This window comes from Pinus tabuliformis, chromosome 1_2 (genome assembly GCF_031772625.1).
Source record: "Pinus tabuliformis cultivar Carrire ecotype Pingquan chromosome 1_2, CPIR1, whole genome shotgun sequence".
In the NCBI taxonomy this organism is placed as follows: Eukaryota; Viridiplantae; Streptophyta; class Pinopsida; order Pinales; family Pinaceae; genus Pinus; species Pinus tabuliformis.
Genome location: NC_142298.1, coordinates 492,679,086 through 492,751,174, shown reverse-complemented (window position 1 = coordinate 492,751,174; position 72,089 = coordinate 492,679,086).

Here is a 72,089-nt window from a genome sequence, read left to right as displayed (position 1 = left end):
GAAAATGGATCCATAATCATTGTCGTGTCGGGAGTATGTCGCTCTTGAACATGGCACTAGTCTTCATTCGTGTCTAGGTGGGAACATATCATCTTGTTTCACGCTAGCCTCCATGGGTTTGGGTGATCCTATTTGACCTCTCATCTGCTCATTACCTTGTCACCATGACCTCTGCTCATTTGATGTCAAATACTGCCAAGTCCACTATCGTGCCGCCGATATGTTCAAGAGAAGTTGACCTCTGCAGAATCACAACCCCCCTCTGATACCTCACATAATTCTGAATCACCGCAACATCTTTCCTCTGTATCGTGTCAATGATGTGGGAAACATTATGGCCCACCTTTGATCAAGGTCACTTCCTGTCGACTTCAGCTCATTATCCAGGAAGCTGATCTAGAGACTCCCTTCGGTGCCTTGGAGCCTGCATGCCTCAATGGCAGGTTCTTCGTGTTCGATGAGAGGTTTTCATCATTGGCCTCTGATCGAATGATTCTACGGGTGTTCGACGCCATCTCATTGATTCACGCACCGTAGATTGTACCTATAGTACCTTGAGGGCCATTGTCATTATTGGTGGTACCTCTCGCGTCTGTTAACAGTTTTCACTATTGACTGGTAATCAGACGATGTTCATGCATGTTCGACTTCAACCCATGTATTCACTTGCTTGAACTTGTACTTTGTTCGGGTCGAGATGGAGCGCAAGACCCTGGATTTTGTTTGTTGGAATCCAGGCTGCGATTTGTGGCTTATTATGATCATTACATGACTCATTCACTGGATGGCTGCGACCATGCCTGAGTCTATTTATCGATCCTCTCTGGATGGTTGTGTCCATACCTTGGATCTAGATCGTTATGTACTCTATTATGGATGGTTGAGCCCATACCACATACATCATGTACTTGAGGTATCAGTTGTACTTCTTTACGCAGGTTCTCCGGCGGCCGTGTTTTCAGTCACGTATGTTCTTGTAAAGCATTTCACCCCTCTCTCTCTCGGGCCTCATGCTTTAGGGGGCATCTGTTACACAACAATTTGTCACCGTTTGTCACCGTCCCTGTTACCCCTCACCCGCACACTGGAGGACTCATTCCGGGACCTGTGAGAAGTGACATGACCTAAAACCACTTGCATCATATTCCTCTAAGTATGAGCTTCATTTGCCCTGAAGACATCTCCTACAAAATCTCCATGAAAACAGCTCTTTTTGCATTAGTGCGGGTCCACAGTTCACTGCCCGCGCCAATGAGGGAAATCCTCTAAAAAGGGCACGCTATTGGCGCTCTGTCTCAGAGTCGCACTCGCGCCAACCGAATTGAGTAAAGTTTTTAACCACCAAACTCCCGAAGGTTCTCTTCAACCCATTCACCAACTGAATCTATGTTGAGCTAGGATGGTTTGGCTTCGAATCTCCATAGAAGGGAAAGTGGTTTGCCACCTTTCATGGAAGTTTCCAAGTGATAAAGCCAATCCCATGAATAATGTGGTTGATCCTATCTCTTTCTTCTCTATCTATAAAAGCTTGCCTCTATGCCTTGAGCAAGCTAGTCATAGTCATAATCTTAATTACAGTAGCTCCAGTTCTAGCATAGAGAGTTTGAAGCTGCAAGAGCCTTCTTTGCACCCATAAGGCTAAATCTAAGTAAGGAGATTCTTGTCACCCAAAGAGAGAGAGGCTTGTTCCTCATCCCAACAAGCTTTGCAAGACTTCTGTAGCTGACTACCCAGCCAAAGGAGGATTTGACGTCAGAACAATGGTTGTATTCTTCTTTGTTACTTATTAATAATAGATGACTATCATTATGGTTCCACTCTCATTGTCCTATGATTGATGTTGAGTTATATCTTGTCTGACTGATATATAATTGCATATACTAGATTTTATGCTTGTTTTCGTGTTGTTCTTTGCATGTGCAGGTGTCCAATCACGGAGATCGTGGGGATCGTGACCGACCAAGGCAAAGGAACGAGGGTGATATCTCTTCGACGAACACTAGCATTGGAATCCAAGTAGGTTCTCACCAACTACTTTTTATTTGCAATTAGGAACTTGCGTGATAGCATTGTGTGATTGTTGCTAGACCTGGCCTGGGATAGTAGGGATTGTATCTGTCCGCAGAGAGGATTTACCTCCACAATAGCCATCATCCCTTAGATTGGATGATTATCTGTGCAACAGTGATGTACATTTGATGTCTTTATTTTCCTGAATATATATCTTAGCCTGGATGGATGAAACTAGATCCGGGGTCTTCAATCTCGTTCGATCTTCACTCAAATTACAAGTCGATCCATGTGAGAGATGTTCTGGAGTCGAACATGGAAAGACATCGACTAATTACCAGCCAGTGATGTAAGCTGTTAATAGGCATGAGAGGAATCACCGATAATGATGATGACCCTCAAGGTACGACAATACAATTCACGTGGTGTGAAAAAGGGACTTACTTTCGAACACCACGCAAAATCTTTCGGTCGAAGACCATTGATGTAAACCTATCGCCGGAAGTGAGAAACTTGCCATTGAGGCATGCAAGCTTCAAAGTACTGAAAGGGTTGTTCCTAGATCGACTTCCTGGATAATGAGCTGTTTTCGACAAGAAGCGATCTGTCATAGGAGGGCCTTAATGAATCCCACAACTATGACACGGAACGGAGCAAATGATTTTAATGGAGGTGAAAACGATCTGATGATATAAGGTTCAGGGTGGCGGTCATGAAAGAATGGAGCATAAATGTATTGTTGTGGATGAGACACATGTGAATTCTCTGAGCAACTTCTCTTGAACATGTTGCCCACACTGACATGATGGATTGGTAGCGTTAACCCCAAATGTGGATGGTGTGATGGACCAATGGTGATATGACTGGTGAAAAAAACAACCCAACCCGACTCGGATGCGGAGTGAAAGTGTCATGTTCAAGAGCGACTTGCTACCAATAAAGTTTCTTCAAGTTTTCTTCCCAACTTTTCCCAGTCATTGTTGACGAGTACCTCTTTATTTTTGTCAAGCTTGAGGAGGATAACATATGCTTGTTCTATAATTTGCCCTTCGGGAAAACCCATCGCTATGTTTTAACGAGCCTAGCGATAGTGAAACTCGTTTTTGTCTGTATGGACAAGTTTGTCGCTATTCGGTTTTAAGGAGTTTAACGACAAAGATAACTCAGTCATTATCAATTTTAGAGAGTCTGAAAGGGACATAAAGAAAACTCCAACAATCCTTTTTCGTCATATAATCCCTTAAGTCCGAAAAAGTATAAAATAATACAAAAGGGATGAATTTTCAGTAATTTTAATGATCCGAACAAAACAAGCGCTCGATCTTTTTGTGTAATAATCCCTCAGGTCCAAAAAGATTAAAATCTAAAGGAGGGATAGCACTTCTGGTCACTTTAACGAGCTGGAGAGGCCAATTACTCGGCAATATTTTCATATTTTATGAGTCAGATGAAAAGATCTTAAACGAGACTCGTTTTTTGAGGAACGAGTGATAAATTTGGGTAGTAGCTGATTCTAGGTAAGGTTTGGAATTTTCCAATCACGGTAGTGTCACAAGGATGGTTAACAGGATCACTCTTCGTAGTTGTTCCTCAAAAAGGGTAAACAATCAAATGGAGGTGAATGATCAGCCAAAATAGAGTGGAGGTGATGATGAGAACACAACCAAGGCTTCAAAGGCTGATGATAATGCATTCGCGATGGTTATTTACCAGAAATCGGTTCATTTTTTAATGAATGAGCTTAAATTTTGGGGGAAACATTTGCTCATTGCTTATGTTTATTTTTTAATGAGCTTGAACTCCACATAAAAACTGCTCGATCCAGTCATGTAATAAGGATGTCTCATCCAAGATGCCATTTTCTATGGAGCTTGCACCTTACAAAGCTTTGCCCCGAATCCTTTCTTTATGCAAGTTAGGAAACGACCAATCCTACAAGTTTAAAGGGTTAAAGGTCTTACAAATTTAAAAAATAAATGGTCGCTCTTTGCTTGCATGCCAAAAGGTTTGCATGCCCCCAAGTATAGTGAAGTAGAGTTTCCAGGTTACCCCTCAAGTTGCAGACAAAACATTTGTTTTATCGGGAAAGGCCTACCTTTTCCAGGTTACCCTTCAATTTGCAGACAAAACATTTGTTCTATTGGGAAAGGCCTACCTTCTAACAGAGGAATCTTATTCCGGTCTAACCCCATTTTCCTAAATGGACGGGTGTGTCAACCAGTCATATATCCTTCGGGGAAACCTACTCTATGCCCAAGGTTTTCCTACCGAAACAGACCAGGGTGCATGCCCCCTAGGTTTCAGTCATGTCCTCCCAAATCACTCGCGCTCATCAAGTGGATGGACTGGGGATTGATGAGACATTCCTTGCGTGAAAAGACCATTCAAGGATGGTATTTGACTATTTGCTATGTGCGAGATGGAGAATGAAAGCTGGTCGACGAGCTTGACCACTCTTCCTTCATGCGGAAAACACATTACTCTAAAGAGTGAGGAGACAATGGCTCCCATGCAATAAATATAGTCACATCCAAGGAGTAGATTATAATCTAGGGTCCTTGGACTACCATTACATTCATTTGAACGATTTTCTTTCTCAATGTTATCGGCACATTGGGAAGGATCCCTAACGGTCGACTGGTTCCTTTGTCAAAGCCTGTTAGATTTCTCATCTCAGGCAAAAGCGATGGCGAACAAAGTGCTTTCCAAGCAGTTGAGGAAAGGATACTCACAGAAGCCCCTTCATCTATAATGGTACCGGCCATGACCATTCTATATATTTGTGCAATGATTCGAAATGGTACACTAGCCGGTAAATGGGGTCTGCCTAGTAGATTCCAATCGAAGGAAACAACTAGGTTTCTTGGAGGTGGGACCGAATAGACGGCCATATATGACTCTGACGAACTTCCTTCCTGCGGTAAAGGAATGGGTAGATTGCCCCCATGTTCATCGGAGTCTGTGTTTATGAAGAGAATTTGAACGATGTTGTTCTTGTTCTCTCCGGTGACTATATCATCTAAAGATGGACCTTCTGAAGGCAAGACTAGATTAACTGCGGCCTCGACCTTTTGACTTTCGTCTGGTGTGAATTTGGATGGTTTATCTTCAATGATAGACGCTTCGACCGACCATAATGGCGTGTCATTCAGATTTTCAACTAGTGATGGACTTGGCAAGAGTTTCTTATATCCAGGAGGAAGTCGTAACGGTGAAACCAGACAGTCGTCCAAAACTCTTTTAGCCTCGTCTAGGAAGGGACAACAGTGGATGGCGTGATCGCCTTCACACAATTTACAACGAAATTTACTTTTCCTTTTATGTCCCGACGTTTCACTTTCACTAGTTGAAGGTGTACTTTCAACATGATCATCTGAGGTTGTTGACACTGGATTGTGCAAACGAGGAGACCAGTCCCTTAAGATTCGAGGGATGTAGGGACAATCTCAATGATAATGATCTCCTTTGCAAATGACACATGGATATTTAGGCTTTGACAGTGCAATGTGTGGATTTTCACTAGATGATGCCTGGTTGCCCCTTTTTGCCTTTGGCTCCTTCTTCTTCTTCTCTTTCTTCTCCTTCCCCTTGTTCTCCTTCTTAGTTACTTGATTTTTGGCTTTACCAGCTCCATCAAGCGAAGATGAAGGAGGAGAGGGAGAATCAGATGAAGTAGAAGGTTGGGGGGTAGCATTGGTATCATCTAGTTGCTTACTTGATTGCTCAGGAATCACGGTGTTCTGAATGACAGAGGTCGAGAAGAGCCATATGGGTAGGCCCATTGTCAATCCTGGAAGCGACAATGTGTCCATATGAGGTGCACCAACATCTCCCCAAGAGGAGAAAGGACTAGGATTTCCTCCAAGGGGAAATCCTTGGTTGGTGGACTCCATTTTTCTCAACCTAAGACCAACGTATGAAAGGTGATGTTTATTCCAATTAAAATAAATTTTAGACGCTTTGACACAACTTGTTTTTTCAATTTTTAATAGTCGAGAAAAAACAAAAGATGACTCTAGTCGCCTTCGATTTTTAATGAGCTTGAAGTGACAAGTGCTTAGATGGACCTTTTCCTTTAAGGAGTCTGAAAATGAATGAATGAGACTACTCTTGAAATCTAGACAGAGGGATTACCAAACCAATCGCAAAACTGCAGAATACTTTTTACGGTACGACAATCAATCTTCCCGAATGCTGTGTTCAGTGCATTGCGATTGATAGGGTGGCAGACACGGCTTCCTATGGATAAAGGATATAGCCTATTGTGGTCTACCAATATATACTCGACGGTACGTGGGAGCACAAGTCCGTACTGGCACTTGTCATGTCAAAGTGGAGGAATCACCCAACCAGCAATGAAAACAACAGTTACCAGGCTTTATGACGCCGGAATATGTCTCTAGCCTAGACTTCTAAATGTTGTGTGTTAGGTTCCAAAGCGTTTTTAGATTCATTAAATTTATTTTACAGTTGATCTTGTTTAATAAATTTTCCTTTCAGGTTCACCGTGTGATGTAGATATACAATTCCTAAAATGCAATCTAAGATGATAAACAATCGTTTAATCTTCTTTTTGCAATGAAAATCCTAGCTACTAAAGAAAGAGAGATGATATTCTTTCAACATAGAGCAGAGAGCACACTCTATATGAACTTTCCTAAATCAAACCAACAAATAGTCTAAATGCAAATGCACATGCATGTATTTTTTTTCAGCCTTCTTAATGTGTGAATGATAAAAGGAAGCTAAGCACAAATCTGAATTATTTTTCAAAGCGACATTACTAACAAGCTTCTTTTCAAGACGAAACAAAGACAATGACGACACTTTGCGATTTAGATTGGAAAACTTGCTTTCGACACTTGGAAAACTACTAATTCAAATCAAATACAAGAGTAACAGTGTAATCGACTATTAAGAACAATCAGATTCTCTTCTATGACTGAAAACAACACTTGCAACACTTCCAAATCAAGAAACGACAGTTCAATTACGTTACTTCTTTGTAAAAGAGAACTGAAAATGGCTCACAATACATAAAAAAATTTATAGTTCTTTGCATAATGGAGTTGGAATAATGGCAAGGAAGGGGGTTTCCATAGAGGTATACTGACTACAAACAACAAAACTCCTGAATAGAGATGAAAAGAGTGAAGAAAAACCAAAGTTTAGAGGCGAAATTAGCCTTCTCTGACCAGCGCACCTATTACACAGGGATTCCAGTATGCATCCCACCTACAACACACGAGAAGTGCGATGCATACTGATATCCTTGAACAGAGGGTGCGATGGTATAGTGCAAGACTTTTTATCCATTTCTTGATCACGGTTTGCAGCACAGTTCAAGGATTTAGGCCGAGTAAGTGATAATCAGTAAATAAATCACAGGGGTAGATCTAAGGAGGTTACTAGAGCCACCATAAGGGCAATTAGAGAGTTTGTAAATCGATTGTTCAGTTCATAAACAAAACCCAAAGATAGACTGAAGCAACATTGATCTACTTTGCACTTGCATAGCAAATGCAGTTCGAAGGCTAGCTGGCTTGACTTCAGGCTTCGTATCTAAGTTTATAAAGAAAACAAATATAGACAAACAAACAATCTATTCGCTCCCCAACGGAGTCGCCATTTTTTTATCGGGAAATTTAGTGTCTATGTAGAGCTTCTAATCCCACTAAGACTGGTAGCTATCTTAGAAACAAACAAACTAAAACTACTTTTGTTTTCCTTTAGGAGAAGTAGATAAGAGGGGAACAAAGGAGACCAACCTCTGTCTTGCGCTTGGTTCCTTTCTTGATTCCTCTCCCTTCTGATAGATCTCTGCCACTCACTTCCTCGTCTACCCAGCTTTAAAGAGAACCTATGGAATCAAAGCAGCATAACACTATCCAAGAACAGAGATCTACTATCATAAACAATATAGGACCAGATATATATTGACCACACAAATGCATATATCATCAATCATACAAGAATGTGGAGGAAAACTTGAATAGCTTTATTAATATCAAGAATAGAAAAGAGGATTACAACCAATTATTCTGACCCAGCGTCATCCTCTCAGCAAGAAAGCCCTTCTTCACCTCATGAAAAGCTTAAATCACCCAACACTATGACGTTACACCAAGAAACCAGCAGCACTTCCTTGCAAGATACAAAATTCCAGCCTCTGGATCTCTGGGATGAGGGATCCATATATAGATGATTGCAGGGAGGTGAGTCAGCTTCTGAGATTTGATTAGTGTCCTCTCTGATAGTTGTTGATTCCACTTGGAGATTGATGATCTCTTACTCATCCCTGGGCGAATGCAAAGAGGCAAGTGTCATAGGAGAAGTTTCTGGAAGATTCCATGATCATCCACCTCGCAAATTGACTCTGCCATTTGTCCACTCTCACCCATCGCACCCCATAGAAGGGATTTTTAGTATGCATCGCACCTCCCATGTGCATTTAGGTGGGATGCAGCGCACTTTGACCATGGAGTAGGTGAGATGGTCCAGCTTTGACCAGTTCTATGTAGTTTTTCATGGAGAACTTCTGGGAGATGATGTAATCAGCTGACCCTGTTCTTTTAGGGGATGGAACAACACTTTTAGGGACTTAGGATTCCTTGGTTCATGGACATTTTTGATTGGGGTTGTAGTGCCCAAAAATGTCTATAACACCCTGTAAGATTCTCTTCTCTCCATCATCATCCAAGCACTCAATAGCCTTGTCGTAGAAGTCTACCTCAATCCTATGAAGCTACAACTAATCCATGCCCAAAAGCATATTGTATGAAACCAAAGGACGAACATTTAGATGTGATGAAGTAGGCATATTATTCAACCCAAATGCACAAGCTCTCACCCAGTGATGAACACTTTTTGGTACTTGTAGCCAACTGGACCAACCAAGACTCTGCATGCCCTTCTTTTCTCATGGCATACTTATCAACCAACTTAATATTAATATAAATATAATTAGATCCAGGATCAATAAAAATTGAAGAAACTCGATCACAGAGCTTACCTTCCATATTAATAATGGATGCACGGTTATCAGCTTGCTTGTTATCAAATGTTGCATAAATATGAGTAATGCTCTACCCAACATCCCTAACTGTTTGTGCCTCCTGAGAACTTTAGACTTTGAGGTCGGCTACCCTGGTACAATGACCAATCCTTCTTACAGTAATCCTTTCCACAAATACAACACTGCAATGGTTCTCTACCACTACCTTTATTATGTTTCTCTCCAAGATGAGATCCTTGTCCCTTCTCTACTACAACAAACTTTTTATAAGGAGCCACATTCTCACTTGCATCCTAAGGTATTTCCCTCTTTGAAGACCACTTTCATTTGGTTTTATTATTCCCTTTCCAGGAACACATAGGCTTAATTTTGCACTTTGATTGCTCATAATAGTGCTTCAAATTCGCATTGATTTCCTCGAATGACTGAGGCTCATCATACGCAATCCAATCTTTGAATGCTAATGGAATTCCACTGATGAATCTTTGAACCTCTGTATTCTTTTCCATAAGATAAGGCACATACCTTAACAACACCAGAAATTTATTCATGTACACTTCATCTATCATAGACCTGACCTTCAATTCATAGAACTCATTAGCCTCACCATCATAGTATCTCTCTGACAAGTGATTCTTCCTTAATAGTCTTTTGAGCTCATGCCAGCTCAACTCCTTTGTATTGATGCCTCTGACATGCTTTACATATTCCTACCAAATATCTGCCTTTCCCTTGAGACTAAAAACAACTATCCTAGCTTTCATGTTCTCTGTATAATCATGTAGCTCAAAAACCTTCTTCATCCCAATCAACCATGGTTCTACATCTTGTGGTTTCTTCAACTCTTCGTGGAATGTAGGAGCCTTCGATTTCTTGAGCTCATCTAGAGAGTACCCCCTCTCACTCCTCCTGTAAGGATGATAGCAATGATGACCATGATGCCTCTAAGATCGAGAACTAGAATAAAACCTATGCCACCTTTGATTGTGTCATCCTCATTCTACTTGTGCCCTCCATGAGACCTGTGTTGGGAACAATACCGAGAGGGGGGGTGAATCAGTATTTTAAATACTCACAAAATAATTTTCTTTTCTGAAATATGTACGCAACTTTACTGAACCGAACTCACGTATGTAGCTAACTGTTGTAAAAGAAATTAGCATAATATTAGTAAACTTGTAAAACAATTAATTCATAATATGTTAAACTTAAACTAGAATGTAAGAGATTTATCGGGAATTTGATAAGAAGTAAGTAGGTGCAGTAAGGATAGAATAAAGTATCACACATAAGCAACACACATGAACACCAAGATTTAAGGTGGAAACACAATGTGGGAGAAAACCATCGCTATTGTTTTCTCAGTCTTCAAACTTATTAATATGAAAAATTTCTTACTTTATTGTACTGGTGTAGACTAATGCTAGTACGTAGGCAACCACGTGCTAAAGGAGACAACCTTCACTCATTCTCCATATCCTATTGGAAGGGAGCTCAAACCCCCTGATCTGATTTCCAGCTACTACTGGCAGGAAGCTTTGACTCCCTCACTAAAGTATCCAACCCTCAACAACATCCATGGACCATGTTTCATAAATTTTCACACTGGATCTACCTTCTTTAATACATCACAACTTGTAGATCAACTGATGCAAACACCAACTTAATTCAAACAAAACAGTGAGATCAATGTAAGTAGAACACGAAACTGAACCCATAATACAACATCAACACATAGAATCAACTCCAACAATGATCATTCATATGCCAACATGCATACACTACTTCACTTAAGGAAAGCCGCATGTATATGCATTTTTCTACAAAGAAACCTGCATACAGATCTCAATATACTAAAAACGTGTAATTTTGAATCAAACACAAAGTTGCCTAGAGTTATTCTAAAATTTTATGTTAGCTCAAAGAACCCTCATATAGTTAGCAACATTAATAATATTTTCAACCAATCAACATGTAACTGAATTCAACTTCATCATTCAATTAGTTCTACTTTAGACATTATCACTCAACCCAAATCAACATGAGGACATCATTGATAGAGAACAGATATACATCATCATTAACTAAGTTGATCAATTTATGAACAAAAACCCTTCCTTTATGTACGCGACTTTGAATAAACAAACCTGCGTTTATACATGACTTAACCGAGACCAACTTGCATACATATCTACAATTTTTTACCAAAAAATGTTTAGCTCTTTAGAAATTCAGAAAGGTGAAGATCATAATATTTAAAGATAAAAACATGCGTCAATACATAAATCTAGTCAATCCATGAGCAAATCATATAATGGAAATTCATTTCAGGTCTCAATATCTTGATCCATCATTGTATTCATCAGTGCATAATCTTTTTAGATCTCTGTGTCAACTATGGCCCTTACAATGCAAATATACTTCATATTGAAGTATTCATCGAAATCTCTTTCACATTCACACTTAGCACTTTGATCTTCACCTCCTTATATAGTTAGAGCCTTAGCCAATACCATGAGTCAAAACTACACTATTTCCAGTGGTAATCTTGGACAAGATCAAGTAACTGTTAATGCGATCAATATTGCGGGCTAATACCATGGTAAGGACCCTTGGTATTCTTAAATTAGTGCACCGGTATGTACATGACCTTCCTTCTTTGTACCTACGTGTATACTATTCCAAAAGAATACTCTTCCCATGTTTCTTAGTTGATCTATAAGGAGAGTCACGTGAACTGTAATCCACCATTCTACTTGTCATCTCTGATCTTATTCTTCCTACAAATATACCATGTTAGATAAATGAAATATAAACATAACCAATATACTACAGTGAAGTTCAAGGGAGGCTATCTCGTATTCACAATCCTTCCATATTATCACAACACACACACACACACAAACACATACCTATAATTACACGAACATATCAACCTATCCACATCATTCATTGTACCACCAACTAGATACATGACAACCATAGCCACTACAATTCATGCATACAACTGACATGCATGCATAGCAATCACATCCTTCCCATCATGCCCAAGTATTGAACCTAGAAGCTCTGATACCAGTCACTAATGTGACACCACACATTTACCCACTTTTATAAGCACTATGGGTAAATGAAAAGAGAAGTTCCAATATGACATGACCCAAACTCCTAGTTTTAGTTAACGAAGTAGGGCCTACAAACCAACCACAAACTGGCATCCTACAAGGACTACAAATCACCCAACAACCTAGGTGGTCAGTCCCTGATATGGAACCTTGTTTCAGTCACCTATACCTATAACTACACCATTGACACTACCTTCATGTAGTTGTGAGCTTCCAACCACACTCACAAGCTTTGCTCGACGTGGTTATGATCCCAGATCCTCATTTTTATGCCTTCGGTCCTAAGATCTAAGCCACTTTCTAGGATATCCTCCAGGCCAGTTCCCAAAACTTCCTATAACTTTTCAATATCATATTTCTCATAACAACAATGTTAATCATTCAAACTTGAATCCAGAACTTGACCTTGGCTAACTAGAACATACTAGATATTTCGTCAAACAGATGGAAAATATGTAAGCTACATGTCATCAATGCATACCTGATTTTAATTCTTTATACTTTAGTTGAAAATCCCTAAGAAGTTGTAAGTCCCTCTGAAGTACCTGTAACAACACTTGTTAGCCTATGCATTCATAAACCATTTATTAACTTATCACAGAATCATAATATCCACAACCAAATCGCATAATAAACCATTCTTATAACTAACATACAACCATAATATGAACCATGACACAAAAGCCATCAAATCAACATAATAATGAGCACAAATGCTCATAAATCACAATATGAAAATAACTCTTACTAACATATGAAAATTCCAACCAATTCAAGCACTTCCACGTACAATCTGACCATAGATTGAATTGAACCAAAAATTTATTTCAGTCAATCACCCCTGTGTCGTATGCCAAGCATGAATGTGGGATCTCATGGGATAAACCAAGTCATAAAGAACCAAGGGAATCCAAGGTTTAAACCACTTCTGCCCTCAAACTACCACAATCTCAGAAAAACTGGTCAAGAGATCGCAAACCAAAACAAGCTTGGATTCCTTATAATTTCCTCACCATACCTCGAGGAATTTTCCTGTCTACACCCACTTATAAAGGGTTTCCCAAAGAAAACCATATCCTCCCCAAACCCTTGGGAATTTTCCTGAGACCACCTCACCTGGTTCCAACACTTTTTGCAATCCAAAGCTCAACCAAGAAATGAATCCCATGAAAAAATAACTATCTAGGAAATGGCAAGGCAAGGTTAAAACCACTATCAAATTTGACAAAACCCATGTCAATGACAACAAATGAACCAAATACTCAAATGCATAAACCATGCATTCACACATCATCTAGGAAACCACACATGCAACCTGTTACCTGTAAAAATGTCCTACTCAAGTTTTTGATCCAACCTTCTCCTTTCTTTCCTTGCTTGTCCTTGCTTAGTCCTTTCCCTTCCTTTGCTTGCTTTATTTCTTTCTCCTCTTGGTGTTCCTCTCTCTCTCTGAAACTAATTCCAAATCAAAACTGACAAAAAACTATTAGCTGATCCTTAGAAGCTCTTTCATCATTGAGAACTTTATTATCTTCATTTTCCTTCATTTTTTCTCTAATATCCCTCTCATGAAAATATATGTATCTTAGCCTTCCTTTTCTCCTATTTCCTTTATTTTCATAAATAAAATGCTAATTAATGGCTCTTTGCCTTGTCCAAGCATTTGCCAATTTCATTAGCCATTAATAAACCGAAATTGATGCCTACTATAGTTATTTTTCCAACATTCAACTTCGAATACTTGTCCCATGACCTTGGTCTTATTTTGAATTTATTAAGCTTTATTATATGAACTTTAACCCAGGGTTGTTAAAAGACTTCATCGATTTCATTGAGAAAATTAAACACCTAATTCTTGATGGAAAAAACATCACGGTTAAATGTGATGTCGTCTCCCTATTTACCAAAACCCTATCTTAGAAGCCATTGACCTCATTTAAAAACTAATTGATTCTAAAACCCTCAAACTCATCAACATTCTCCTCACCACTACTTTCTTCATTTTTAATGGATTCTACTGTGAGAAAACTGAGTGCACAACCATGGGTTCCTCCATTTCACTTATTGTTGCCAACATTTTCACATAGCACTCTGAAGCCTTATCCCTTAAAATCTTCCACTTAAAACCTATGTTTTAGAAGCTCTTTGTCGATGATATCTTTTGTTATTTGGTCTTGTGGAATGCTACAACTCTGAACCTTCCTTTCCCATATTATTCACTTTCCTTCCTACTTCCAATTCAATATGGAGCTTTAATCCAAACAATCCCTCTCTTTCTTAACAACCTTGTCTCTTGTCGTCCTGATTACCCACCAAGTCTATTGTAAGAAGACTCATACTGATAGGTACTTTCATTATAACTCTCACCATCATCTTGCTCAAAAATATGTTGTACTTAAAACCCTTGCTACTCGTGCCAATTAGATTTCTCCCTCTCAATAATTTTCCAATGAAAAAGAACATATCACCAAATCCCTTAAACCTAATGGTTACTCCTTGTCCTATATCAAAAAATAATTTCTTTATGCTATCCACTTTAATCTTAAAATTCTTGTCATCAGTCCACCCTTAGCCAAAGTCTCCCTTCCCTATATTTATGGAATTACCAATCATATTTCCAAAATCCTTTCTAAAAGGAACATCAAACCCTTGTTCAAACCCTAGAAAACCCTTAGTAAGCTCTTCATGTTGGCCAAAGACAAGAGTGGCCCCATTTTTGGCCTTGAAATCTATGAGATCCCTTACTCCTATGGAATGTCTTACATAGGAGAAATTGGAAGATCCTTCAAAGCCTAGCTTAAAAGCATATGAATGACACATACCATAACTGAATCACTAAATCAACTATCGATGAACACTCCCACAATACTAAGCATTTAGTTTCTTTTGTGAAAACCAAAGTCTTCACCTCTACCTCTTTCCACTCAAACCACATCATTAGGGAGGCTCTAGAAATTGAAAATCACACTAACAAATTTAATAAAGAAGATGGATAACAATTGAGCCATTCTTGGAAACCCACTATTATTTTTTTGTCCATTAATAATAATCCTCCTAACTCTGATGTTAGGCCTAATGATTCTCAGTTACCCTCCCCCTTCACCTTTCACTGGCTCCTCTTTGTTACCTTATCCACAACCCTTTGTTTTTGCCTAGTCTTTTCCCTCAAACCCCACCCCCTTTTTAATTAATCATTCCTTTTAAAAACTTTTAATATATACTATGTTAATTATCTAATTTTAATCTTAACTCTATTTTTAATACTTCATTAATTTAAATTTAATTAAATACTATTTTAAAGACTTCTTTGATTTTAATTCTTCTTTAATTTTACCCTAATTAAATAATTTTTTATTCTATTTTTGTAACTCTTTAATTCTATTTTATATTATCTTAACCTAATTTAATCATATCCTTATATTACTTTAATAAAAAAAATTAATGGCCTTGTTTACTTGTTGGGTTTTTTGGAGTTTTAGCTAGAATGCGGGAAAAATTATGGTGAAATCTTGATTTGTATAGATTAAATTGGATTTTTGAGTGCATGTATGAATCTAGCACCCTAAAAAACATGGACACTTAGATTGTGAAAAGTTGACCCCTCAAACTTGTGATTCCAATGAATGAAACAAAACTACACATGGATGAAAAAATGGAAAATCTACTTCAATGCCTAATTATGGTCAAATCTAAATTTGTATAGATTAAATTGGTTTTTTGATTGCATGTATGAATCTAGCACCCTAAAAAACATGGACACTTAGATTGTGAAAAGCTCACTCCTGAAATTTGTGATTCCAATGAATGAAACAAAACTACACATGGATGAAAAAATGGAATATCTACCTCAATGCCTGTCCCAAAAATGCGAGCTAAAGAATTTAGTTATGGAGAAGTTTCGTAAAAAGGCATGGGGAAAAGAGTTGGGTAGAAAGAAGTAATACATTGAGGAATTTAATCCTGCATGTGATCTACAACAAAAAGAGTTCATTGGAGCTAGCATTTCGTGGAGGGAAAATGTTCTTATTGCTCAATTAAGAACCAACTGACATAAACTTTGGTTTGAAACATGAAGATGGAAAATGCCTAAAGAAGCTTGCGAAGAATGGGTGTGTACATTTTGTACATCTGGGACAGTAGAATAAGAAAAACTTTAACTTATGGGAATATGTTAGCATCAGTTTCTTGGAATTGTCTTTTCAGCCAGGGGACTATTGGAAGGTTGGGCTAGCTCATTATCAATAAGAAAATGATTGAATTGAAAAAGGCTAAAAGAAAGGAACTAATTGTCCCATAGACTATTTATACTCTAGTGGATGTTCAAATATCATTTCATTTCATAGTCTGCTTCTAGACAAATTAGGCCACAAAATAGGCTAGAAAACATTCCAACAAATCTAACAAATAGCCTATGCTATCTTTTAATTTTAATTTATTAAAACTTATTATTATTATAATAACAATTTAATAATTTAAAATAAATATTTTACCATGTCCCCTCCAATATTAAAATCAATTTGACCAAATTTATTATTCTATTAATTTGGCCCTTCAATCCATTTATTTTATTTTTCTAATTCTTCTAATTTAATATAATTTTAAGGCATAGTCTAACTTATAGAAGAAATATATTTTTGAATCTGATTTGTCGAGGCTCCAATAAATTATTTAATGTGACTTTTCCCAAAATTTTCTCTCTAAACATTATGGATCACAGAAGTCTAATCTCAGAAATATTTTTGAATATAAAAATGGATTCAACGCCCTAAAAAACCTCGGGGCACTAAAATTATCCCGATCAAACAATTTAAACTTAAATAGTACTAATTTAATAATTGAAGATAATATTTTTGAATACAAAATCAATTCAACTCCCTAAAAAACCCGGGGCACTAAAATTATGCAGATCAAACAATTTAAACTTAAGTAGTACTAATTTAATAATTGAAAATAAATATTTTACGATTTCCACTTTAATATTAAAATAAATTTGAACAAAATCATTATTTTATTAATTTGGTCCTTCATCCCATTTATTATATTATTCTAATTCTTTTAAATTAATATATTATATTTACTCTAATTTAACCATAACCTTTCCCCAACTTCCAAAAAAATAACAATTATTAATTATTGATTATTAATAACAAATTATTAATTATTTATTGTTAATAAATATCAAATCAACAATGTTCACATCCTCTGTATTTTTCTAACAATCATATTTTATCTCTATTTCACTATCCTAACGATCATATTTTATCACTATCCTCTATACTTTTGTAACCGTCATATTCTATATCTATCCCACTAAGACCACTATTCCCATACTTCCACTAAAACAAAGAGCACATTGCATATTTTTCTAATTCGTCTAATTTAATATAATATTAATACTAATTTAATAATTTAAATAAATATTTTGAGATCTGGGGAAAGCGTGGAAATTTGTTGTGGGGAAAAATGCCTATGCAGGACGATCCTATCCACCTAAGGTGTGACAGTGCCTTAGCAACAAACAGAGACAACTATTCTAGTATTCTTCCTTTATGAATTAAAAATGAAGAGATAGATAGATGGACTAACCGATGTCTTCCGTTTGTCCCTTGATCCGGTTTCTTTTCTCTTGGAGAGTTCCCAGCTACTTGCCTTCTCACTCACCCAGCTTCAAGAGGTTTCTGCAAGATCACAAGAAGAGAACACTACACAAGACATGGATTCATATTCATAACTAGTTCAAGATTAGAAATAAACTAAATATACTAATGCAATCATACATCAAAATTACATCAATATATAGGAGAAACCAAGATAGCTTTATTGATGAATAAGAAGGTTCAGGAAGAGATACAACCCAGAGGGCTCCAATCAAGCATCTCCTTCCCAGCAAATGGAATTCCTATCTTCACCCCCTTCAAAGGATTAAGCACCCAATGATTCCAATCTCAAACCAACAGCAATTCTTTGCAATAACAAAATTCCAGCCCCCTAGATCTCATGGAGGAGAGATCCATATATAGATGTTTGGAGAGAGGATGAGTCAGCTTGAGATCTGACTAGTGTCCTCTCCCTCTGTCAGTTCTTGAGTCCACTTGGAGGTTCTTGCTTCCACTTGGAGATTTGGAACCTCTTACTCATCACCAGTCGAATTCCCTGAGGCAAGTGTCATTTTGGAAGCTTCCTAGGTTTTGACACCTTGAGAAATGAGCATGCCACATGTCCACTCTCGTTCAGCGCAGGTAGCCAGTGTTCCATTTGACATTCAATGCAGGTAGCCAGTGTTGGCTTTGACATTCAGCGCAAACAGCTAGTGTAGCCACTGAAATGATCCTGAATTGACTTGTTTTTGAGCAGTTTCTGGTGGAGAACTTCTGTGAATTTTTGTGGTTTGTTAGCCTTGTTCCTCTAGAGGTAGGAACAACATGTTTAGGGACTTTGGATCCCTTAGATTATGGACATTTCATGCTCAATGATGTAAGGCACAAAAATGTCTATAACAGTTGCCCCCTAAAGTATGAGGCTGTTTATCGGGTGAAATGCTTTATCAGGGGGATCCGAACTTCATCCAATGCTGAGCGGAGACCTGTAATAAGATACAATACAATACATTATTTTTCATACTGCTTTCATGATCTAGCTGAGGCGGGCATTCCCATGCTCAGCTTTATAAATTCATTTCTCTGTACATAGAACAGACAATCGTCTGATGGTAGACTGATAATTTTGATGAAATTATCATCCTTTGAGTAGGATGATTATCTGCTGCAATGATGTACATGTCAACGTCTTTATCTTTCCTGAATATATATCGCAGATCGGATGGATGAAACTAGATCCGGGGTCTTCAAACTTGTTCGATCTTCACTCTAAGTACAAGTCGATCCATGTGAGCAATGTTCTGAAGTCGAACATGGAAAGACATCGCTTGATTACCGGTCAATGATGTAAACCGTTAACAAGCGCGAGAGGAATCACCGATAATGATAATGACCCTCAAGGTACTGCAGTACAATTCACGTGGTGTGAATAAAGGACTTGGCGTCGAACACCACGCAAAATCTTTTGGTCGAAGGTCATTGATGTATACCTGTCGCCGGAAGTGAGAAACTTGCCATTGTGGCATGCAAGCTTCAAAGTACTGAAGGGGTTTTTCCTAGATCAACTTCTTGGATAATGAGCTGATGTCGACAAGAAGCGATCCGTCAAAGGAGGGCCTTAATGAATCCCACATCAGTGACACGGAACGGAGCTAATGATTTTAATGGAGGTGAAAACGATCTGTGACATATGATTCAGGGTGGCGGTCATGAAAGGATGAAGGATAATGTATGGCAGTGGATGGGGCACGGTTGACTTTTCTAAACGACTTCTCTTGAACATATGGAGACACTGATGCGATGGATCAGTAGCATTACCCCAAATATGGATGGTATTTCGAGACCATGGATGTGACCGGTGAATGAAACAACCCAACCCGATTTGTGGTACGGAGGGAAAATGTCATGTTCAAGAGCGACTTGCTACCATCAAAGTTTTCTTTAGTTTCTCCCAATTTTTCCCCAGTCATTGCTGACCAGTACCTCTTTATTTTTGTCAAGCTTGAGGAGGATAACATATGCTTTTTCTATAACCTGCCCTTCGGGCAAGCCCATCGCTATGTTTTAACGAGCCTAGCGATAGTGAAACGCGTTCTCGTCTAAAGACAAGTTTGTCGCTATTTAATGATTTTAACGAGTCTAACGACAAGGATAGCTCGGTCCTTTTCATTTTTAGAGAGTCTAAAAAGTTACATAAAGTTAACTCCAAAAGTCCTTTTTCGTCATCTAATCCCTTAAGTCTGAAAAAGTATAAAACAATACAGAAGGGATGAGTTTTCGATAGTTTTAACGAGCTGAATAAAACAAGCGCTCGATCTTTTTGTGCAATAATCCCTCAGGTCCAAAAAGATTAAAATCTAGAGGAGGGATAGCTCTTCCTGTCCCTTTAACGAACTGGAAGGCCAAAACTCGGCAATCTTTTCATATTTTACAAGTCAGTTGAAAAGAGCTTAAAGAAGACTCGTCTTTTGAGGAACGAGTGATAAAACGGGTTAGCAGCTGATTCCAGGTACAGGTTGGAATTTTCCAATCATGGCAGTGTCACAAGGATGGCCAGTGAAATCACTCTTCGCAGCTGTTCCTCAAAATGGGTAAACAAACATATGGAGGTGAACGATCGGCCAATGGAAAAGTGGAGGTGACGATGCAAACACGACCAAGGCTTTAATGGCCGATGATATTACATTCACAATGGTTATTTACCGGGATAGTTCATTTTTTAACGAGCTTAAACGCAGGTGGAAACATTTGCTCGATTTTACGTTTATTTTTTAACGAGCATGAATTACGTGCTAAAATTGCTCGGATCTTGCGTTTATTTTTTAACGAGCATGAACTTTGTGCTAAAACTGCTCGATTCTTGCGTTTATTTTTTAACGAGCATGAACTTTATGCTAAAACTGCTCGATGCGGGTTTATTTTTTAACGAGCTTGAACCCTGTGGTAACACTGCTCATGATAAGTTCGCATGCCCCCAGCATAACAATGCAAATCGAGGTGCATGCCCCCCAAGCTTCATTGCATTCAACTCGGTGGTTGGAATGAAGGTTTACCTTTGAGATTTGGAAAGGGGATTGTTTCATTTTTTAATGAGGTTGACACAGTAAAAGAACTATCCTCATGACTCCTTTTTCATTTTTTAACGAGGTTGACAGGAGATAAGAACCGTCCTCGGAGTCCAAATCCATTAGATATAGAAGGCTTCATATTCCACTGTGGCCACTTCCGCCAGATTACTCGGAGGCGGTAGGGCAAAAGTACCCATTAAGGCAGGGTCTTTTAGGAGACCTACTCCAATATTTTGGAGCGAATGATTGCTTCCATGGATCATTGGAATGCTTCCCGTAACTTGTGAACCATTGGGGAGGAAGCTTTGCTGATCGACGATTATAATCCCTCCTTGAGAGGGAAATGCAATCTTTCTGAAATAGGTCGACACAACAGCTGCCATGGCATATATCCATGGTCTTCCTAGTAGGATGTTGTAATCAAGATTCCCATCTATGACTTCAACATCTATTTCTACTGTTTTTCCTCCTAGTTCAACTTTCAAGTTATTTAGAATACCATATGGGGTATATGTCCGTCCATCAAATGCTTTTAATGTCATCGAAGATTGCGACAAGGTTGGAGGTCCTAAAGTTTTCCAGAAACTCATCGACATAATGCATGTAGATGCCCCCTCATCAATAATTGTTCGATGAATAGTTTTGTTGAGGGCTTTCACTTGAATAAGGAAAGCTAGCTGAGCTGGTAACTGAGGGTCATATCGTTTATGATCAAAGGCCACAAGATTGGAATCCATTGGGTCAATCCCACCTATTGCTGATAATAAAGCTTGCTCTTGGGAGAAGCAATTTTGCAGTACCTCAAGTGTCGACATAGCGGACGGCGATTGGGCCAGGTCCTCTATCTGTGCTATTTTCGCACAAGGATTAAATGTCGATTTGTGTACTGCTCCCTTTTGCGACTTTATCATTGGCTCAGGAACGATGGGTGGCACAACTTCGGTCAAAGTTGTTGTCGAACTACTAGGTTGTTCATTAGCCTTGTTGTTCGACAGCTTTGGACTCCTGTAATCTTTATTCCTCGTGAAAGCATCATTTTGCTGCTTTGATACGGACAACATAAGCACTTGGGATCAGGAAGCATTTTGATTAGCAACCAGTTTGGTACCCGGGCTTGGAAACGGATCAATCAATACTGCTGAGGTTTTTGAACTCTTAAAGAGTTTCTTAACTTCAGCTATATGTGGACAATCTCTCGTCCAATGATCCTCATCGCATATATGACACCCCGCAGGGGGTTTCCTTTTTCTCCCTTTCCTTTTCTTCTTGCCCCCTGGTTGCTTCAGTTGTTTGCCCTTGTCGGTCAACGCGGCATTTACTTCCGAGGCAAGAAGTTCCTCATTTGCATTTTGACTGGAAATCTTACGGGCCCTTTTAGATGTAGCCTTTGTCGATTTTGTGTCTGTCGTGCCAATCACGCCATCGCCGGCATGAGAGTCATTGTTTGATTTAGGAGGAGGAGGAGGAATTGAGAACTCCGGTCTAGGGGCGTCAGGTATTTTGTCATAGAGCGTGCCAAACTGAGTATAGACTAAGTCTAGATACTGCGCACGAGCGATAACTTGCTCTTCTGTTACGACTCCCCCCTTTTCCACATCTTCCGTTATAGCAGGAAGTAATGACTTGATAAACCATTTAGCTAATAACTGATCGGAAACGTACGTTTTTACCATCCTACGACGACGTCGCCACTCATGTATATGATCAGATATGTGAGTGGTCATCGTCTGTTTGAAGTTGGTTAAGATTTTCGTTCCCATTTCATACCTTATTGGTAATTGAAAATGGGTTAAGAACGTCGTGGCTAAGGTGCTGAAATTGTCGAACGAAGCTCTAGGCAATTCAATATACCATTTTGCTGCCGGACCAGTTAACGTCCTCTGAAAAAGGCGAAGCCTAATCGAATCATCATTTAGGGTGTTTGATGAACACCACAGATGAAAGGTCATCACATGATTCGACGGATCTTCACCCAAATTTCCATTAAATTTAGGAATATCTGACGGAAGTTTATGCGGAAACGCTGGCCACCAACGGGCATAAGCAATTGGATCATTCGTCAGTCGGTTTATATCTGGTAATTCTAGAGTTGCTACAAAGGGCAACTGTTGAGTCAGGTTAGGCGAAGCATACCCAGGATAAGATGGAATCGCCTGAGCAGTGGGTCTTTGCATACCAGCATAATGTATCTCTTCAAAGCATTGTTAAGTTCATTCATTGGAATATGAAGCCAATTCTCACTTAGGACATTGTTGTGCGTTATGTTGCAAAGCATTGTTAAGTTCATTCAATTTATTTTAGGTTGATCTTTTTAGAAGTTTGCCTTTCAAGGTTCACCATGAGATGTATGATACAATTCCTAAATGCAGTCTAAAGATGATAAGCAAGCTTTATATCTTTTCAACTTTGAAAATCCTAGCTACTAAGGGAAAAGAAAGACACCATCTTTTCTCAAAGAGCAATCAGCACACTCTAATGCACTTTTCCTAAACCAAGCATGCAAAGTATCAAAATGCAAATGCACAATGCAGGTGTTTGTTTTTTGCTTTCTTAGTATTGATGCCTACAAAGAAATCTTTTTGTACAACTTTGAATTTGCTCTTAAATGACAAGTACAAACAATTTTACTTTTTCGAAATCAGAGAGGGTAGAAGAGATTACAACACTTAACGATTTCCGAAATGAATACTTGTTTCAACACTTAAAAGAGACAAATTCAAACCAATAAGCAAAAGCAAATGTATAATCAACTGCAAACAGCCAATGAACTCTCTTTTAAGATCACAATCAACAGATCTGAATCAAGGGCTACAAGATGATTATTTCACTCATGCAAAGGAAAACAGTAAATGACGCCACAAACACATAAAAACACTCACAGTTTTTTTGTACAAAAGGAGGTGGAATTTAAGTAGAGAAAAGGAGTTATCAGACTGGTACCTATCCTATCCACCTAAGGTGTGACAGTGCCTTAGCAACAAACGAGTACAGCTATACTAGTTTCTTCCTTTACGAAATGTGAAAGAAGAGAGATCAATAGACTTATCGGTGTCTTCTGTTTGTCCCTCGATCCAATCTCCCTTCTCTTTGGGTGTTCACAGCTACTTGCCTTCTTGCTTATCCAGTTACAACTTCCTGCAAGATCACAAGAAAACAACTACTTGCGACAAGAGAACAGCTACTTGAGACAAGAGAAGAACACTACACAAAGACAGATATTCACATTCATAACCAGTTTAGGATTAGAAATAAACCAAATACACTGATACATTCATACATCAAAATACATCAGCATATAGGAGAAACCAAGATAGCTTTATTGATGAATAACAAGGTTCAGGAAGAGATACAACCCAGAGGGATCCAATCCAGCATCTCCTTCCTAGCAAATGGAATTCCTATCTTCACCCCCTTCAAAGCATTAAGCACCCAACGATTCCAGTCTCAAACCAACAACAATTCTTTGCAATAACAAGATTCCAGCCTCTAGATCTCATGGAGGAGAGATCCATATATAGATGTTTGGAGAGAGGATGAGTCAGCTTGAGATCTGACTAGATGTTTGGAGAGAGGATGAGTCAGCTTGAGATCAGACGATTTGTTGTGGGGAAAAATGCCTATGCAGGACGATCCTATCCACCTAAGGTGTGACAGTGCCTTAGCAACAAACGAGTACAGCTATACTGGTTTCTTCCTTTATGAAATGTGAAAGAAGAGAGATCAATAGACTTACCGGTGTCTTCCGTTTGTCCCTCGATCCAATCTCCCTTCTCTTTGGGTGTTCACAACTACTTGCCTTCTTGCTTATCCAGTTACAACTTCCTTCAAGATCACAAGAGAACAACTACTTGCGACAAGAGAACAACTACTTGAGACAAGAGAAGAACACTACACAAAGACAGATATTCACATTCATAACCAGTTTAGGATTAGAAATAAACCAAATACACTAATACATTCATACATCAAATTACATCAGCATATAGGAGAAACCAAGATAGCTTTATTGATGAATAACAAGGTTCAGGAAGAGATACAACCCAGAGGGCTCCAATCCAGCATCTCCTTCCCAGAAAATGGAATTCCTATCTTCACCCCCTTCAAAGCATTAAGCACCCAATGATTCCAGTCTCAAACCAACAGAAATTCTTTGCAATAACAAGATTCCCGCCTCTAGATCTCATGGAGGAGAGATCCATATATAGATGTTTGGAGAGAGGATGAGCCAGCTTGAGATCTGACTAGTGTCCTCTCCCTCTGTCAGTTCTTGAGTCCACTTGGATGTTCTTGCTTCCACTTGGAGATTTGGAACCTCTTACTCATCACCAGTCGAATTCCCTGAGGCAAGTGTCATTTTGGAAGCTTCCTGGGTTTTGACACCTTGAGAAATGAGCCTGCCACATGTCCACTCTCGTTCAGCGTAGGTAGCCAGTGTTGGCTTTGACATTCAGCGCAAACAGCTAGTGTAGCCACTGAAATGATCCTGAATTGACTGGTTTTTTAGCAGTTTCTGGTGGAGAACTTCTGTGAATTGTTGTGGTTTGTTAGCCTTGTTCCTCTAGGGGTAGGAACAACATGTTTAGGGACTTTGGATCCCTTAGATTATGGACATTTAATGCTCAATGCTGTAAGGCACAAAAATGTCTATAACAGTTGCCCCTAAAGTATGAGGCTGTTTATCGAGTGAAATTCTTTATCAGGGGGATCCAAAGTTCATCCAATGCTGAGCGGAGACCTGTAATAAGATACAATACAATACATTATTTTTCATACTGCTTTCATGATCTAGCTGAGGCGGGCATTCCCATGCACAGCTTTATAAATTCATTTCTCTGTACATAGAACAGACAATCGTCTGATGGTAGACTGATAATTTTGATGAAATTATCATCCTTTGAGTATGATGATTATCTGCTGCAATGATCAACATGTCAATGTCTTTATCTTTCCTGAATATATATCGCAGCCCGGATGGATGAAACTAGATCCGGGGTCTTCAAACTCGTTCGATCTTCACTCTAAGTACAAGTCGATCCATGTGAGAAATGTTCTTAAGTCGAACATGGAAAGACATCGCTTGATTACCGGTCAATGATGTAAACCGTTAACAAGCGCGAGAGGAATCACCGATAATGATAATGACCCTCAAGGTACTGCAGTACAATTCACGTGGTGTGAATAAAGGACTTGGCGTCGAACACCACGCAAAATATTTCGGTCGAAGGTCATGTTGGCATTATGGCTAAAGTGTTGTCCTTGATGGCAACCCATTCAGGTGACAGGTCACTGTACTTCATGTCAGCAGCAGAAGTTGATGATCAGCTACCAAATATTGAAGGAAATAAGGAGGACGCAGGTATACCTTACAGAAAGTGCGTACCCGCAGGTACACCATGCAGAAGCCGCGTCGAGGGACGCAGTCCAGCCGTTCAAAAGGTGCGTCCACCCAGTGCACACTTTTTAAGGCAGAGAAAAGCACACGTGGGGGTTTCTTGTGATTTACTCCTGGTATCTAGCCGACGGTATTGTGTTTTTTAAGGTGTCGGCTCGTGGTATTGTTCCTTGATTTGAGGAGGAGCTTGCCTATATAAAGCAAAGGAGATCATTTGGTTTGTGTATATCTTTGGTTGAATATCTTATTGGGTGAGATCTAGTCTAAATCTAAAGAAGGCGAATCTACTGAAGGACTAAGATCTCTTTGGCGCATGATCAGATCTGTAGATCTGTGTGTTTGGGTTTCTCTTAAAGTCTTGAAATCATTCATACCCGAAGGCACGCAGGTACAGTGAAGGGAAAGTGCGCCGGGACGCAGCGCAGCAGAGAGAGACCTGCGTGGGGACGCAGGGCAGACGTGGCTCAGGTGCGTCCGGGACGCAGATCAGTAACAGGAGATCTGCGTGGGGACGCAGGACAGACCAGGTTCAGGTGCGTCCCTGAGGTAAAAAGACGCGGCACGATAGTATCTCTGGGTGCGTCTTTTGAGCAAATGGACGTGGCGCGATAGTGTTTTTGGGTGCGTCCCTGCAGCAAAAGGACGCAGAACAGTTGAAGGAACGGTGCGTGGGCACGCAGTGCAGCAGAAGGATCTCTGCGGGTGGTCGCAGGAAAGCAGAAGGTGAACTACGTCTATACGCAGGCCACAGAAGGGAAAACTGCGTCTCTGTTCTGTTGATTGTATTTCTCTGTTGATAAGGTGTTCTGGGTTAATTCTGTTATTGCTGATCTGATAACTGTAGTAGACAGTAACTGTTATGTACTTGATGATCATTTAATGCTTTATGAAAAGAAGTAGAGAGTTGTAGCTCTCTGCAGGTTGCAGCCTGCGTACTGGTAAATGACTGCACCAGTACAAAATCATTGTAAAAGGAGTTTCTAATTTGAAAGAAGATAGAGACATATTGCAGCAGGTGGTTTTCACCCACATTGGGTTTCCACCTTACATCTTGTGTTCTTTGGTGTGACTATCTGTTTTCTTTGTTCATGCTCATTATTTTATGGTATTGATATGCAAGAATAATTCAAAGATCAAATAAAGAAGATTTGTTAAATTGCTAGATAATACTGATTCACGCCCCCTCTCAGTATTATTTACAACAATTGGTATCAGAGCAGGTCCTTCAGAGAAGCTTGATCGCTTGAAGATAGATCGTTCATCATGAGCAATTATGAGAGAGAAGCATCAATCAGGCCACCGGTTTTCGATGGGACAAACTTCAATTATTGGAAGGTAAGAGTTACTGCATATCTTCAATCTCTTGGTACAGAAGTTTGGGACATTGTAGAAACAGGCTATGCTTTTCCTTCAGCTACTCCTACAGATCCAGCTGAGAAAAAGAAGTATGAAACAAATGCAAAAGCAGTCAGTACTCTATTAGGAAGTATATCCCAAACGGAATTCATGAAGGTAATGCACTTCAAATCAGCAAAAGAGATATGGGACAAAATGGTCACGAGCTATGAAGGAGATGAACAGGTAAAGCGAGCTAAACTTCAAACTCTCAGGATTCAGTATGAGACTCTCAAGATGTATAATGATGAAAGTGTGGCTAATTATTTTTTTCGGGTAGATGAGATTGTTAATTGCATGAAAAATTTGGGTGAAGAAATAAAAGAGGCTATAGTAGTTGAAAAGATTCTAAGATCATTATCCCCCAAGTTTGAATCTAAAGTATCTGCAATAGAAGAAAAGGAAAATCTCTGAATTCTCACTATGTCTCAGCTACATGGAATTCTAACTGCTTATGAAATGAGAAAGGGAGGTCCATCAGACAGAAGGGAAGTTGCTTTCAAGGCATCAGGCAAAGAAGATTACTATGAAGCAAGACATGTTCCAGAATAAGAGGAAGAAGAATCAAATTTTGTCATAAATCTTCAAAGGGGTTCTGGAAGGTTCAGAGGTAAGCTACCTTTCAAATGCTTTGCTTGTGGAAGAGTAGGTCATTATGCTGCAAAATGTCCCTATAAGGATAAAGGTAAGGAACCTGCTAGATGGAACAAGAAACAAAGTACAAATAAGAAAAGCTACTACACCCATGAAGACAGTGATGGTTTATCAAACAGTGATGAAGATGAACAAGGTAATAAATATAAGTTGTTAATGGCATTTGAAGATGATGATTATGAGGATGTTGTAGATGTGAATAACCTCTATGATGAAATTACTAGACTCAAGAGATGTATAGAAGAAAAGAATGTGATCATTGATACTCTACAATTTCAGATTGATGAAAAGGAAAAACATCTTGAAAAACTAGAAGGTGAAATTGTTGGTCTCAGAAAAGAAATTGAGAAAACAAAAGCTATTAATCTTAAGTTTGTCAAAGGATCTGAAACTTTGGATGAGATTATCAATGTGCAACGGTCTCCTCTAAACAAGACAGGTTTGGGTTATAATGGAGAAACCTCTCAAGCATCCACCTCAAAAAGTTATCTTGATGCGGCAAGAAGAAATGAGCAGAAGAACAATGAAGATAATCAGGTGAAGCAGGGACGAAATACAAACAGAAACTATCAAGGGCAATCCATCTTAAGGGTGAACAAAAGCTACAACCAGCCACAGGTAAAATCTTCTCAGTTTGGTTCAAGAATAGATGAAAATATAAATTACAATCAGTTGGCAGGTAGATTCAATAACCGCAGAAGCTTCTTCAATGGACAATGCTTTTCTTGCCATAATTTTGGTCACAAAGCAGCTCAATGTGTTGCATATAAAACAATCATGACTAGGGAAGCTCAAAAACAAAGAAGCATGACAGGGATTACAAAAAGGACCTATAACAACTTTTTGGCTCTTGAAAATGAAGTTGAATGTTCCATTTGCAATAATTTTGGTCATGAAGACTCTGAATGCAGGAGCAGGTTTCAGGAGAGAAAGGAACAAGAGCAGAAAAAGGAACAAGCCTCAAGCACCAAAACATGGAGAATAAAGGAACCTCAAACAGAAAGATGTGGGATAGCATTCTATGCAGAGGGACAGGAAAATCTATGGTATATTGACAGTGGATGTTCGAAGCATATGAAGGTGATAAAGAAAAACTTGAGTCTTATTCTACTTTGGAAAAGGGAAAGAAAGTCTCTTTTGGAAATGATACTCCTGCAACTATAAAAGGAAAAGGTATTGCTCCTTTAAAAGAAAATGTCAAGGCTGGAAATGTTTTGTATGTTGATGGATTGAAGCATAATCTACTAAGTGTCAGCCAGATGTGTGATCAAAGAACCGAGGTTATATTCAGATCAAATGGATGTCTTGTTCGTGATCTTGATACAGGTAAAACAGTTCTCAAAGGAAAAAGAACTCCAAATAATCTGTACATAATTGAAGAAGGACAACAACAATGCTATCTGAGCAAGGATGAAGAGCAATGGTTATGGCATCGAAGGTTGGGACATCTAAGCTTCTCACAAATAAGGAAAGCATGCAAATATCAGGCAGTTCGCGATCTTCCAGATATCAAAATTCCTGACAACACCATATGCAGATCATGTCAGTTTGGAAAACAAACCAGAACTAACTTTCCAGAGAAAGAAGGATCAGCTAGCATGCCTCTTGAGCTAGTACATACAGATACATGTGGTCCATTCAGGAAAAGAACACCTAGAGGAGAGGAATACTTGATATTATTTATTGACGATTTCTCCAGGTTTGTCTGGTTGGGACTTATGAAGCACAAAGATGAAGCATTTGAAAAATTCAAATCCTTCAAAGCCTTGGTTGAAAATGAATCAGGTCACAAAATTAAGTGCCTCAGATCCGACAGAGGTGGGGAATTTACTTCAAATGAATTTTTTGATTTCTGTGATGAACATGGGATAAGGAGAGAATTTTCTACAGCTAGAACTCCTCAGCAAAATGGAGTTGTTGAAAGAATGAACAGAAAAATCCAACAAATGGCTCGTGCTATGCTTGATGAATCAGGAACTCCCGCAACTTTCTGGGGTGAAGCTGCACATGCTGCGGTCGTTATTCTCAACAAAACAAATGTCCGGGTGAACAGCACTCAAACTCCTCAAGAGCTTTGGAGTGGCAGGACTCCTTCGGTAAAGCACTTCAAAATCTTTGGGAGCAAATGCTATATCAAGAATACTGATGAGCAGCTTGGCAAACTTGAACCTAGAGCAAATGAAGGCATTCTTCTTGGTTACTCTCCACATAGCAAAGCATACAAGTGCTACAATAAAAGACTTGGCAGAATTGTTGACAGCATTGATGTGGTGGTTGATGAGAAGGGATACATTCCTAGGCAAGTACATCGGGAAGATATCGAAGAAGATGAAGGCTACCCTCAAAGACAGAATGATGAAGAAGAAGAACCTCAAGAAGAACCTCAAGAAGAACCAGAGGAGCAAACAAGAATAGAAGAAAAGACTCCATCCAGATATGTTCAGAAAAACCATCCAGAATCTCAGATTATGGGACAGAAAGAAGCAGGTGTACAAACTAGAAGAACAGTTGCAGAAGCCTCAAGCTATTTGGCATTACTCTCCTCGACTGAACCACAAAATGTGAAGGAAGCATGCAAAGATGAATGTTGGGTGAAAGCAATGGATGAAGAACTTGAGCAGATCGAAAAGAACAACACTTGGGAGCTGGTTCCTAGACCAAAAGATAAGAATGTTATCGGGACAAAATGGGTCTTCAAAAACAAATTGAATGAAAATGGAGAAGTAATTAGAAACAAAGCCAGACTTGTTTGTAAAGGGTACGCACAGCAAGAAGGAATAGACTTTGAAGTAACTTTTGCTCCTGTTGCAAGACTTGAGGCCATCCGAATGTTCCTTGCTCTCTCAAGTTTTCAAAACTTCAAAGTATTTCAAATGGACGTGAAATCAGCCTTTCTGAATGGAGACTTGGAAGAAGAAGTGTACATTGAACAGCTAGATGGGTTCATTCTTGGAAATGATCCAAATCTTGTATGCAGATTGAAAAAGGCTCTCTATGGTCTTAAACAAGCTCCAAGGGCTTGGTACTACCGGTTGGACAAATATCTTCATCAACAAGGTTTTTCAAAAGGTTCAGCAGATAGCAATCTGTATATAAAAGTTGAAAATGACAAATTGCTAATACTTGTTGTGTATGTAGATGACATTATTTTTGGCAGCAATGAAGAAGCTATGAGTCAAAGCTTTGCCTCGGTCATGCAGAAAGAATTTGAAATGTCCTTGCTAGGAGAACTGACATATTTCCTTGGTTTGCAAATCCAACAAAAGGAAGGAGGAATATTTTTATCTCAAACCAAGTATCTCAAACAGATTTTGAAGAAATATGGCATGGAAGATGCAAAAACAGTATGTACACCCATGGTCACAGGATGTAGTCTCAGTGCAAATGATGAATCTGCAGCAGTACATCAACCAACCTACAGATCTATGATTGGAAGTTTACTATATTTGACAGGTACCCGACCGGACATCATGCATGCAGTTGGAATAGTTGGAAGATTTCAGGCAAATCCGAAGGAGACTCATCTTCAGGCAGTGAAGAGAATTTTCAAATATCTTCAAGGGACTCAAAATTATGGCTTATGGTATCCTAGAGATACAGATCTTACTCTTCATGCTTATACAGATGCAGATTGGGCCGGAAGTGTGGATGACAGGAAAAGCACAAGTGGTGGTGCGTTCTTTATGGGTTCCAGACTGGTATCTTGGTTCAGCAAGAAACAGAGTTCGATTGCCTTGTCTACAGCTGAAGCGGAATATGTTGCTGCTGCATCTTGTTGCACCCAACTTCTTTGGATGATGCAGACTTTGCAGGATTTTCAAATCACTTGTACACCACCTATCCCCATCTTATGTGATAACACAAGTGCAATCAACATCTCAAAGAATCCGGTTATGCATTCAAAAACCAAGCACATACCAATCAAGTATCATTTTCTCCTGGAACAAGTGCTTGAACAGAAGGTCAAGTTGGAGTATGTCCCTTCTAAGGACCAAGTTGCTGATATTCTCACCAAACCATTGCCCAGGGACACTTTTGAATACCTCAGGCAAAAGCTGGGGGTTGTTGATGCATCATCTTGTTGAATCTTTTATGATTGATGGTACAGGTTCAGGGGGAGCATATAATGCATTGTTGGCATTATGGAGGATGGTCAGAAGGAGGTCTTGGAAATAGCTGCAATATGTCTCTATCTCTTTCATGGTGGATTATGGTTCTTTGTTGCAGATCTGGTTCATATTCAGGGGGAGCATACCCCTTTGCCCTTGATGTCAAAGGGGGAGAATGAAGTTGAAGGTTGTGAGGTTGCCATCAAGTCCAAAGGGGGAGATTTTTGGCATTATGGCTAAAGTGTTGTCCTTGATGGCAACCCATTCAGGTGACAGGTCACTGTACTTCAAGTCAGCAGCAGAAGTTGATGATCAGCTACCAAATATTGAAGGAAATAAGGAGGACGCAGGTATACCTTACAGAAAGTGCGTACCCGTAGGTACACCATGCAGAAGCCGCGTCCAGGGACGCAGTCCAACCATTCAGAAGGTTCGTCCACCCAGTGCACACTTTTTAAGGCAGAGAAAAGCACACGTGGGGGTTTCTTGTGATTTACTCCTGGTATCTAGCCGACGGTATTGTGTTTTTTAAGGTGTCGGCTCGTGGTATTGTTCCTTGATTTGAGGAGGAGCTTGCCTATATAAAGCAAAGGAGATCATTTGGTTTGTGTATGTCTTTGGTTGAATATCTTATTGGGTGAGATCTAGTCTAAATCTAAAGAAGGCGAATCTACTGAAGGACTAAGATCTCTTTGGCGCATGATCAGATCTGTAGATCTGTGTGTTTGGGTTTCTCTTAAAGTCTTGAAATCATTCATACCCGAAGGCACGCAGGTACAGTGAAGGGAAAGTGCGCCGGGACGCAGCGCAGCAGAGAGAGACCTGCGTGGGGACGCAGGGCAGACGTGGCTCAGGTGCGTCCGGGACGCAGATCAGTAACGGGAGATCTGCGTGGGGACGCAGGACAGACCAGGTTCAGGTGCGTCCCTGAGGTAAAAAGACGCGGCGCGATAGTATCTCTGGGTGCGTCTTTTGAGCAACTGGACGCGGCGCGATAGTGTTTTTGGGTGCGTCCCTGCAGCAAAAGGACGCATAACAGTTGAAGGAACGGTGCGTGGGCACGCAGTGCAGCAGAAGGATCTCTGCGGGTGGTCGTAGGAAAGCAGAAGGTGAACTGCGTCTATACGCAGGCAACAGAAGGGAAAACTGCGTCTCTGTTCTGTTGATTGTATTTCTCTGTTGATAAGGTGTTTTGGGTTAATTCTGTTATTGCTGATCTGATAACTGTAGTAGACAGTAACTGTTATGTACTTGATGATCATTTGATGCTTTATGAAAAGAAGTAGAGAGTTGTAGCTCTCTGCAGGTTGCAGCCTGCGTACTGGTAAATGACTGCACCAGTACAAAATCATTGTAAAAGGAGTTTCTAATTTGAAAGAAGATAGAGACATATTGCAGCAGGTGGTTTTCACCCACATTGGGTTTCCACCTTACATCTTGTGTTCTTTGGTGTGACTATCTGTTTTCTTTGTTCATGCTCATTATTTTATGGTACTGATATGCAAGAATAATTCAAATATCAAATAAAGAAGATTTGTTAAATTGCTAGATAATACTGATTCACCCCCCCTCTCAGTATTATTTCCAACAGGTCATTGATGTATACCTGTCGCCGGAAGTGAGAAACTTGCCATTGTGGCATGCAAGCTTCAAAGTACTGAAGGGGTTGTTCCTAGATCAACTTCTTGGATAATGAGCTGATGTCGACAAGAAGCGATCCGTCAAAGGAGGGCCTTAATGAATCCCACATCAGTGACACAGAACGGAGCTAATGATTTTAATGGAGGTGAAAACGATCTGTGACATATGATTTAGGGTGGCGGTCATGAAAGGATGAAGGATAATGTATGGGAGTGGATGGGGCACGGTTGACTTTTCTGAACGACTTCTCTTGAACATATGGTGACACTGATGCGATGGATCGGTAGCATTACCCCAAATATGGATGGTATGGCGAGACCATGGATGTGACCGGTGAATGAAACAACACAACCCGATTTGTGGTACGGAGGAAAAGTGTCATGATCAAGAGCGACCTGCTACCATCAAAGTTTTCTTTAGTTTCTCCCAATTTTTCCCCAGTCATTGCTGACCAGTACCTCTTTATTTTTGTCAAGCTTGAGGAGGATAACATATGCTCTTTCTATAACCTGCCCTTCGGGCAAGCCCATCGCTATGTTTTAACGAGCCTAGCGATAGCGAAACTCGTTCTCGTCTAAAGACAAGTTTGTCGCTATTTAATGATTTTAACGAGTCTAACGACAAGGATAACTCGGTCCTTTTCATTTTTAGAGAGTCTGAAAAGGTACATAAAGTTAACTCCAAAAGTCATTTTTCGTCATCTAATCCCTTAAGTCCGAAAAAGTATAAAACAATACAGAAGGGATGAGTTTTCGATAGTTTTAACGAGCCGAATAAAACAAGCGCTCGATCTTTTTGTGCAATAATCCCTCAGGTCCAAAAAGATTAAAATCTAGAGGAGGGATAGCTCTTCCTGTCCCTTTAACGAGCTGGAAGGCCAAAACTCGGCAATCTTTTCATATTTTACGAGTCAGTTGAAAAGAGCTTAAAGAAGACTCGTCTTTTGAGGAACGAGTGATAAAACAGGTTAGCAGCTGATTCCAGGTACAGGTTGGAATTTTCCAATCACAGCAGTGTCACAAGGATGGCCACTGAAATCACTCTTCGCAGCTGTTCCTCAAAATGGGTAAACAAACATATGGAGGTGAAGGATCGGCCAATGGAAAAGTGGAGGTGACGGTACAAACACGACCAAGGCTTTAATGGCTGATGATATTACATTCACAATGGTTATTTACCGGGATAGTTCGTTTTTTAACGAGCTTAAACGCGGGTGGAAACATTTGCTCGATTTTACGTTTATTTTTTAACGAGCATGAATTACGTGCTAAAACTGCTCGGATCTTGCGTTTATTTTTTAACGAGCATGAACTTTGTGCTAAAACTGCTCGATTCTTGCGTTTATTTTTTAACGAGCATGAACTTTATGCTAAAAATGCTCGATGCGGGTTTATTTTTTAACGAGCTTGAACCCTGTGGTAACACTGCTCATGATAAGTTCGCATGCCTCCATCATAACAACGCAAATCGAGGTGCATGCCCCCCAAGCTTCATTGCATTCAACTCGGTGGTTGGAATGAAGGTTTACCTTTGAGATTTGGAAAGGGGATTGTTTCATTTTTTAATGAGGTTGACACAGTAAAAGAACTATCCTCATGACTCCTTTTTCATTTTTTAACGAGGTTGACACGAGATAAGAACCGTCCTCGGAGTCCAAATCCATTAGATATAGAAGGCTTCATATTCCACTGTGGCCACTTCCGCCAGATTACTCGGAGGCGGTAGGGCAAAAGTACCCATTAAGGCAGGGTCTTTTAGGAGACCTACTCCAATATTTTGGAGTGAATGATTGCTTCCATGGATCATTGGAATGCTTCCCGTAACTTGTGAACCATTGGGGAGGAAGCTTTGCTGATCGACGATTGTAATCCCTCCTTGAGAGGGAAATGCAATCTTTCTGAAATAGGTCGACACAACAGTTGCCATGGCATATATCCATGGTCTTCCTAGTAGGATGTTGTAATCAAGATTCCCATCTATGACTTCAACATCTATTTCTACTGTTTTTCCTCCTAGTTCAACTTTCAAGTTATTTAGAATACCATATGGGGTATATGTCCATCCATCAAATGCTTTTAATGTCATCGAAGATTGCGACAAGGTTGGAGATCCTAAAGTTTTCCAGCAACTCATCGACATAATGCATGTAGATGCCCCCTCATCAATAATTGTTCGATGAACAATTTTGTTGAGGGTTTCACTTGAATAAGGAAAGCTAGTTGAGCTGGTAACTGAGGGTCATATCCTTTATGATCAAAGGCCACAAGATTGGAATCCATTGGGTCAATCCCACCTATTGCTGATAATAAAGCTTGCTCTTGGGAGAAGCAATTTTGCGGTACCTCAAGTGTCGACATAGCAGACGGCGATTGGGCCAGGTCCTCTATCTGTGCTATTTTCGCACAAGGATTAAATGTCGATTTGTGTATTGCTCCCTTTTGCGACTTTATCATTGGCTCAGGAACGATGGGTAGCACAACTTCAGTCAAAGTTGTTGTCGAACTACTAGGTTGTTCATTAGCCTTGTTGTTCGACAGCTTTGGATTCCTGTAATCTTTATTCCTCGTCAAAGCATCATTTTGCTACTTTGATACGGACAACATAAGCACTTGGGATCGGGAAGCATTTTGATTAGCAACCAGCTTGGTACCCGGGCTTGGAAACGGATCAGTCAATACTGCTGAGGTTTTTGAACTCTTAAAGAGTTTCTTAACTTCAGCTATATGTGGACAATCTCTCGTCCAATGATCCTCATCGCATATATGACACCCCTCAGGGGGTTTCCTTTTTCTCCCTTTCTTTTTCTTCTTGCCCCCTGGTTGCTTCAGTTGTTTGCCCTTGTCGGTCGACGCGGCATTTACTTCCGAGGCAAGAAGTTCCTCATTTGCATTTTGACTGGAAATCTTACGGGCCCTTTTAGATGTAGCCTTTTTCGATTTCGTGTCTGTCGTGCCAATCACGCCATCACCAGCATGAGAGTCATTTTTTGATTGAGGAGGAGGAGGAGGAATTGAGAACTCCGGTCTAGGGGCGTCAGGTATTTTGTCATAGAGCGTGCCAGACTGAGTATAGACTAAGTCTAGATACTGCACACGAGCGATAACTTGCTCTTCCGTTATGACTCCCCCCTTTGCCACATCTTCCGTTATAGCAGGAAGTAACGACTTGATAAACCATTCAGCTAATAACTGATCGGGAACGTACATTTTTACCATCCTACGAAGACGTCGCCACTCATGTATATGATCAGATATGTGAGTGGCCGTCGTCTGTTTGAAGTTGGTTAAGATTTCCGTTCCCATTTCATACCTTATTGGTAATTGAAAATGGGTTAAGAACGTCGTGTCTAAGGTGCTGAAATTGTCGAACGAAGCTCTAGGCAATTCAATATACCATTTTGCTGCCGGACCAGTTAACGTCCTCTGAAAAAGGCGAAGCCTAATCGAATCATCATTTAGGGTGTTTGATGAACACCACAGATGAAAGGTCATCACATGATTCGACGGATCTTCACCCAGATTTCCATTAAATTTAGGAATATCTGACGGAATTTTATGCGGAATCGCTGCCCACCAAGGGGCATAAGCAATTGGATAATTCGTCAGCCAGTTTAGATCTAGTAATTCTAGAGTTGCTACAAAGGGCAACTGTTGAGTCAGGTTAGGCGAAGCATACCTAGGATAAGATGGAATCGCCTGAGCAGTGGGTCTTTGCATACCAGCATAATGTATCTCTTCAAAGCGTTGTTAAGTTCATTCATTGGAATATGAAGCCAATTCTCACTTAGGACATTGTTGTGCGTTATGTTGCAAAGGGTTGTTAAGTTCATTCAATTTATTTTAGGTTGATCTTTTTAGAAGTTTGCCTTTCAAGGTTCACCACGAGATGTATGATACAATTCCTAAATGCAGTCTAAAGATGATAAGCAAGCTTTATATCTTTTCAACTTTGAAAATCCTAGCTACTAAGGGAAAAGAAAGACACCATCTTTTCTCAAAGAGCAATCAGCACACTCTAATGCACTTTTCCTAAATCAAGCATGCAAACTATCAAAATGCAAATGCACAATGCAGGTGTTTGTTTTTTGCTTTCTTAGTATTGATGCCTACAAAGAAATCTTTTTGTACAACTTTGAATTTGCTTTTAAAAGACAAGTACAAACAAGTTTACTTTTTCGAAATCAGAGAGGGCAGAAGAGATTACAACACTTAACGATTTCCGAAATGAATACTTGTTTCGACACTTAAAAGAGACAAATTCAAACCAATAAGCAAAAGCAAATGTATAATCAACTGCAAACAACCAATGAACTCTCTTCTAAGATCACAATCAACAGATCTGAATCAAGGGCCACAGGATGATTATTTCACTCATGCAAAGGAAAACTGTAAATGACGCCACAAACACATAAAAACACTCACAGTCTTTTTGTACAAAAGGAGGCGGAATTTAAGCAGAGAAAAGGAGTTATCAGACTGGTACCTATCCTATCCACCTAAGGTGTGACAGTGCCTTAGCTACAAACGAGTACAGCTATACTGGTTTCTTCCTTTATGAAATGTGAAAGAAGAGAGATCAATAGACTTACCGGTGTCTTCCGTTTGTCCCTCGATCCAATCTCCCTTCTCTTTGGGTGTTCACAGCTACTTGCCTTCTTGCTTATCCAGTTACAACTTCCTAGAAGATCACAAGAGAGCAGCTACTTGCGACAAGAGAACAACTACTTGAGACAAGAGAAGAACACTACACAAAGACAGATATTCACATTCATAACTAGTTTAGGATTAGAAATAAACCAAATACACTGATACATTCATACATCAAAATACATCAGCATATAGGAGAAACCAAGATAGCTTTATTGATGAATAACAAGGTTCAGGAAGAGATACAACCCAGAGGGCTCCAATCCAGCATCTCCTTCCCAGCAAATGGAATTCCTATCTTCACCCCCTTCAAAGAATTAAGCACCCAATGATTCCAATCTCAAACCAACAACAATTCTTTGCAATAACAAAATTCCAGCCCCTAGATCTCATGGAGGAGAGATCCATATATAGATGTTTGGAGAGAGGATGAGTCAGCTTGAGATCTGACTAGTGTCCTCTCCCTCTGTCAGTTCTTGAGTCCACTTGGAGGTTCTTGCTTCCACTTGGAGATTTGGAACCTCTTACTCATCACCAGTCGAATTCCCTGAGGCAAGTGTCATTTTGGAAGCTTCCTGGGTTTTGACACCTTGAGAAATGAGCCTGCCACATGTCCACTCTCGTTCAGAGTAGGTAGCCAGTGTTCCATTTGACATTCAACGCAGTACAATTCACGTGGTGTGAATAAAGGACTTGGCATCGAACACCACGCAAAATCTTTCGGTCGAAGGTCATTGATGTATACCTGTCGCCGGAAGTGAGAAACTTGCCATTGTGGCATGCAAGCTTCAAAGTACTGAAGGGAAACATTTGCTAAGGCACTTTCACACCTTAGGATCTGGTGGGTTGTTGGTGACTCCGTTGGGGAGATCTGTTTAAGTCATTTTATTTGTGTTTCTATCAATTGTTTGCATCATAGACTTGACAGCAACAATCGAACTGCATCTTTCCCGGATGCAAAGTAGAAAGTTGCTGCTTTGATCCAATTGCTGGACTTGTCTATGATCTTAACAATGGATTCACAAATGATTTGATGATCCTTGTGATAGATCTTAGTAGCCTCTCAAAGCATCCCTTTGATTACACCTTGCTTGTTGATTTTATTTGGCCTAAAACAGTGAATTAAATAGCAATCTGTGACCCAGAACCTGAGGGAAATGAGAGTTTCTCCTTCAGCGTAGACCCAGTGAAGCAATTCTGCATTTCAACGCAGGTCCCGTGAAGGATACCTGCGCTGAATGTCAAAACCCCTGTGTTAAGGTTGCGCTGAACCAATTTATCCTTGTGCAGCTGGGGTTCTCTGCTCTGTTTTGCCTTGTTTTGATCTCTGTTTTTTGCAGCTTGTAACCAGCATAGGTACCAGTCTAATAACCCCTTTTCTCTGCTTACATTCCACCTCCTTTGGTACAAAAATACTGTGAGTGTTTTTATGTGTTTGTGGCGTCATTTACAGTTTTCCTTTGCATGAGTGAAATAGTCATCATGTAGCCCTTGATTCAGATCTATTGATTGTGATCTTAGAAAAGAGTTCATTGGCTGTTTGCAGATTGATTATACATTTACTTTTGCTTATTGGTTTGAATTTGTCTCTTTTAAGTGTCGAAACAAGTATTCATTTCGAAAATCGTTAAGTGTTGTAATCTCTTCTACCCTCTCTGATTTCGAAAAAGTAAACTTGTTTGTATTGATCATTTAAAAGCAAATTCAAAGTTGTACAAAAAGCTTTCTTTGTAGGCATCAATACTAAGAAAGCGGAAAAAAAACACATGCATTGTGCATTTGCATTTGATAGTTTGCATGTTGGATTTAGGAAAAGTGCATTAGAGTGTGCTGATTGCTCTTTGAGAAAAGATGGTGTCTTTCTTTTCCCTTAGTAGCTAGGATTTTCAAAGTTGAAAAGATATAAAGCTTCCCCACACTAAAATGCCTATGCAGGACGATCCTATCCACCTAAGGTGTGACAGTGCCTTAGCAACAAACGAGTACAGCTATACTGGTTTCTTCCTTTATGAAATGTGAAAGAAGAGAGATCAATAGACTTACCAGTGTCTTCCGTTTGTCCCTCGATCCAATCTCCCTTCTCTTTGGGTGTTCACAGCTACTTGCCTTCTTGCTTATCTAGTTACAACTTCCTGCAAGATCACAAGAGAACAGCTACTTGCGACAAGAGAACAGCTACTTGAGACAAGAGAAGAACACTACACAAAGACAGATATTCACATTCATAACCAGTTTAGGATTAGAAATAAACCAAATACACTAATACATTCATACATCAAAATACATCAGCATATAGGAGAAACCAAGATAGCTTTATTGATGAATAAAAAGGTTCAAGAAGAGATACAACCCATAGGGCTCCAATCCAGCATCTCCTTCCCAGCAAATGGAATTCCTATCTTCACCCCCTTCAAAGCATTAAGCACCCAATGATTCCAATCTCAAACCAACAGCAATTCTTTGCAATAACAAGATTCCAGCCTCTAGATCTCATGGAGGAGAGATCCATATATAGATGTTTGGAGAGAGGATGAGTCAGCTTGAGATCTGACTAGTGTCCTCTCCCTCTATCAGTTCTTGAGTCCACTTGGAGGTTCTTGCTTCCACTTGGAGATTTGGAACCTCTTACTCATCACCAGTCGAATTCCCTGAGGCAAGTGTCGTTCCGGAAGCTTCCTGGGTCTTGACACCTTAAGAAATGAGCCTGCCACTTGTCCACTCTCGTTCAGCGCAGGTAGCCTTTGTTCTAGTTGACATTCAACACAGGTATCCAGTGTTGGCTTTGACATTCAGCGCAGACAGCTAGTGTAGCCACTGAAATGATCCTAAATTGACTTGTTTCTGAGCAATTTCAGGTGGAGAACTTTTGTGAATTGCTGTGGTTTGCTAGCCTTGTTCCTCTAGGGGTAGGAACAACATGTTTAGGGACTTTGGATCCCTTAGATTATGGACATTTCATGCTCAATGCTGCAAGGCACAAAAATGTCTATAACAGTTGCCCCCTAAAGTATGAGGCTGTTTATCGAGCGAAATGCTTTATCAGGGGGATCCGAAGTTCATCCAATGCTGGGAGGAGACCTGTAATACAATACAATACAATACATTATTTTTCATACTGCTTTCATGATCTAGCTGAGGCGGGCATTCCCATGCTCAGCTTTATAAATACATTTTTCTGTACATAGAACAGACAATCGTAGATGGTTGACTGATAATTTTGATGAAATTATCATCCTTTGAGTAGGATGATTATCTGCTGCAATGATGTACATGTCAATGTCTTTATCTTTCCTGAGTATATATCGCAGCCCGGATGGATGAAACAAGTACTGCATCACACTAGTTGAATACTTTCGGTTGGAGACCCTCCAAGGCGTGCTGCACATAAGATCTGTTGGCAACATGTAAAGATGTGCTACCGGCCATCCTACCAATAGTATACAGAATGGACCTGAGAGACTTGTCAGTAATCTCACGGATAACAACCTTGCCGTCTCTACTCAGCTAGGATCCTTCCCTGCAATACTGGCAGACATAATCTCTCACAGAGTCATTCCCTCGGGCTGAACCTGACAAAGAAATGGGGGCACCCCACCTCGACAAACCAGTCAAGAAGTAAATGTCTACCAGGGTCAGAGGGATAGATTTGCTCCTGATCTGAAATAGGTGGTTAATAGGATCCAAAGCATCAAGCATATACTGCAGTAAAGAGGTCTGTGCTCTAAGTACAAGTCGATCCATGTGAGAAATGTTCTGAAGTCGAACATGGAAAGACATCGCTTGATTACCGGTCAATGATGTAAACCGTTAACAAGCGCGAGAGGAATCACCGATAATGATAATGACCCTCAAGGTACTGCAGTACAATTCACGTGGTGTGAATAAAGGACTTGGCGTCGAACACCACGCAAAATCTTTCGGTCGAAGGTCATTGATGTATACCTGTCGCCGGAAGTGAGAAACTTGCCATTGTGGCATGCAAGCTTCAAAGTACTGAAGGGGTTGTTCCTAGATCAACTTCTTGGATAATGAGCTAATGTCGACAAGAAGCGATCCGTCAAAGGAGGGCCTTAATGAATCCCACATCAGTGACATGGAACGGAGCTAATGATTTTAATGGAGGTGAAAACGATTTGTGACATATGATTCAGGGTGGCGGTCATGAAAGGATGAAGGATAATGTATGGCAGTGGATGGGGCACGGTTGAATTTTCTGAACGACTTCTCTTGAACATATGGCAACACTGATGCGATGGATCGGTAGCATTACCCCAAATATGGATGGTATGGCGAGACCATGGATGTGACCGGTGAATGAAACAACCCAACCCGATTTGTGCTACGGAGGAAAAGTGTCAAGTTCAAGAGCGACTTGCTACCATCAAAGTTTTCTTTAGTTTCTCCCAATTTTTCCCCAGTCATTGCTGACCAGTACCTCTTTATTTTTGTCAAGCTTGAGGAGGATAACATATGCTTTTTCTATAACCCGCCCTTCGGGCAAGCCCGTCGCTATGTTTTAACGAGCCTAGCGATAGTGAAACTCGTTCTCGTCTAAAGACAAGTTTGTCGCTATTTAATGATTTTAACGAGTCTAACGACAAGGATAACTCGATCCTTTTCATTTTTAGAGAGTCTAAAAAGGTACATAAAGTTAACTCCAAAAGTCCTTTTTCGTCATCTAATCCCTTAAGTCCGAAAAAGTATAAAACAATACAGAAGGGATGAGTTTTCGATAGTTTTAACGAGCTGAATAAAACAAGCGCTCGATCTTTTTGTGCAATAATCCCTCAGGTCCAAAAAGATTAAAATCTAGAGGAGGGATAGCTCTTCCTGTCCCTTTAACGAAATGGAAGGCCAAAACTCGGCAATCTTTTCATATTTTACGAGTCAGTTGAAAAGAGCTTAAAGAAGACTCGTCTTTTGAGGAACGAGTGGTAAAACGGGTTAGCAGTTGATTCCAGGTACAGGTTGGAATTTTCCAATCACGGCAGTGTCACAAGGATGGCCAGTGAAATCACTCTTCGCAGTTGTTCCTCAAAATGGGTAAACAAACATATGGAGGTGAACGATCGGTCAATGGAAAAGTGGAGGTGACGGTGCAAACACGAGCAAGGCTTTAATGGCTGATGATATTACATTCACAATGGTTATTTATCGGGATAGTTCGTTTTTTAACGAGCTTAAACGCGGGTGGAAACATTTGCCCGATTTTACGTTTATTTTCTAACGAGCATGAATTACGTGCTAAAACTGCTCGGATCTTGCGTTTATTTTTTAACGAGCATGAACTTTGTGCTAAAACTGCTCGATTCTTGCGTTTATTTTTTAACGAGCATGAAATTTATGTTAAAACTGCTCAATGCGGGTTTATTTTTTAACGAGCTTGAACCCTGTGGTAACACTGCTCATGATAAGTTCGCATGCCCCGAGCATAACAATGCAAATCGAGGTGCATGCCCCCCAAGCTTCATTGCATTCAACTCGGTGGTTGGAATGAAGGTTTACCTTTGAGATTTGGAAAGGGGATTGTTTCTTTTTTTAATGAGGTTGACACAGTAAAAGAACTATCCTCATGACTCCTTTTTCATTTTTTAACGAGGTTGACACGAGATAAGAACCGTCCTCGGAGTCCAAATCCATTAGATATAGAAGGCTTCATATTCCACTGTGGCCACTTCCGCCAGATTACTCGGAGGCGGTAGGGCAAAAGTACCCATTAAGGTAGGGTCTTTTAGGAGACCTACTCCAATATTTTGGAGCGAATGATTGCTTCCATGGATCATTGGAATGCTTCCCGTAACTTTTGAACCATTGGGGAGGAAGCTTTGCTGATCAACGATTGTAATCCCTCCTTGAGAGGGAAATGCAATCTTTCTGAAATAGGTCGACACAACAGCTTCCATGGCATATATCCATGGTCTTCCTAGTAGGATGTTGTAATCAAGATTCCCATCTATGACTTCAACATCTATTTCTACTGTTTTTCCTCCTAGTTCAACTTTCAAGTTATTTAGACTACCATATGGGGTATATGTCCGTCCATCAAATGCTTTTAATGTCGTCGAAGATTGCGACAAGGTTGGAGATCCTAAAGTTTTCCAACAACTCATCGACATAATGCATGTAGATGCCCCCTCATTAATAATTGTTCGATGAACAGTTTTGTTGAGGGCTTTCACTTGAATAAGGAAAGCTAGTTGAGCTGGTAACTGAGGGTCATATCCTTTATGATCAAAGTCCACAAGATTGGAATCCATTGGGTCAATCCCACCTATTGCTGATAATAAAGCTTGCTCTTGGGAGAAGCAATTTTGCAGCACCTCAAGTGTCGACATAGCGGACGGCGATTGGGCCAAGTCCTCTATCTGTGCTATTTTCGCACAAGGATTAAATGTCGATTTGTGTACTACTCCCTTTTGCGACTTTATCATTGGCTCAGGAACGATGGGTGGCACAACTTCGGTCAAAGTTGTTGTCGAACTACTAGGTTGTTCATTAGCCTTGTTGTTCGACAGCTTTGGATTACTGTAATCTTTATTCCTCGTCAAAGCATCATTTTTCTGCTTTGATACGGACAACATAAGCACTTGGGATCGGGAAGCATTTTGATTAGCAACCAGTTTGGTACCCGGGCTTGGAAACGGATCAGTCAATACTCCTGAGGTTTTTGAACTCTTAAAGAGTTTCTTAACTTTAGCTATATGTCGACAATCTCTCGTCCAATGATCCTCATCGCATATATGACACCTCGCAGGGGGTTTCCTTTTTCTCCCTTTCTTTTTCTTCTTGCCCCCTGGTTGCTTCAGTTGTTTGCCCTTGTCGGTCGACGCGGCATTTACTTCCGAGGCAAGAAGTTCCTCATTTGCATTTTGACTGGAAATATTACGGGCCCTTTTAGATGTAGCCTTTGTCGATTTCGTGTCTGTCTTGCCAATCACGCCATCGCCGGCATGAGAGTCATTGTTTGATTTAGGAGGAGGAGGAGGAATTGAGAATTCCGGTCTAGGGGCGTCAGGTATTTTGTCATAGAGCGTGCCAGACTGAGTATAGACTAAGTCTAGATACTGCGCACGAGCGATAACTTGCTCTTCTGTTACGACTCCCCCCTTTCCCACATCTTCCGTTATAGCAGGAAGTAACGACTTGATAAACCATTCAACTAATAACTGCTCGAGAACGTACGTTTTTACCATCCTACGACGACGTCGCCACTCATGTATATGATCAGATATGTGAGTGGCCGTCGTCTGTTTGAAGTTGGTTAAGATTTCCATTCCCGTTTCATACCTTATTGGTAATTGAAAATGGGTTAAGAACGTCATGGCTAAGGTGCTGAAATTGTCGAACGAAGCTCTAGGCAATTCAATATACCATTTTGCTGCCGGACCAGTTAACGTCCTCTGAAAAAGGCGAAGCCTAATCGAATCATCATTTAGGGTGTTTGATGAACACCACAGATGAAAGGTCATCACATGATTCGACGGATCTTCACCCGAATTTGCATTAAATTTAGGAATATCTGACGGAAGTTTATGCGGAATCGCTGGCCACCAAGGGGCATAAGCAATTGGATCATTCGTCAACCGGTTTAGATCTGGTAATTCTAGAGTTGCTACAAAGGGCAACTATTGAGTCAGGTTAGGCGAAGCATACCCAGGATAAGATGGAATCGCCTGAGCAGTGGGTCTTAGCATACCAGCATAATGTATTTGATGCTGGCAACTTTGACAAGGTTGATGGGCATAACCATTATAATATGGTTGTTGGTAACCGCTTTGTAAATGCGATTGCCCATTACTTACAAAGACTTGTTGCTCAGGTCCTCGATATGATTGCTGGAATGGGGGTTGATGAGTTTGAACCAGCTCTGGTTGTTGGACCAGTTGCTGTTGTCCAAGACTGGATGATTGACCAAGATGAGGAGTCATAGTACTTGTTTGAGCCTGAGTCACTCCAGATAAGGAGGCACTAACCGGAGGTTGTGATTGAGTTGTCGAGACAAGAGGCTGTTGTATGGCAACCTGAGAAACTTGGGGTTGACATACAACAGGTAGCGCTTGTACTTGCGACGCAATCACCATACCAGGTATAGTGGCAACATTTGACACAGGGTGGACTGGTTGCATTGAATATGCAACCCTTGGTTGCTGAGGTAGTATCGGTACCCATCCGCTGGATGTAATTCCAGTTTGACCTAAACTTTGTTGTAAACTCCCATATGGTTGTTCTCCGGGGGGGAACAATGAAAAGGCATACTGCCCTCCATATGGTGGCAATCCAGTACTTAAAGGGCAGATTGGCCTTTGAAGACACATTGGATCAATTTGTTGAGTTTCAACATAAGAAATACAGATGATAATCCGGATGAAGAAATAGGAACTAACCATGTCGTCGAAACAGTCTCTAATTGGACTCCAGCTTGTTGTTGACAATTTGCCGGGACAGATGGTATACCAGCGAACATCGTTGGAGTAGCGGCAGGAGGCTCTGCCGCTGCTGTGTCAGATGACACAATCCTGGATGTTGACGGTTGTTCAGACATATCTAGTCTATCCAAAAGATTTTCTAGCGATTCTACAAGAACTTTGTGATGAAGGTAGACTAACTTCAAAGATCAACGAGGGAAAGGTGATGATTATTCCGTTTAAAATAAATTTTAACGACGCTTTAGACACAACTTGCTTTTTCAATTTTAAAGAGTCAAGAAAAAGCTAAAGATGACTCTAGTCTCCTTCAATGTTTTAACGAGCCCGAAGTGACAAATGCTCGGATGGACTTTTTCCGTTATAGAGTCTGAAAAAGGCCAAAAGGAACTACTCTAGAGTTCTAGGCAGAGGGTGTGCCAAACTTCTCGCAAAACCGCAGAATACTTTTTAGGGTACGGGCGGTCGATCTTCCTGAATGCTGTGTTCAATGCATTGCGATCAGTAGGGCGGCCGACACGGCTTCCTAAGGATAAAGGTTTTATGCCTATAAGGGTCTCCCAATATATACGTGACGGTACGTGGGAGCACAATCCGTACTGCCGCTATCGTCCCTCAGGAGGAATCACCCACCATCAACGAGATCGACAGTCACCAGGCTTTACGACGCCGGAACACGTCTCTAGCCTAGACCTCTATGTTGTGCGTTATGTTGCAAAGCATTGTTAAGTTCATTCAATTTATTTTAGGTTGATATTTTTAGAAGTTTTCCTTTCAAGGTTCACCACGAGATGTATGATACAATTCCTAAATGCAGTCTAAAGATGATAAGCAAGCATTATATCTTTTCAACTTTGAAAATCATAGCTACTAAGGGAAAAGAAAGACACCATCTTTTCTCAAAGAGCAATCAGCACACTCTAATGCACTTTTCCTAAATCAATCATGCAAACTATCAAAATGCAAATGCACAATGCAGGTGTTTGTTTTTTGCTTTCTTAGTATTGATGCCTACAAAGAAACATTTTTGTACAACTTTGAATTTGCTTTTAAATGACAAGTACAAACAAGTTTACTTTTTTGAAATCAGAGAGGGTAGAAGAGATTACAACACTTAACGATTTCCGAAATGAATACTTGTTTTGACACTTAAAAGAGACAAATTCAAACCAATAAGCAAAAGCAAATGTATAATCAACTGCAAACAACCAATGAACTCTCTTCTAAGATCACAATCAACAGATCTGAATCAAGGGCTACAGGATGATTATTTCACTCATGCAAAGGAAAACTGTAAATGACGCCACAAACACATAAAAACACTCACAGTCTTTTTGTACAAAAGGAGGTCGAATTTAAGCAGAGAAAAGGAGTTATCAGACTGGTACCTATGCTGGTTACAGGCTGCAAAAATCAGAGATCAAAACAAGGCAAAACAGAGCAGAGAACCCCAGCTGCACAAGGCCAAACTGGTTCAGCGCAACCTCAACACAGGGCTTTTGACATTCAGCGCAAGTAGCCTTCACGGGACCTGCATTGAAATGCAGAGCTTCTTCACAACTGTCGCGCTTAAGGAGAAACGAGAGTTTCTCACTGGGTTCTGGGTCACAGATTGCTATTTAATTCACTGTTTTAGGCCAAATAAAAGCAACAAGCAAGGTACAATCAAAGGGATGCTTTGAGAGGCTACTAAGATCTATCACAAGGATCATCAAATCATTTGTGAATCCATTGTTCAGATCATAGACAATTCCAGCAATTGGATCAAAGCAGCAACTGTCTACTTTGCATCCGGGAAAGATGCAGTTCGATTGTTGCTGTCAAGTCTATGAAACAAACAATGATAGAAACACAAATAAAATGACTAAACAAATCTCCCCAGCGGAGTCGCCAATTTGTTGTGGGGAAAAATGCCTATGCAGGACGATCCTATCCACCTAAGGTGTGACAGTGCCTTAGCAACAAACGAGTACAGCTATACTGGTTTCTTCCTTTACGAAATGTGAAAGAAGAGAGATCAATAGACTTACCGGTGTCTTCCGTTTGTCCCTCGATCCAATCTCCCTTCTCTTTGGGTGTTCACAGCTACTTTCCTTCTTGCTTATCCAGTTACAACTTCCTGCAAGATCACAAGAGAACAACTACTTGCGACAAGAGAACAGCTACTTGAGACAAGAGAAGAACACTACACAAAGACAGATATTCGCATCCAATTTGTTGTGGGGAAAAATGCCTATGCAGGACGATCCTATCCACCTAAGGTGTGATAGTGCCTTAGCAACAAACGAGTACAGCTATACTAGTTTCTTCCTTTATGAAATGTGAAAGAAGAGAGATCAATAGACTTACCGGTGTCTTCCGTTTGTCCCTCAATCCAATCTCCCTTCTCTTTGGGTGTTCACAGCTACTTGCCTTCTTGCTTATCTAGTTACAACTTCCTGCAAGATCACAAGAGAACAGCTACTTGCGACAAGAGAACAACTACTTGAGACAAGAGAAGAACACTACACAAAGACAGATATTCACATTCATAACCAGTTTAGGATTAGAAATAAACCAAATACACTAATACATTCATACATCAAAATACATCAGCATATAGGAGAAACCAAGAGAGCTTTATTGATGAATAACAAGGCTCAGGAAGAGATACAACCCAGAGGGCTCCAATCCAGCATCTCCTTCCCAGCAAATGGAATTCCTATCTTCACCCCCTTCAAAGCATTAAGCACCCAATGATTCCAATCTCAAACCAACAGCAATTCTTTGCAATAACAAGATTCCAGCCTCTAGATCTCATGGAGGAAAGATCCATATATAGATGTTTGGAGAGAGGATGATTCAACTTGAGATCTGACTAGTGTCCTCTCCCTCTATCAGTTCTTGAGTCCACTTGGAGGTTCTTGCTTCCACTTGGAGATTTGGAACCTCTTACTCATCACCAGTCGAATTCCCTAAGGCAAGTGTCATTTTGGAAGCTTCCTGGGTCTTGACACCTTGAGAAATGAGCCTGCCATTTGTCCACTCTCGTTCAGCGCAGGTAGCCTTTGTTGGCTTTGACATTCAGTGCAGACAGCTAGTGTAGCCACTGAAATGATCCTGAATTGACTTGTTTCTGAGCAGTTTCAGGTGGAGAACTTTTGTGAATTGTTGTGGTTTGCTAGCCTTGTTACTCTAGGGGTAGGAACAACATGTTTAGGGACTTTGGATCCCTTAGATTATGGACATTTCATGCTCAATGCTGCAAGGCACAAAAATGTCTATAACAGTTGCCCCCTAAAGTATGAGGCTATTTATCAGGCGAAATGCTTTATCAGGGGGATCCGAAGTTCATCCAATGCTGGGAGGAGACCTGTAATACAATACAATACAATACATTATTTTTCATACTGCTTTCATGATCTAGCTGAGGCGGGCATTCCCATGCTCAGCTTTATAAATACATTTTTCTGTACATAGAACAGACAATCATCTGATGGTTGACTGATAATTTTGATGAAATTATCATCCTTTGGGTAGGATGATTATCTGCTGCAATGATGTACATGTCAATGTCTTTATCTTTCCTGAGTATATATCGCGGCCCAGATGGATGAAACTAGATCCGGGGTCTTCAAACTCGTTCAATAATCACTCTAAGTACAAGTCGATCCATGTGAGAAAATTTCTGAAGTCGAACATGGAAAGACATCGCTTGATTACCGGTCAATGATGTAAACCATTAACAAGCGCGATAGGAATCACCGATAATGATAATGACCCTCAAGGTACTGCAGTACAATTCACGTGGTGTGAATAAAGGACTTGGCGTCGAACACCACGCAAAATCTTTCGGTCGAACGTCATTGATGTATACCTGTCACCGGAAGTGAGAAACTTGCCATTGTGGCATGCAAGCTTCAAAGTACTGAAGGGGTTGTTCCTAGATCAACTTCTTGGATAATGAGCTAATGTCGACAAGAAGCGATCTGTCACAGGAGGGCCTTAATGAATCCCACATTAGTGACACGGAACGGAGCTAATGATTTTAATGGAGGTGAAAACGATCTGTGACATATGATTCAGGGTGGCGGTCATGAATGGATGAAGGATAATGTATGGCAGTGGATGGGACACGGTTGACGCTTTCTGAACGACTTCTCTTGAACATATGGCAACACTGATGCGATGGATCGGTAGCATTACCCCAAATATGGATGGTATGGCGAGACCATGGTGATGTGACCGGTGAATGAAACAACCAAACCTGATTGTGGTACGGAGGAAAAGTGTCATGTTCAAGAGCGACTTGCTACCATCAAAGTTTTCTTTAGTTTCTCCCAATTTTTCCCCAGTCATTGCTGACCAGTACCTCTTTATTTTTGTCAAGCTTGAGGAGGATAACATATGCTTGTTCTATAACCTGCCCTTCGGGCAAGCCCATCACTATGTTTTAACGAGCCTAGCGATAGTGAAACTCGTTCTCGTCTAAAGACAAGTTTGTCGCTATTTAATGATTTTAACGAGTCTAACAACAAGGATAACTTGGTCCTTTTCATTTTTAGAGAGTCTGAAAAGGTACATAAAGTTAACTCCAAAAGTCCTTTTTCGTCATCTAATCCCTTAAGTCCGAAAAAGTGTTAAACCATACAGAAGGGATGAGTTTTCGATAGTTTTAACGAGCCGAACAAAACAAGTGCTCGATCTTTTTGTGCAATAATCCCTCAGGTCCAAAAAGATTAAAATCTAGAGGACGGATAGCTCTTCCGGTCGCTTTAACGAGCTGGAAGGCCAAAACTCGGCAATCTTTTCATTTTTTACGAGTCAGTTGAAAAGAGCTTAAAGAAGACTCGTCTTTTGAGGAACGAGTGATAAACAGGGTTAGCAGCTGATTCTAGGTACAGGTTGGAATTTTCCAATCACGGCAGTGTCACAAGGATGGCTAGGTGAAATCACTCTTCACAGCTGTTCCTCAAAATGGGTAAACAATCATATGGAGGTGAACGATCGGCCAATGAAAAAGTGGAGGTGACACTGCAAACACGACCAAGGCTTTAACGGCTGATGATATTACATTCACAGTGGTTATTTACCGGGATAGTTCATTTTTTAATGAGCTTAAACACGGGTGGAAAAATTTTCTCGATCTTATGTTTATTTTTTAACGAGCATGAACTATGTGCTAAAACTGCTCGGATCTTGCGTTTATTTTTTAACGAGCATGAACTTTGTGATAAAACTACTTGATATTATATGGTCAAACTTTTGATTTTTACCATCAATAGCTTTACCCTTTTCAAAGATAGTACTGTATCCTCAATTGCTGCATCAAACTAGTTAGAAATGAATAACATTTGCATGAAAATGAGATTAGAACCCTAATATTTCGCTTTGAACTACGTAAAAAGCAATTAAAAGGTGTTTTTACCTCTCATTTTACCATTTCATTTGAACTTGGTTTGTTGGAGCTTTGGAGGTGCCTCTTCCCCCTTGATTTTCACCAGCTGATTCCGGGAGATTCTGCGGACGATTTTCGGCGCCGTCTGGACCAGGTAGGAGCTAAACTCTAGCTCTTTCTTTTCATGGTTTCCTTTTTCCATTCTGTGCCTGTTTTCCTGTTCCCATGAGCCCCTGGGGTTTTTCCAGGGCGCTCTGCCATCAGCACAGGCAGTCCATTCGAAACCTGCATTGAATGTCAAGCTGCATGAAGGCAGTTTGACCTTCAACGCAGGTAGGACACTAGCCAGTTGCGTTGAGCATAGAAAAACAGTTCTATTGCACAGTTTTTGATGAAATTTTGCCAGTTTCTCATCAAATCCAGGATCTTACTCTTTCTCTTGTTTGTTTTGCAGGGACTTTTGAGCAAAATGACCCTCACATGGCGAGAATGAGAACATGAAGAAGAGGACATGATTGCCCTCCATGACCCTGTCACGGTGAACGCGCTGCGGAACTGTGGCCTGCTGAAGTTCTTCCGAATCTCTAGTATGAGAGCACAGATCTCTTTACTGCAGTATATGCTTGATGCTTGGGATCCTATTAACCACGTATTTCAGATCAGGAGCAAATCTATCCCTCTGACCGTGGTAGACATTTACTTCTTGACTGGTTTTTCGAGGCGGGGTGCCCCCATTTCTTTGTCATGTTCGGCTCGAGGGAATGACTCTGTGAGAGATTATGTCCACCAGTATTGCAGGGAAGGATCCCAGCCGAGTAGAGACGGCAAGTTTGTTATCCGTGAGATTACTGACAGGTCTCTCAGGTCCATTCTGTATACTATTGGTAGGATGGCCGGTAGCGCATCTTTACATGTTGCCAACAAATCTTATGTGCAGCACGCCTTGGAGTGTCTCCAACCGAAAGTATTCAACTGGTGTGATGCAGTACTTCTTCAGATGAAAAGTCAGTTCAACAAGGTAAAGGACGGGAAGCTGAAGAACTTTGGATTTGGTTCTATTCTGGCTGCCTTTGCCTTGGAGAAAATACCATTGATGCAACCTCAGTATATTGCACTCGACTTGCCTTCTCCTACCGAGCCACGCATGCAGAGATGGGTTGATCACATGTCTAGGCATGCTGGTCAATCTCAGATTTCTTTTACTAATACCTTCTTCAGGTGGTTCGAGCGTCAGGAGATGGTCTATTCCGAGTATCCATATGTTGGTATGGATTTCCGAGGTGATCCGGACTTGGTACTGCCGGATGGCGAATAGTGGGGCGCTATTGGTAAAATCTTCGACCATATTACTGTTTACTGTTCTTATTTATAATGTCCTTGTGCTTTATTCTATCAACACTTTAATCAAACTCATGTGTGCACGCAGATGTTGGTCCTGTTCGTCCAATAGTTCGCTCGAGAGCGCCAGTTGCTGCCCCAGCAGGGGAGACTGCTGGGAGAGTTATTCTCCGTGACCTTGACGTAGCCGAGACCCTTACAGCTGTGCAGGAGCAGGTTGAGAGCCTTACTCTCGGCATTCCCGATGTGAGGATTGATGAGTTACCTTTACAGTTGCAGCGGCATACAACTGGTGTGCCTAGACGATGGACTCGTCTCTTGCGCATGATTGCACAAGCCGTGACGTGCTATCATGAGCATCACTAGACTAGGGTGCCCCCTATCATTTTTGAGTTTTTGGGTCATATGACCGATTTTGTCTTGGTTACAGAACATTATGTATGAACGATAAACAGCTTATATATATTTTGATTTTCGAGTTTTATTCTGGTTGAGTTATATGATCCATATGTACAATCATTGATGATGTGTCTCTTTTTATAAATGTCGCAAATGTCTATCTAACACATAGTTTGCTAATGAGTCGGTTAATGTGTTTAAGTTTCTGGAAATATGCTGGTATTGAATTGAATCAAATTGTCTTTCCAAAATCTTAACCCTTAGGAACATGCGATAAATAGCTGGATTGCGAACAGAATATATACCATTGAGTTGTAGTATTACGAGCTGTGAGTCTAGCCTGACAATTAGTCGGTGTATACCACGGGTGATGGCATCAGAGAGTAGTTATATCAACGCGCTATACTCAGCGATGTTATTCGTTGATTTTCCCAATACACACACCTCTGAAATTTACTAACTCGCCGCTTGGATCAAAAATGGCCCAGGCTGCGGAGGATAGGTTCCGCGAACTACGACTTGCTCCGTCGACATATCCAACACATGTCTCCAGAAGGTTTGACATTTGCAATAAATGTAAAAAGGTGGATCACTCGAACAAAACAAACACTTTTAGTGAAAAGAAAATACAACAAAAGCATACAGGTTACTATTTAAGCATAGTAACGCTTGAGGTACAACCCATTACGGGGTTGCGCCAGTGGAATTCCATCATAATCCATTAACTCGTAGGCTCCTTTTGCTAACACTCGTTTAACAATATAGGGGCCCATCCATGAAGAATTAAATTTACCTGCTCCCAATTTATCGGATTCTTGGTCATAAAGCAAGACTAAGTCACCTTCTGAGAAGACACGAGGTTTGACATTTTTGTCGAACTGCGCCTTGACTCGTTTCTTATGGGCTTCATTAGCCAAAGCGGCATCACGACGGGTTTCATCCAGTTGGATTAATTCCAAGAAACGAGCCTCTTCTTCCGAAGTTCCGGGGAGGAGATCAATTGCGAGTTTAAGCGACGAAATTTCGCACTGGATTGGCAAGACTGCTTCCAGGCCATACACCAGTTGGAAAGGTGTGAACCCGGTCGCGTTCTTTACCGATGTTCGGTAAGCCCACAAGGCTGAGTACAGGATCAGGTGCCACCTTCTTTTGTGAACCCCGATCATCCTTTGCAACATACGCTTCAGAACCTTGTTGATTGCTTCAACTTGTCTGTTTGCTTGCGGATAATACGGGGTAGAGTTGTCGTGAGATAGCCCTAGTTTGGCAGCTAATTCGACCATCATGTGATTGCGAAAATGCGACCCATGATCTGTAACTATAGCCTATGGTACGCCGAACCTGGCGACTACATGATTGAAAAAGAAAAGGGAAGTTGTTTCACCAGTGTTATCTAATGTAGGCATCGCCTCGGCCCATTTGGTAAAATAGTCAACAGCGACTATAATATACCCATGCCCCCCGGTCGAGGTGGGGTTACATTGCATGAAATCGATGCCCCATTTGGCGAAGGGCCCAACAGCAACTATCGGCTGTAAAGGTGCGGGTGGTCTTCTGGTTTTGCTATCGAAAATTTGACAAGCATGGCAACTTCTGACTGCGGTTATGCAATCTTTGAACATGGTTGGCCAGAAATATCCTGCTCGTAAAATTTTCTATGCTGTAGCATATCCAGATTGATGCCCCCCACACGCTCCTGAATGACACTCATTCAGGGCTTTTTCGGCCTCTTCATGGGTGAGGCACCTCCTCAAAACTGTATCGATACCACGACAGTAAAGCGTATCACCGACGATCATGTAGTCTTTCGCTTAGTATCGTATACGTTTGGGTTTGGAGATAAATTATTATATCTCCATACCACTCATTGCTTGCAGATATCAGAAACAAACTTTCGTCCACGATTGACTCTTCTGATGTTTCATCGTTGGACGACAATGGGAGATCGCACAATAATTCTGCGAAAACTAAAGCTTTTTTTGATTTGGATTTTACAAATTCCAGATCAAACTCTTGAAGGATCGCTATCAATTTTGAATATTTGCCCCCCAGCAACTGTCGCGACAATATATAAGTCATGGGGTTGCAATTTGATAGAATGGTAGTTTTCCGAAAGAGGACATAATGTCGAAATCTTTGTATCGCTTGAACAGCAGCAAGTGCTTGCTTTTCAACATAAGAATATTTTCTTTCTGTATCATTCAAGTTTTTACTTAAATAATATATAGGATGTTCAATTCCATCGACTTCTTGAACTAAAACCATCGCAATGGTCGTATCTGCTGTAGCCAGATACAGGTTAAAATCTCTTTGATAGTCTGGGGCATACATTAATGATGCTTTTACTAGAGAATCTTTCAGAGCATCAAAGGAAGCTTGCGCCACCTGATCCCAGACGAAAGGTACATCCTTTTTCAAAAGACGAGTATAACCTTTAGCAAGTTCTACGTAATTTGGAATGAACCTCCTCAGAAAGTTTGCTTTCCCTTGGAGTTTCTGAATCTGAAGCAAATTTGAAGGTGGAGGCAAATTAATGATTGCCTGAACCTTGCAAGGGTCGAGCCGGATCCCATCCTTAGAGACTACAAAGCCAAGTAAACGACCAGAACCGATGCAAAATACACATTTGTGCAGATTGAGTCTTATCTTGTAGTGTCGGCAACGTAGAAATGTCGCTCTTAAATGCTGCAGATGATCAGTTCGCTTCCGCGAATGAGCCGGAAGGTCGTCAAGATATGGTTGAACGATGTTCTTGATGTCATGGAAGGCATAATTCATTGCCCTCTGAAACATCGCCCCTGCGTTCTTTAAACCAAAGGGTAATTTTCGATAAGCGAATGTGCCCCACGGACAAATGAATGCAATCTTTGACTGGTCCTGTGGGCGGATATTTATTTGATTATACCCGGAAAATCCATCCATGAATGAAAATATTCCACATCCGGCGCATTCATCAATTATCTGGTCGATGAAGGGTGTAGGGTAGTTGTCCTTCGGACAAGCTTGGTTTACATCCCTATAATCGACACACACTCTAATTGTCCCTTGTTTCTTCATAACAAGGACAATATTCGATACCCAATCGGTTAGAGGAACCGGGTAGATGAAACCAGCGTGGAGGAACTTTTCAACTTCTGCTTTAATGGCAGCGGCTTTCTTGGGGTGCACCTGCCGAAGTCGTTGTCTTACTGGTTTGACATCAGGATACATTTTAATTTCATGTTCAACGATACTCGAGTCAATGCCTGGCATTTCATCATATGACCAAGCAAAGACATCTCTGAACTCGCGAAAAAGAGCGTTATATATTTCCAGTTCTCAAGGAGAACAACCTTTGCCGACATAAATATTCTCTACAACATTTGTTTTAGTCGAGATATTTATGGCTATAGTCTCTTCAATATTGGATAAGTTTCGCTCAAAATCCACCATATTTACAGTATTTGATAGGAATTCTAAAAATGAAGGGTGGTAAAGGTTATGTTGAGTATCTTCTTCATATTTCGGAAGAAGGGAACGATGGTGGCAATCATTCCATGGTGCCCCCTCAATCAACATTGATTGTAGGATTCTTTCGTCAGTCCCATGTACTTTCGACCAAGGATCTAATGGGGTACCATATTCTCTAGACCTATCTACCCAAACGCTTGATGAGCGTTGATTTGCGTTCGCCTCCCATGCTTGAAACATTGATTGCTACAATATTTCAATGGGGCTTAGGGGCAAAACCATTGCATGATCCATTTTGACATCGTCTTCTGAGATCTTCGTGGAAGATATCATGTTGCAGGCTCTTACGAACGCTACTTCTCCTATATAGAATGGAGGTGGAAATGCGAAAGTTCCCATTAATGTGGGGTCTTTCAGTAGGCCTACTCCGATGTCTTGAAGCGAATGGTTGCTTCCATGGATCATGGGAATGCTTCCTGTAACTTGTGAACCATTAGGGAGGAACTCTTGTTGGTCGACGATCTTAATCCCTCCTTCAAACGGGAATGCGATCTTCCTAAAATAAGTCGACACAACCGCTGCCATGGCATAGATCCATGGTCTTCCTACTAGGATGTTATGGTCCAGATTCCCATCGATGACTTCAACATCTATTTCTACTGTTTTTCCTCCTAGTTCAACCTTCAAGTTATTAAGGATACCGCACGGGGTGTATGTCCTTCCGTCGAAAGCTTTTAATGTCGTCGAAGATCGTGACAAGGTTGGAGATCCTAAAGTTTTCCAGCAACTCATCGAAATAATACATGTAGATGCCCCCTCATCAATAATTGTTCAGTGAACAGTTTTGTTGAGGGCTTTCACTTGAATAAGGAAAGCTAGTTGAGCTGGTAACTGAGGATCGTATCCTTTGTGGTCGAAGGATACAAGATTTGAATCCTTAGGATCAACCCCACCAATAGCCGATAACAAAGCCTGCCTTTGGGATGGGAAATTCTGTAGTACTTCAAGAGTCGACATAGCGGATGGCGATTGGGCCAAATCTTCCACTATGTTATAATGCTGCACCGCTCTGGCGCGAGGATTAAATGTCGACTTGTGTACTACTCCCTTTGGTGGTTTTATTGTTAATTCAGGAATGATGGGTGGTACAACTTCTGTCGAAGTTGTTGTCGAACTACTTTGTTGATCTTTACCTTTGTTGTTCGACAGCTGCGGATTCCCATAATCTTTGTTCCTTGTCGAAATCAAAGCATCATTCTGCTGTTTTGAAACCGACAACATAAGCACTTGCGATGGGGAAGCATTTCCACTGCTAACCAGATTTTGACCTGGATTGGGAAACGGATCAGTTAACACAGCTGAGGTTTGCGAACTTTTGAAGAACCTTTTTAGCTCAGCTTTGTATGGACAATCCCTTGTCCAGTGATCCTCATCACATATTTGACATGGATATTTCCTATTTCCAGGAGGGTCTGAAGAGGTTTTTCCAGGGGATGACTCACCCTGTTTCTTCTTCTTCCCTTTGTTTTGCTTCTTCTTGCTCCCTGGTTGTTTGGTTTCTTTGCCCTTATCTGTTGATATGGAATTTACTTCCAAAGCAAGAATTTCTTCTTTTGCATTTTGATCCGAATTCTTACGGGCTTTCTTAGACGAAGCCTTTGTCGATTTCGTGTTTGCCGTGCCAATCACGCCATCGCCGGCATGAGAGTCACTATTTGATTTAGGAGGAGGAGGAATTGAGAATTCCGGTCTAGGGGCGTCAGGTATTTTGTCGTAGAGCGTGCCAGACTGAGTATAAACTAAGTCTAGATATTGTGCACGAGCAATAACTTGCTCCTCTGTTACGACTCCCCCCTTTGCCACATCTTCCGTTATAGCAGGAAGTAACGACTTTATAAACCATTCAGCTAACAGCTGATCGGGAACGTATGCTTTCACCATCCTACGATGATGACGCCACTCATGTATATGATCAGATATATGAGTGGCCGTTGTCTGCTTGAAGTTGGTTAAGATTTCGGTTCCCATTTCATACCTTATCGGTAATTGAAAATGGGTTAAGAAAGTCGTGGCTAGGCAGTTAAAATTGTTGAACGAGGCTCTAGGTAATTCAATATACCATTTTGCCGTTGGACCCGTTAACGTCCTCTGGAAAAGGCGAAGCCTTATCGAATCATCATTTAGGGTGTTTGATGAACACCACAGATGAAAAGTCATCACGTGATTCGACGGGTCTTCACCCGGATTTCCATTGAATTTAGGAATGTCAGATGGAAGTTTGTGAGGAATCGCTGGCCACCAAGGGGCGTAAGCAATCGGATCGTTGGTTAACTGGTGTAAATCGGGTAACTCTAAAGTTGCCACGAATGGCAACTGTTGATTCAGGTTAGGTGAAGCATACCCAGGGTACGATGGGATCGCCTGAGCAGTGGGTCTTTGCATACCAGCATAATGTAATTAATGTTGGTATGACTGATACGGTTGGTGGACTTGACCACTGTAAAGCGGTTGGTTTTGACCGTTTTGAATATATGGTTGTCCATTGTTCACAAAGATCTGCTGCTCAGAACCTTGGTACACTTGCTGGAATTGTGGTTGTTGGTATTGCACCAGCCATGGTTGTGAAGCCATGTTCTGTTGTGTTATACTAACTGTTGGACCAAGGTGTGGGGTAATTGTACCCGTTTGGACCTACATCCCGACCACACCAGCTATTGTAACAGTGTCGCAAGTTCAAACGTTGCCTGTTGTATGTCAACCTCAGATTTCTCAGGTTGTTGTGGGGAAAAATGCCTATGCAGGACGATCCTATCCACCTAAGGTGTGACAGTGCCTTAGCACAAAACAAAGACAACTATTCTAGTATTCTTCCTTTATGAATTAAGAATGAAGAGATAGATAGATGGACTAACCGATGTCTTCCGTTTGTCCCTCGATCCGGTTTCTCTTCTCTTGGAGAGTTCCCAACTACTTGCCTTCTCACTCGGCCAGCTTCAAGAGGTTTCTGCAAGATCACAAGAAGAGAACACTACACAAGACATGGATTCATATTCATAACTAGTTCAGGATTAGAAATAAACTAAATATACTAATGCAATCATACATCAAAATTACATCAATATATAGGAGAAACCAAGATAGCTTTATTGATGAATAACAAGGTTCAGGAAGAGATACAACCCAGAGGGCTCCAATCCAGCATCTCCTTCCCAGCAAATGGAATTCCTATCTTCACCCCCTTCAAAGCATTAAGCACCCAATGATTCCAATCTCAAACCAACAGCAATTCTTTGCAATAACAAAATTCCAGCCTCTAGATCTCATGGAGGAGAGATCCATATATAGATGTTTGGAGAGAGGATGAGTCAGCTTGAGATCTGACTAGTGTCCTCTCCCTCTGTCAGTTCTTGAGTCCACTTGGAGGTTCTTGCTTCCACTTGGAGATTTGGAACCTCTTACTCATCACCAGTCGAATTCCCTGAGGCAAGTGTCATTTTGGAAGCTTCCTGGGTTTTGACACCTTGAGAAATGAGCCTGCCACAAGTCCACTCTCGTTCAGCGCAGGTATCCAGTGTTCCATTTGACATTCAACGCAGGTAGCCAGTGTTGGCTTTGACATTTAGCGCAAACAGCTAGTGTAGCCACTGAAATGATCCTGAATTGACTTGTTTTTGAGCAGTTTCTGGTGGAGAACTTCTGTGAATTGCTGTGGTTTGTTAGCCTTGTTCCTCTAGGGGTAGGAACAACATGTTTAGGGACTTTGGATCCCTTAGATTATGGACATTTCATGCTCAATGCTGTAAGGCACAAAAATGTCTATAACAATTGCCCCCTAAAGTATGAGGCTGTTTATCGGGTGAAATGCTTTTTCAGGGGGATCCGAAGTTCATCCAATGCTGAGCGGAGACCTGTAATAAGATACAATACAATACATTATTTTTCATACTGCTTTCATGATCTAGCTGAGGCGGGCATTCCCATTCTCAGCTTTATAAATTCATTTCTCTGTACATAGAACAGACAATCGTCTGATGGTAGACTGATAATTTTGATGAAATTATCATCCTTTGAGTAGGATGATTATCTGCTGCAATGATGTACATGTCAATGTCTTTATCTTTCCTGAATATATATCGCAGCCCGGATGGATGAAACTAGATCCGGGGTCTTCAAACTCGTTCGATATTCACTCTAAGTACAAGTCGATCCATGTGAGAAATGTTCTGAAGTCGAACATGGAAAGACATCGCTTGATTACCCGTCAATGATGTAAACCGTTAACAAGCGCGAGAGGAATCACCGATAATGATAATGACCCTCAAGGTACTGCAGTACAATTCACGTGGTGTGAATAAAGGACTTGGCATCGAACACCAAGCAAAATCTTTTGGTCGAAGGTCATTGATGTATACCTGTCGCCGGAAGTGAGAAACTTTCCATTGTGGCATGCAAGCTTCAAAGTACTGAAGGGGTTGTTCCTAGATCAACTTCTTGGATAATGAGCTGATGTCGACAAGAAGCGATCCATCAAAGGAGGGCCTTAATGAATCCCACATCAGTGACATGGAATGGAGCTAATGATTTTAATGGAGGTGAAAACGATCTGTGACATATGATTCAGGCTGGCGGTCATGAAAGGATGAAGGATAATGTATGGCAGTGGATGGGGCACCGTTGACTTTTCTGAACGACTTCTCTTGAACATATGGCGACACTGATGCGATGGATCGATAGCATTACCCCAAATATGGATGGTATGGCGAGACCATGGATGTGACCGGTGAATGAAACAACCCAACCCGATTTGTGGTACGGAGGAAAAGTGTCATGTTCAAGAGCGACTTGCTACCATCAAAGTTTTCTTTAGTTTCTCCCAATTTTTCCCCAGTCATTGCTGACCAGTACCTCTTTATTTTTGTCAAGCTTGAGGAGGATAACATATGCTTTTTCTATAACCTGCCCTTCGGGCAAGCCCATCGCTATGTTTTAACGAGCCTAGCGATAGTGAAACTCGTTCTCATCTAAAGACAAGTTTGTCGCTATTTTATGATTTTAACGAGTCTAACGACAAGGATAACTCGGTCCTTTTCATTTTTAGAGAGTCTGAAAAGGTACATAAAGTTAACTCCAAAAGTCAATTTTCGTCATCTAATCTCTTAAGTCCGAAAAAGTATAAAACAATACAGAAGGGATGAGTTTTCGATAGTTTTAATGAGCCGAATAAAACAAGCGCTCGATCTTTTTGTGCAATAATCCCTCAGGTACAAAAAGATTAAAATATATAGGAGGGATAGCTCTTCCTGTCCCTTTAACGAGCTGGAAGGCCAAAACTCGGCAATCTTTTCATATTTTACAAGTCAGTTGAAAAGAGCTTAAAGAAGACTCCCCTTTTGAGGAACGAGTGATAAAATGGGTTAGCAGCTGATTCTAGGTACAGGTTGGAATTTTCCAATCATGGCAGTGTCACAAGGATGGCTAGTGAAATCACTCTTCGCAGTTGTTCCTCAAAATGGGTAAACAGACATATGGAGGTGAACGATCGGCCAATGGAAAAGTGGAGGTGACAGTGCAAACATGACCAAGGCTTTAATGGCTGATGATATTACATTCACAATGGTTATTTACCAGGATAGTTCATTTTTTAACGAGCTTAAACGCGGGTGGAAACATTTGCTCGATTTTACGTTTATTTTTTAACGAGCATGAATTACGTGCTAAAACTGCTCGGATCTTGCGTTTATTTTTTAACGAGCATGAACTTTGTGCTAAAACTGCTCGATTCTTGCGTTTATTTTTTAACGAGCATGAACTTTATGCTAAAACTGCTCGATGCGGGTTTATTTTTTAACGAGCTTGAACCCTGTGGTAACAATGCTCATGATAAGTTCGCATGCCCCTAGCATAACAACTTAAATCGAGGTGCATGCCCCCCAAGCGTCATTGCATTCAACTCAGTGGTTGGAATGAAGGTTTACCTTTGAGATTTGGAAAGGGGATTGTTTCATTTTTTAATGAGGTTGACACAGTAAAAGAACTATCCTCATGACTCCTTTTTCATTTTTTAACGAGGTTGACACGAGATAAGAACCGTCCTCGGAGTCCAAATCCATTAGATATAGAAGGCTTCATATTCCACTGTGGCCACTTCTGCCAGATTACTCGGAGGCGGTAGGGAAAAAGTACCCATTAAGGCAGGGTCGTTTAGGAGACCTACTCCAATATTTTGGAGCGAATGATTGCTTCCATGGATCATTGGAATGCTTCCCGTAACTTGTGAACCATTGGGGAGGAAGCTTTGCTGATCGACGATTGTAATCCCTCCTTGAGAGGGAAATGCAATCTTTCTGAAATAGGTCGACACAACAGCTGCCATGGCATATATCCATGGTCTTCCTAGTAGGATGTTGTAATCAAGATTCCCATCTATGACTTCAACATCTATTTCTATTGTTTTTCCTCCTAGTTCAACTTTCAAATTATTTAGAATACCATATGGGGTATATGTCCGTCCATCAAATGCTTTTAATGTCGTTGAAGATTGCAACAAGGTTGCAGATCCTAAATTTTTCCAGCAACTCATCGACATAATGCATGTAGATGCCCTCTCATCAATAATTGTTCGATGAACAGTTTTGTTGAGGGCTTTCACTTGAATAAGGAAAGCTAGTTGAGCTGGTAACTGAGGGTCATATCCTTTATGATCAAAGGCCACAAGATTGGAATCCATTGGGTCAATCCCACCTATTGCTGATAATAAAGCTTGCTCTTGGGAGAAGCAATTTTGCGGTACCTCAAGCGTCGACATAGCGGACGGCGATTGGGCCAAGTCCTTTATCTGTGCTATTTTCGCACAAGGATTAAATGTCGATTTGTGTACTGCTCCCTTTTGCGACTTTATCATTGGCTCAGGAACGATGGGTTGCACAACTTCGGTCAAAGTTGTTGTCGAACTACTAGGTTGTTCATTAGCCTTGTTGTTCGACAGCTTTGGATTCCTATAATCTTTATTCCTCGTCAAAGCATCATTTTTCTGCTTTGATATGGACAACATAAGCACCTGGGATCGGGAAGCATTTTGATTAGCAACCAGTTTGGTACCCGGGCTTGGAAACGGATCAGTCAATACTGCTGAGGTTTTTGAACTCTTAAAGAGTTTCTTAACTTCAGCTATATGTGGACAATGTCTCGTCCAATGATCCTCATCGCATATATGACACCCCGCAGGGGGTTTCCTTTTTCTCCCTTTCTTTTTCTTCTTGCCCCCTGGTTGCTTCAGTTGTTTGCCCTTGTCGGTCGACGCGGCGTTTACTTTCGAGGCAAGAAGTTCCTCATTTGCATTTTGACTGGAAATCTTACGGGCCCTTTTAGATGTATCCTTTGTCGATTTCGTGTCTGTTGTGCCAATCACGCCATCGCCGGCATGAGAGTCATTGTTTGATTTAGGAGGAGGAGGAGGAATTAAGAATTCCGGTCTAGGGGCGTCAGGTATTTTGTCATAGAGCGTGCCAAACTGAGTATAGACTAAGTCTAGATACTGCGCACGAGCGATAACTTGCTCTTCCGTTACGACTCCCCCCTTTGCCACATCTTCCATTATAGCAGGAAGTAACGACTTGATAAACCATTCAGCTAATAACTGATCGGGAACGTACGTTTTTACCATCCTACAACGACGTTGCCACTCATGTATATGATCAGATATGTGAGTGGCCGTCGTCTGTTTGAAGTTGGTTAAGATTTCCGTTCCCGTTTCATACCTTATTGGTAATTGAAAATGGGTTAAGAACGTCGTGGCTAAGGTGCTGAAATTGTCGAACGAAGCTCTAGGCAATTCAATATACCATTTTCTGCCGGACTAGTTAACGTCCTCTGAAAAAGGCGAAGCCTAATCGAATCATCATTTAGGGTGTTTGATGAACACCACAGATGAAAGGTCATCACATGATTCGACGGATCTTCACCCAGATTTCCATTAAGTTTAGGAATATCTTACGGAAGTTTATGCGGAATCGCTGGCCACCAAGGGGCATAAGCAATTGGATCATTCGTCAGCCGGTTTAGATCTGGTAATTCTAGAGTTGCTACAAAGGGCAACTGTTGAGTCAGGTTAGGCGAAGCATACCCAGGATAAGATGGAATCGCCTGAGCAGTGGGTCTTTGCATACGAGCATAATGTATTTGATGTTGGCAACTTTGACAAGGTTGATGGGCATAACCATTATAATATGGTTGTTGGTAACCGCTTTGTAAATGCGATTGCCCATTACTTACAAAGATTTGTTGCTCAGGTCCTCGATATGATTGCTGGAATGGGGGTTGATGAGTTTGAACCAGCTCTGGTTGTTGGACCAGTTGCTGTTGTCCAATACTGGATGATTGACCAAGATGAGGAGTCATAGTACTTGTTTGAGCCTGAGTCGCTCCAGATAAGGAGGCACTAACCGGATGTTGTGATTGAGTTGTCGAGACAAGAGGCTGTTGTATGGCAACCTGAGAAACTTGGGGTTGACATACAACAGGTAGTGCTTGTACTTGCGACGCAATCACCATACAAGGTATAGTGGCAACATTCGACACAGGGTGGACTGGTTGCATTGAATATGCAACCCTTGGTTGCTGAGGCAGTATCGGTACCCATCCGTTGGATGTAATTCCAGTTTGACCTAAACTTTGTTGTAAACTCCCATATGGTTGTTCTCCGGGGGGAATAATGAAAAGGCATACTGCCCTCCATATGGTGGCAATCCAGTACTTAAAGGGTAGATTGGCCTTTGAAGACACATTGGATCAATTTGTTGAGTTTCAACATAAGAAATAACAGATGATAATCCGGATGAAGAAATAGGAACTAACCATGTCGTCGAAATAGTCTTTGATTGGACTCCAGCTTATTGTTGACAATTTGCCGGGACAGATGGTATACCAGCGAACATCGTTGGAGTAGCGGCAGGAGGCTCTGCCGCTGCTGTGTCAGATGACACAGTACTGGATGTCGACGGTTGTTCAGACATATCTAGTCTATCCAAAAGATTTTCTAGCGATTCTACAAGAACTTTGTGATGAAGGTAGACTAACTTCGAAGATCAACGAGGGAAAGGTGATGATTATTCTGTTTAAAATAAATTTTAACGACGCTTTAGACACAACTTGCTTTTTCAATTTTAAAGAGTCGAGAAAACAGTAAAGATGACTCTAGTCTCCTTCGATGTTTTAACGAGCCCGAAGTGACAAATGCTCGGATGGACTTTTTCCGTTATAGAGTCTGAAAAAGGCCAAAAGGAACTGCTCTGGAGTTCTAGGCAGAGGGTGTGCCAAACTTCTCGCAAAACCGCAGAATACGTTTTAGGGTACGGGCGGTCTATCTTCCTGAATGTTGTGTTCAGTGCATTGCGATCAGTAGGGCGGCCAACACGGCTTCCTAAGGATAAAGGTTTTATGCGTATAGGGGTCTCCCAATATATACGCGACGGTACGTGGGAGCACAATCCGTACTGGCGCTATCGTCCCTCAGGAGGAATCACCCACCATCAACGAGATCGATAGTCACCAGGCTTTACGACGCCGGAACACGTCTCTAGCCTAGACCTCTATGTTGTGCGTTATGTTGCAAAGCGTTGTTAAGTTCATTCAATTTATTTTAGGTTGATCTTTTTAGAAGTTTTCCTTTCAAGGTTCACCACGAGATGTATGATACAATTCCTAAATGCAGTCTAAAGATGATAAGCAAGCTTTATATCTTTTCAACTTTGAAAATCCTAGCTACTAAGGGAAAAGAAAGACACCATCTTTTCTCAAAGAGCAATCAGCACACTCTAATGCACTTTTCCTAAATCAAGCATGCAAACTATCAAAATGCAAATGCACAATGCAGGTGTTTGTTTTTTGCTTTCTTAGTATTGATGCCTACAAAGAAATATTTTTGTACAACTTTGAATTTGCTTTTAAATGACAAGTACAAACAAGTTTATTTTTTCGAAATCAGAGAGGGTAGAAGAGATTACAACACTTAACGATTTCCGAAATGAATACTTGTTTCGACACTTAAAAGAGACAAATTCAAACCAATAAGCAAAAGAAAATGTATAATCAACTGCAAACAACCAATGAACTCTCTTCTAAGATCACAATCAACAGATCTGAATCAAGGGCTACAGGATGATTATTTCACTCATGCAAAGGAAAACTGTAAATGACGCCACAAACACATAAAAACACTCACAGTCTTTTTGTACAAAAGGAGGCGGAATTTAAGCAGAGAAAAGGAGTTATCAGACTGGTACCCATGCTGGTTACAGGCTGCAAAAATCAGAGATCAAAACAAGGAAAAACAGAGCAGAGAACCCCAGCTGCACAAGGCCAAATTGGTTCAGCGCAACCTCAACACAGGGGTTTTGACATTCAACGCAGGTAGCCTTCACGGGACCTACGTTGAAATGCAGAGCCTATTCACAGATGTCGCGCTGAAGGAGAAACGAGAGTTTCTCACTGGGTTCTGGGTCACAGATTGCTATTTAATTCATTGTTTTAGGCCAAATTAAAGCAACAAGCAAGGTACAATCAAAGGGATGCTTTGAGAGGCTACTAAGATCTATCACAAGGATCATCAAATCATTTGTGAATCCATTGTTCAGATCATAGACAAGTCCAGCAATTGGATCAAAGCAGCAACTGTCTACTTTGCATCCGGGAAAGATGCAGTTCGATTGTTGCTGTCAAGTCTATGAAACAAACAATGATAGAAACACAAATAAAATGACTAAACAAATCTCCCCAGTGGAGTTGCCAATTTGTTGTGGGGAAAAATGCCTATGCAGGACGATCCTATCCACCTAAGGTGTGACAGTGCCTTAGCAACAAACAGAGACAGCTATTCTAGTATTCTTCCTTTATGAATTAAGAATGAAGAGATAGATAGATGCACTAACCGATGTCTTCCGTTTGTCCCTCGATCCGGTTTCTCTTCTCTTGGAGAGTTCCCAGCTACTTTCCTTCTCACTCGCCCAGCTTCAAGAGGTTTCTGCAAGATCACAAGAAGAGAACACTACACAAGACATGGATTCATATTCATAACTAGTTCAGGATTAGAAATAAACTAAATATACTAATGCAATCATACATCAAAATTACATCAGTATATAGGAGAAACCAAGATAGCTTTATTGATGAATAACAAGGTTTAGGAAGAGATACAACCCAAAGGGCTCCAATCCAGCATCTCCTTCCCAGCAAATGGAATTCCTATCTTCACCCCCTTCAAAGCATTAAGCACCCAATGATTCCAATCTCAAACCAACAGAATTCTTTGCAATAACAAAATTCCAGCCTCTAGATCTCATGGAGGAGAGATCCATATATAGATGTTTGGAGAGAGGATGAGTCAGCTTGAGATCTGACTAGTGTCCTCTCCCTCTGTCAGTTCTTGAGTCCACTTGGAGGTTCTTGCTTCCACTTGGAGATTTGGAACCTCTTACTCATCACCAGTCGAATTCCCTGAGGCAAGTGTCATTTTGGAAGCTTCCTGGGTTTTGACACCTTGAGAAATGAGCCTGCCACATGTACACTCTCGTTCAGCGCAGGTAGCCAGTGTTCCATTTGACATTCAACGCAGGTAGCCAGTGTTGGCTTTGACATTCAGCGCAAACAACTAGTGTAGCCACTGAAATGATCCTGAATTGACTTGTTTTTGAGCAGTTTCTGGTGGAGAACTTCTGTGAATTGCTGTGGTTTGTTAGCCTTGTTCCTCTAGGGGTAGGAACAACATGTTTAGGGACTTTGGATCCCTTAGATTATGGACATTTCATGCTCAATGCTGTAAGGCACAAAAATGTCTATAACAGTGGAGTAGCGGGAGTGGAAGAATCGCGGCGGCCAGGGTTCCTCAGCAAGCGGAGTTCGATTCGTATGGAGAGCAGCAGGGGAGGGAGCTCGTCTCCCTCCTACAAAGATGCAGTAGCCAATGGAAGTAAGGGACCCACCAGAAACAGTAAAAGAGATATGAACTACAGATTCAGAGACAATGAAAAGGAAACAGATGGGACCAGAATAAAAGAAAACTGCAACACAAAGGACAAAGAGGAAGAAGAGAAAAGTCTGGGTTCAAGAGACAAAAAACTAAAAGGACCTTTCAAACCAAAAGCAGAAATCACTCCCCGAGTAATATTAAATGATCCTACTATACAGGGGCACAGGGAACATATGGGAACCTACGCCATAATATGTAAATTCATGGGACTATGGCCCACTGAAAAGGCTTTACAGACGTGGATCAAGTATCATTGGAAGCCGAAAGGAAGCATTGACCTACATCTAGGGCCAAAAGGATTCTTCGCAGTAGTGTTCTCCAACATCGAAGACAAAGACAAAATATTCGAAGGAGGACCCTATTTTTTTGCTGCAACAGGTCTCTATATGAGACCTTGGAAAATAAACTTTGTCCCAGAGAGGGAGACTTTCTCCTCCGTTCCTGTGTGGGTAAGGCTCCACTCTCTACCTCTGGATTATTGGCAAACTGAATCATTAGCTGCCATTGCTAATAAACTAGGACACTATATCAAAGCTTCTAAAGCCACAAGAAGGGGAAAATACACCTCCTTTGCTAGAATCTGTGTGGAAATGGATCTATCAGGAGCACTTCCGGATGAAGTTATCCTGGAAGTTTTGGATGAGGAGTGGGTGCAGGCAGTTGGTTATGAGCATATACCCTTCAGATGCTGAAGATGCCATGAACATGGGAATTTCTTAAGAGACTGCCCTCTCAGAAAAGAAGATAACAAAGAAAAACTCAATACATCGAAGGACACCAAAAGCTTTCAGAAAGTGGCCAGTAGAGGAAGGGGAGGAGAAAAGGGATGAAACAACAACACACTGAGGGGCAAAAAGGTAGTCAGAATAAGTTTAAACTGCTAGAAGAGACTGAAGAAATCACAAGAGAAAATCAAGATCCGGAGGAAGATGCTAAAGAAAAAGAAAAGAAAGAAGACGTAAATCTCTCTCCAGCCATTGACTCTCTAAAAGAAGCAATGAGAAGTGAAACAGAAATGGAAATGGACCAGGAAATGACTCAAAGTGAAACAAATATGGAAGAGCCTGAACTACAAGAAATCCTCGACAACGAAAACTTGGATTTTGAAGGATTCCTGATGCAAGGCACCAAAAGAGGACTAGATTCTCCGCCCCAAGATGAATGCAACAGAATACAACAGTTGTTTTTATGGAAAAATCAGGAGAAAGGGCAGGAGAAAGGCAAGAACATCCACAAACAGGAGCACAGAGGGATGAAAACAATGAAATTAAATCCAGGATTAGCCACCAGAAATCCAGGAAAGAAGAGAGGCAGAGAAAAGAAAAATGAGCTCCTGATGGAGTGTGAAAAGCTAATGATACACTTAGGTAAGATGAAAGATCTAACCAGCTACTCCTCTACAAATATTTAATTATGAAGTTCATCTCATGGGAGGTCTAGGTAGTAAAAGAAAACAGATAATTCTCAGTAACAGAATGAAATTATCAATGCCAGACATAGTCTTCATTCAATAAACAAAATGCTCCATTCAGAAAATAAATCAAATCCATAGAAAATGGCTCAGTAAATTTGAGTTTCTAGAAGTTAAAGCAGAAAACACAGTGGGGGGCATCCTTACTCTCCGGAAGCCCCAAAAAGTCACTATTGTAGATGCGGAGGCAATGAGAAATTACTTATCAGCTATCATTCAGCCAATAGGGATGTCTGACACCTTCCATGTTACGAATGTCTATGGTCCCCAAAGAATAGATGAGAAGCTTAGATTTTTGAACTCCTTGGTAGATCTCAGAAGCAGACATAAAGAAATCCCTTGGGTCATCGGAGGAGACTTTAATATGATTAAATCGCTTTAAGAAAAAAAGGCAGGCACCAGAATCCTCAATAGAGAATCATTAGGGTTCAATTCTTTCACAGAAGACATGAAGATGGTTGACTCTGAAATGCAAAATGGTATTTTTACTTGGAATAACAAAAGAGGTGGTGATGCTCAAGTTGCCTCTAATTTAGACATATTTTTGATCTCTGAGAAGTTGATGCTCACAAATTCAGAAATAGCTGCAAGTGTTCTCCCATTCGGAGGCTCTGATCACAGGCCAATTCAATTGGAAATCAAGGGAATTGATTCTCCCAAGAACATACCCTTCAGATTTGAAAATATCTGGCTCTCCCACCCAGATTTTATCAGCAATATTGAGGAATGGTGGTCCGAAGATCTTCAGATTCAGGGCTCCAAAATGTTTCTCCTCCACAAAAGACTAAAGCACATAAAAACCAAACTCAAAGAATGGAACAAGAAGGATTTTGGTAATATTTTTGCAAACAAAAAACAACTAGAGATCAAAATGCATGTTCTAAACCAAGCAATGATCGTAGAAGGTTTTGCTAAATCCAAAAGTGAGCAAGCTGAAAAACTCAACCTTGATTGGGA